General features: G+C 48.6%; 1 protein-coding gene across 1 annotated transcript; it reads right to left on the reverse strand.

The window, feature by feature from the left end:
• Positions 1 to 3,061: 3,061 nt before the first annotated feature.
• Positions 3,062 to 42,297, reverse strand: WDR11 (WD repeat domain 11). Its single transcript, XM_081158039.1, has 29 exons — positions 42,152 to 42,297; positions 40,686 to 40,797; positions 39,291 to 39,444; positions 38,184 to 38,357; positions 36,578 to 36,764; positions 34,319 to 34,484; positions 33,802 to 33,916; positions 32,820 to 33,033; positions 32,457 to 32,560; positions 29,808 to 29,984; positions 27,998 to 28,082; positions 22,501 to 22,607; positions 20,885 to 20,960; positions 20,018 to 20,126; positions 18,152 to 18,276; positions 17,358 to 17,505; positions 14,991 to 15,097; positions 14,582 to 14,696; positions 14,081 to 14,246; positions 11,363 to 11,471; positions 10,397 to 10,459; positions 9,193 to 9,258; positions 8,269 to 8,443; positions 7,568 to 7,663; positions 7,073 to 7,238; positions 6,512 to 6,609; positions 5,941 to 6,086; positions 5,347 to 5,427; positions 3,062 to 4,015 (listed from the first exon to the last, which is right to left on the reverse strand). Exons 1-29 carry the CDS (start codon positions 42,235 to 42,237, stop codon positions 3,859 to 3,861), a joined length of 3,684 nt encoding a protein of 1,227 aa, XP_081014165.1. The 5' UTR covers positions 42,238 to 42,297; the 3' UTR covers positions 3,062 to 3,858.
• Between the last annotated feature and the right edge of the window lie 29,299 nt (positions 42,298 to 71,596).

The raw sequence follows: 71,596 nt of genomic DNA on the forward strand, positions 1-71,596 counted from the left end.
GGAGGAGGCCCACTTGTGCCTGTGAGCTCTCGGTCTCTCTTCCTCTCTGCCTTTCACGGGCGAACGTCCCTTGAGAGAGGCTGGCAGCCCGCCACGCAGGGTCAGTAGGAAGCCCGCCACCTACACCTTCCCTCATGTCAAATGTCCTCCTTCTCCAACGGACACCTGCCCCGTTGTCCCATTAATGAGAAGGGAGCTCACTCATCATTCAACAAACACACACTGAGCCTATGATATGAGCGACAAGGGATAGAGGAGTGATCTCCACACAGCAAGCCCTTCCCTGGGTAGGGGGCTTGTCTCCTAGAGGGGAGATGCAGCAATGAGTAAAATAAATACACAGATGAGCTGGCGTGTGGTAGAGGCCAAGAAGGGGCTAAGTGAGGGGATGTGGGGGCGAGGGCTGGGAGGTGGCGGCCATTCTGGAAAAGGTGTCCTGAGGAGGTGAGACTTCAGTGAGACCAGAGAAGGGTGGGAACGTGCCTGGGGAGAGACAGGGGTTTTTTCTGCATCCACAGGAAACAGGAATCTGACAGTGTCCAGGGAGGGGTGCTCTGCAAACGTCTGATGACCGAACAGAAAATATTTCCAAGTTCTGCTTCTTATAATTTGGTGTGATTAGATTCTTTGGGAGGGGAGATTGTTAAAATGTAGATTTCCAGGTCCATTGATTCAGGAGGGGTGGTGGAGGCCCAGAAGCTACATTTGAGTAGCCCTCTCCCCTGCCCCTCTCCCCCCAGAAAAGGGTGCTGCCCTTCGTCCGCCTGGCCCTGGAAGCTCTGGGCCTCCCAGGCAGCAGCCACCTTCACACTGAGCTGCAGCCCCTCCCACAGCCCCGCCTCCAGGCAGCCTGCTCAGCCTGGGATTGCTACCCTTTCCACCTGTCAGGCCTCAGGTTCCAGAAAGCCTCGCAGTCAGGCTGTGGGTGCCCAAAGCCAGCACAGCCTCAGCAGGCCCTTCCCTCCCACACTGCCCACATCACCCAGGCATGTCCCAGGCTCCACATGGCGAAGTCACCTGAGCACACCGAGGCTCCCAGGCTCAGCTGCCTCCTTGGAGAGGCAGATCCAAGAGGCTTCTGAAAGCCGCCGCCACTCTGGGGAGTGTGGACCTTCATGGCAGCAGCTCACATGTGGAGAAAGGGCAGCAGGCACTCTGTTTGAAGATGGGCTAGAGAGGCACAGACTGGGAATTACCTGCTGTCTCTGAAGAGATGTTTTGGGACCCTGGGGCCAAATATTTGTAGGGCACTCCCTTTTCCAGCTAGAAGTGGAGGGGGCTCTAAACTCATGGGGACCAACACATGCCCCTCCCACACCCTTAGTCCCTAGGCCTCCTCTGGAGCCCCAGAGCCCCTGGGAGAGCGCCAGTCCTCAGGGCCGCCTGGCCTGACTCTGCCGGGAAGAAGGGAAGGCTTCCAGTGGGATGGAGACAGGCCTGTGCACTGGCCTGAGCCCGCCACCCTCATGGGGCCCCGGGTCGCAGTTTCCCCATGTGCAGAAGGGCTGTGAAGGCCACGGAGAAGTACGGGGCTCTAACACACAAACTTCTCTGTCGGGCACCCATTCTCTTCTCCTGGTCACAGAGACACAACGGATCTGGAGGTTTCTGGTCCCTGTGGCTAATGGCTTCTGGGGCACTGAGCTGCCCGACAGATGCTGTTCAAACTTCAGACAAAAGCCAGCCCAGTGATCTCCAGTTCCAGGGCTGCTGCGGCATCACACCCACCGGCGTCCCCTGCTCTCTGCTGCCCCCTGCTGCCCGGAGGTGACGCCCTGGCGGGGAGGTCAGGCTCTTGGCATCAGAGCTTGGCATCAGGACGAAACCTGTTCCAGGGGCAGGTCTCTCTCTCACCCGCAGGGAACCAGAGGCTCAGACCCCGCAGTGGCTTCCTCAGGGCCACAAAGCCCGTCTTTGTACAAAGGATCCTACAAGGACGACGCCTGGACCAGCCACAGCTGCACTGCCAGGGAACTGGCAAGAAAGGCAGCTTCTTGGCCCCGCCTGGACCTCTCCTTAGAAACTGTGGGCGGGGCTCTGAGCTTGGGGCTCAGTGCCCCTCCTGTGATTCTGATGATGCTATAGCTGAGACCCTCTGCCATCCCTTTGGAAACATAAACCCGGGAGAACAGGCTCTCTTATCATATTTTGCAGGTTTAAATTTTTAAAAAATGCAGGCGCTCTTTTGTTTCACATATTTGGGAAGGTCCGCACACTGAGAACGTCCACTCCCAGGGGACACAGGCGGGCTCGGCGGGAGCTTTTGCAGAGAAGACACCTCAGGGACTGGCGGAAAGTTGTCTCTGATCCGCGCGATGCATGTGCTACCCAGGGAGGGACAGGGCCTCCCAGATCTCTGCATTTGGGTGACACGCCTGCTGGCAGACATCAGGGCAGGGGTTGGGGTTTCCCGAGAGGGTGGCTTGAGTTCCCTCACTCCTGCATCATTCACTCCCTCTCTCAGCCACTGTTTGCGCACCAGCTATGTACCCTGCAGGCTCATCTGGCTGCTCCCGTTTGGTTCCCATCCTTGCTGGTGGGTCCGTGGGGCACAAAGACAGTAGACCTGAAACTGCACATAGAGGGAGTCGGCTGAAAGTGACCAGTCACAGCTGTGACCAGGCTTTGAAGGAGACATTCAGGTGCTCAATGCTCAGCCCCAGTGCAGGTCTAGGAACAAGCAATCCTGACAGGCCCTTTCTGTCTGTGGGTATCAGTTCCTCCTGGGAGCAGGTGGGCAGAGGCTATGATTCTACCTAAGAATCCCACCCCTGGGTGGGTGCACACCTGGGAGGAAAACCACAGGAATGCTGTTCCTTCTTGTCTCACCTCTAAAGCCGCATGCCGAGCCAGCTCTCGGGAACACGGCAGCGGACGGCTTGGGGGGAGCAGGTGCTCGGTCCTACCCTGGCTGCACCCTCGGGATCCCACAGCCTGGCTTTCCCGGGCTCAGCGAGCAGCCTGGACTTCAGTGGGTGGGCAGCCGACTGACCCCGAGGAGACTGCACAGAGCCCGCCTAACCCCCACACACAGCACCCGCCTCACGCACAGCACCGCAGAGAACAGAAGCCTGGCTGGAGTTTCCATTTTATTGGTTGCTTCCGAGTTACACACACCTGCGTTCTCAGCAACAATTTTCAATAGCCACGCCTCACATTAACAGGCAGTTAAAGCATAGATTCCAAACAGGCAGCTACGTGATGCTCCACAAAGGAGGTAAAGTTTAGACTATCCAAGACACATCCCCACCCCCGCAAATTCTGGAACAAAACACGCTTAAAATTCCGCCATGAGCCTATGAGCCCGAAAGTACAAAATCTAGCCACTGCTTAAACCAGGGAATGGACAGTCGTGTGTTTTCTAGGTCAGAAAACAAGGAAACAGGAATGCTTCGGAGTCATCTCTACTGTCTGAGTATTTCTGCTCTATTTGTATCTTAAGTGACTGTATAAACACAGGCACAGCACGTATCTGAGAATAGGTTTCACAAACAATACAGATTTTTCAAACATCTTTAAATTTAATCAATGAGAAAAGTAATTTAGTCGCTTGAATTTTAGGTTTAAAAAAATTAAAAGTATTTCCAGGGACTATTAAAGCTCTCTCCCCAAAAGTATAAACCGTTACACACTTTCAAACCTGAAGTGTTCACCTCTTTCTCTGAGATGAAAACAGGAGAGATGGGGCCCTAAAGGTATAAACGATGTAAATACTTGACGCAGCTGCACAGGAGCCTCAGAAGCTGGAGGGACAGCGTTCCCACCAGTCTGGGCTGTGACCGTGACGATGACCACGGCACGACTGACACCTGCCTCACCTGGCTTGCAGGGTCAGAGTTCCTGGCACCTGGTAACCTGTCACTCTTTGGCCGGTTCCTGTTTGGGGCTTTCCAGCTCATTTAGTAAATCTCTGCCGGCAGCTCCAGCTTTCGAAGCAAACAGAATGGCTCCCTGTTTAAAACCAAGGCTCCTCAAGCTCCGGGCATAGTCTGCGTATATGGCGGAAATGAGTCTCTGTGAACCACAGTTAAGGGGCAGAACAGAGGCAAGGGCCCGGTCACACTCCAGCCAGGCTCCCAGGCTGGAGAAGCTCCACCCAATACGCAGGAGGGACTGAGGGCCACTCCCGGCCTGGGGGAGGTGACGGCTCCACCTGCGATGACACCAAGTCAGCAGCAGCTGAGTTGTTGTCCTCCTAGAAAGCCCAGCAAACATCCTCCCGGATTCCCCCGACCTAAACAACTAAAGGCTGGAGGAGAGGACTCGCGCATGCCCCTGTCTGAGAGGCTGGCTTTTGGGGGCAGATACAGGTTCAGTGAGAGGTTCTCCTGACAGGGCCTGACCCAGGGCAGGAGCCCCAGGTACCTGGGCTTTGGGTTTTTAGATGGCCCTGCTCGCTGGGTTCGGCTCCTTTGAGCTAGTCAGCTCCACCAGTGCCTAGACTCAGGATCCTTAGTACGCTTACGTTCAGTTTAGTTTTCTGTACTAAAAATGCACAGAAAACCAAGTACCCGACACGCAGAAATGAGATCACAATGTAGTAGGTCAGGAGAAAGTGCAATGAGGACAAGCAGGTCTACAAACGGAAGGGAGTTGTCCTCTTGAGCACGAGCTTTTCAAAGGAAAACGGACTCAGCTGACACCCAGAGCAGACAGACCTGGTTACAGGTGGACCAGTGCCCGCCTGCATGACACGTCTCTTCACAAAGTCGCGTCCTGTCCCGCACTAGACTGTCACTATGGATAAGGAGGAGTCTTTCTTTTTACTGCTGTACATATCTTCCAGATTAACATGTAAACTTTTACTCCACGGAGGAGTTTTGACATCGTGCCATGTTAAAATAGCTGCCCCTACACCTTTCGTAAATTATTCCTTTACCTTTTAAAGCTCCAACAAGAGCCTGGCTGGGCGTGGCTCAGCGGTTGAGCATTGACCTAGGATCCAGGTGATTGGGGCACATGCCCGGGTTGTGGGCTTGATCCCCCGTTGGGGGCATGCAGGAGGCAGCCGATCAATGACTCTCTCATCATTGATGTTTCTGTCTCTCTCTCCCCCTCTCCTTTCCTCTCTCTGAAATCAATAAAGATGTATTTTATAAAAAATAATAATAATAAAGTTCCGACAAGATAGGACAACCTGAGGCCCTCCCCTTACAGCCCCTCCTGCTCCTAGAGCTGGGGCCAGAGGTGCACCGTCCTTGTCTCAATTCTCCCCTCCCTGCCCCTCCTCGGCTCTGGATCTTTCTCGAGATAACAGAGTTCCTGCCCAGGCAGCTCGACAGAGAGGAATTCTAAACCCACTTGTTCATCTGCTTCCTCCTCAGCATAACCACCCGGCAAAGGATATCTGTGTCCTCGCCGACCTCCATCGCCCCGTACATGAGACAAGCCTCCACAAACAGGGCCGCCCGGTCGAAGTATCTCATGCTGCCCAAGGGAAGAAAACAGGAGTCAGGCTTGTGACTTACGGCATTTGGGGTAGAACCATCCCAGGGTATGTTTCTGTATAAAGACCTGTATGCGTTTTCCCTGGAAACCCAAGTACTACGAAAGTTACTCCAGCACCTTTCCAAGTCCTGGCTTACAGAGGACAGGAGGGAGCTCACGCAGGTCCCTAACCCCATGGTCTCTTCTATTAACACTTAAAAGAATGAGGAACAGCTGAAATACACAGAAACCTTTAGAGACGGGACCGCAGGCATGTACCCACGGTCCAGCCATGTTTACCTCCACCGACCTCCCTGACTTTTACACAGATAAAATGCCCCATAACAAGCTATGGTCATTATTACTCTTCACGGTTGCAAAGGGCATTCCCCCCACTTGCCACACGGTCTCCCTCCTGCTGCTCGCTGCCCTCACAGCAGGTGCTCTGCGCAAAGCTGAACCGCCCCCAGCCCTCTACAGAAGCCTCTCATATTCCCGCAGCGTGTGGGGTACCTGTGGAGCGTCTCGGCCACGCTGGAAAAGCAGCCCAGGGAGAGGAGGACCAGGAGGGCTTTCGCCTTCTGGTTGACTTGGGGAGAGCACAGGTGGTCCACCCACCGCTTCAGCACATCAGCGCACTCCTCAGAATTCAGACGGACCTGGGAGAGGTGCCATGTGAGCAGACATTGCACTGTATATATGTATATAAATCAACCAAGATGGGGCCAATTCATGAGGCAAATGCTAGGTTTTGCTCCACTGTCCCACAGCCCAGACGCTGCTGTTGCCTGTGACTGGGGGCGACAAGGACCCGGGCTGCGGACATGGGGCCCACAACACCCGAGGGCTGCAGTCTGGCTCACACCCCAGCAGGGAGAGGAGGTGGCCACTCTCACTTCACTGCCACCAACATGAACTGCCTCTTCTAATAGGAAGCAGTGCAAATTATACTCAGAGAGACCAGGAGGGTGGGAGTTACAAGGAAACATTGCAAAGCAGCTCTGAAGCCAAAAATGCTTCTGATCATGAGTAAGAAGTTCAAGATGAGATCCCATCCCAAATGCTCAGCACCGACAGGAATCACCTTTGCGAGCCATGCAGCCCGATTCCACTCGCCGTAGGTTTGCAGGTAGCGGCAGGCGTCCGCGGCCTTGTCGATCAGGCAGAGCAGCTGCACACCCTCTGGAAGACACAAGGGCAGCCCCTCGTGGCACCACAGCCCCCTCTCTGACCAGCCACCCACAGTCAGGTCAGACTGACTCCACCTAGTCATGTCATTTACACCTGCTGGAGACTCCTGACTAAAATTTTAAAATAAAATATTAGGACATAGTTCTATGATGCTGCCACTCAAGTAAACCAGGCAGGAAACACAGTCAGTCCTGAAAATAAACAGGTAAGCACCTCACTCACTGGCTTTCATCTTTTATTTGCCCTGGTTTGTCCATCTATGCCTGTCATCTTGGCATTAACAGTGCCCCCTTTCACTCTTAAAAGTGCAATTATATAGTTATCTTCTAAAGAGCTGGCAATTATCTTTCTTTCTCCAACACATATAAAAAAGACAAAAATATCCGCAATAATCTAATCCCTTGCTAGGAACAGGTCTGACTTTCCAGAGCACTGACCCACAGACACGCCTCACCTGCCAACTTGCCATTAGCGATCATATTAGTGGCCACGAGCTTGATGGTGCTCTGGGAGGGGCCCGAGGAGGTGACGGTGGTGACCAAGCAGGCTTTTAGGGAGTCACAGTAGTAATGCTGGTTCTCCGCACTCGTTTCCAGGAGCAGCTGCACAGCTCTGTCTGTCTGATAAAGACACAGCTCCTCTAATTCCTCTCCTCCAACACCACCTTTTAAGTTCATAACCTGGAACACTGACACAACTGGAAGAGGCCTTTCGCTTCCAGCAACTGCCTATGAATGCTTTGTTTACAAACATTTACTGGTCTTATTTTGAGAGAAAGCCTATATTTATACTTATACTTTCAGAGAAACATGGTGTGTGTGTGTGAGAGAGAGAGAGAGAGAGAGAGAGAGAGAGAGAGAGAGAGAGAGAGAGAGAGAGATGTGATTCTCTGAAACACCTGTCAACCAGCAGCTCCATGAAACGTGAGGAGTTATAAAAACTGACGCACTTGGCCCAGGAGAAGTAGCTGGTCCGTGCATTTCCGAGCATGATCGTAAGTCGACCGTTTAACTTCCTGCAGATTAACCCTTTCCAGCTGAAATTTCTAGAGTAAAGAAAAAAAGAAAAATTGAGCCTGGGTTATAAGACTTCTGAATTATTTAAACTTTACTGTCCTTAATAACTTCATTTTAACAAACATTACTTGGACTTCTGAGGTTATTAACCAACTTTACAGAAATCCACAGTCTAACAGGAATGTGACAGGAACACCTGAGACGCAGCACCTGCCAAGGACACGGGCACCTGCACAGAGCTGGAGGGAGAATCCCTGAACACTAAATATACTGCAGATTAAAAAGCTACGAAGCTACCTTCTTATATATAAAACAGCAAATTCAAACCAAGTGAAATACTTTTTATAGAAAATAATAAAGGAGAACTAAAATAAACCTCCTAAGTTAAACATTTTTAGGCAAAGAAAAAATAAAGGACTGTTAATAAAATTTCAATGTGTATTAAAAAACTCAGAAACATTGGTAAACTTTTCCAAGTCCTGGTCAGGCCTTTTCTGTGCGAACGTGCGAAGGGGCTCGTTTCTTTTGTGTGGACTTTAACTTAGTTCCACAGCTTCCCAAGTTGACCAGACTTACAGACACACAAGTAACCGAGACGACAGCTCTCGAGGATGTAACACATGCACTCTGATACCTGAAAGTAGGCGTTTTCACAGAGTATATCATAGCATATGTCCAGTGGGTTGCTCGCTCTGTCCTGAGGGGCCGCTCCCTGTGTGGTCCCTGTGCTCTCCTTCCCTCGGGACAAGCTGTGCAGGTAGTGGGCGGCCACTGTCCAGAAGTGCAGCTCTGACTCGTCCCCATAGAGCCTGCGGAGGTGGAACCGAGGTGTCCCCTGAGCCACCCGGGAAATGGGGTCTGGACAGGGCTCCTCAGAGCACCTGAAACACTGGGGCTCAGTGGTGCCACGTGGCAACATGTGGTACCGGGCGTGGTTCCTGGCTCCGTGAAAGTGCTGAAGCAGCAAGTCGTCCAGCCTGTCCCTGGGGCTCAGACAACACAGGGCCAGGCCTGAGCGCAGAGGGTCCTGTCAGCCAAGACCTGTCTCCGTTGTGTTAAGAGTGACACCCCAGTTCAGAAGCTTGGGCCACAGTGCCTTTCACTCTGAACCACAGACCTCAGTGAGGATGAGGCTCCTCTGGGGTAACTGGCCACACGAGGTGCGGAGACAACTTTAATTTATTCCCCAGGGCGTGGAGGGAAATGTCTTTTTTGTCAGTTACTACTCTGTTGTACAGTGAACGTACAGCTCATTGATTCTATAACTTACTGATAATACAACTTATTGGCATGTTTAAGGGCAGGTCCTTTATAGCTGATATTGTAAAAAGCTGTCTGTAGGAGGAAGTCTTTTCAACACAGGCAGCCTACATCTCACATTTAAATGTAATTTTTTTTTTTTCTATTCGTGTTACTACTTTTAAAATTGTCATATTAAAGAATGAACTAAGGTATTTTTCTAAAATCTAAGAGTTTGGTCTTAACTAAAAATCCACAATAAGAGAAGTGAGTTAACCTGAAATTCTCAGTCTCTTACACAGATTCTTCAAAGTGTTACCTGGAAACGAGCAGACATCTCTGCAGGAGAGAGAACTCGGGATCAAGCAAGAGCCTCTTTATGTCGCTGCAGACAGGAGCCCAGAAAGAGGCAAGAAAACAATTAATTAAACAATGAAGCAAGGAGATAAATCAACATGCCCTAGAAATGGAAAATTCCACCCAAAGGGTGTGCCTGGAACTTACATAAGACATTCCTTCGCCATGCCCCTGACATTACAGAAGCTTCTAGAATGTGGAGTGTGCACCCGGGCAGAGAAGTGGTGCCTGTCCCCACACAGGGGCCAGGAGGCGCTGACTGGCTGACGCTCCTGCCACACTCCAGCCCACATGTTTGGAACTATAAGCAGCTGCCTGACTGCAGGCAGGAGGACTCGCTGCTGATGAAAGGACCTTGCTAATCACCAGGACAGTGTCTGCCTTAGAGAAGCCGCATTCAGACTTACTTCTGAAACTGCCCCAGGCATAAAGTAGTCAAGGAAGAAGGGCTAGTGTTTTAGGAACGGTTATCTGTAGAGAGCCACACACAGAATATTCATAAATTGGCAGTGAGGGGAAGGAGAGAAACCCTTTAAATCTATTCTTTTCCTTTTAAACGCAAATGTTCACCTCTGAATAGAGAAATCAGTAGGTATTTTGAATCTGACATCGATAAAGCACTGTATTATGGCGAGTTTATTAAATGCTATAATCATGAGTAACAGATTCTAGATGGCATACATGTGTGCTGTTTTACTGAGAACTCCTCGTGGACCCGTTCCTACTTCCTCTGCAACATTACTCCTAACACACACTTCTCAATGCTCTTGGCTTAGGGAGCACTGGGTTCTTCCCCAGAACTGTGCGTCATCCTGCAGGGAGAACCCACTGCAGGAGCAGGAGGCGGGCACAGAACCGCCTGAGTACGTCCTCGTGTGAGGCGCACAGGGTTTGTGGTGGAGGCTGGAGGACGCACACGCCTGCTCTGTTCCTCCCCAGACAGGAGACAGGGCACCTGACACAGAGGAGCTTGCTGAAGACAGATGCTCAGTGTAACTATGAAATAACCACTCACAGAACCAGGCTCTACAGGACACAAACTCTGCCGGAGGAAATAGCCTCTCCTCGGGTCACCCATGCTTCCTAGAACACACAGTCTTAATTTCAAATAGCCTAAGTTACTATGTTTCTTCTATCTTCTAACCAAACATAACTAGGGTGCTTACTTAGACAACGAGCTCAGCTGCTCCTGGAGGAGGCTCTTTATCTCTTCATTCTCTGGATAATCGCTGCAGGGAAAGATTGTGAGTAAGTTCTTTCTCTCTCCACTGACAGCCATTTATTTCTTTACCAGAAAAAAAAAGCTGTGTTAATGACAGAAGTAACCTTTCTGTAACCTTGGTCAAAAACCTGGCTGCAGACCAAACAGCAACACTGTACTCAGGAACCCGCCAATCATCTTCAGTGTCTGCTTCTACCTCATTCAGTCAAAACGAGGGATTGGGCGAAGAGGGTCTCTTTGACTTTCAAGAAACCAGAGAATGTATCAGTGGGCTCCAAAAACAATCAGGTTTAGATTCACATAAATAAGGAGTTTAGCAATGATGAAGGGGTTTGCTCATTCCATTCCACCAAACGAACCCTCGTTTCTCCTCCGAGACACTTCTTGGAGCATAGACACATCAACGTCTACTTTTACCCACCTGACTCATGCCAACCTGCGCACTCCACATGGCCTGAATTCAGTGACACCTGTGGGTTTACTTACAACTACTAACAACAGTTTCTGTGAATATTTTTTTGCAATGAGGTAGGTATTGAGATTTATAAAACATGAAATACCTCTGAAGTAGGCCCATTCTGGGTGCTTTTAAAAAGATTTCAGCCTGGCCCCAAATTGCTCGTGGTTTCAACCGACCCTCTCCACACTTATGATGCCATGTTCAAACTGTGGGTGAAGCGACTACAGGGCCAGCTGAGAGCAGCATGGGCTCTCAGCCCCCCAGGCTCACACCACAGGGCCCCAAGGGCAGGAACAAGACAGCCTGGCAACTCTCTCTGAGTCTCTGCCTCAGCCTGGCTTAAGGTTCCAGTCCTTTTAAGTCCTGGAGTGCAGAGGCCACTGCTCATTTTCAGGGATGTCCTTCATCCCCCAAGGAAATTAAAAAGGAAAACAGAATGGGGAAACTTACACCTGAGAAATATCCAGAGAGTACTGTCCATTCCATGGCTGGTGCAGCAGGAAAGCCTTCAGGGCGAGGGAGGCTCTCGGAACAAGGAGGTGGGGGCACCACACGGGCTCTGGAAAAAAGTTTAAAAAAATAAAATTTTATGCTGCTATGAAGCTTCGGCTACAGACAGTTTACAGAGGAGTCTGGTGGCAGGTGACAGTAAGGTCAACGTAATCACTGCTTGAGACACAGAGGAGAGATTCTCTTCTTCAAACTGAGGTATCTTTCTTCCCCTTTCAAAGATCCAGGTGTCCTGGAGGGTGTATGATAACATCCTACCTGAATGAAAGATCCAATGCAACAATCCAACAGGTGTCAACAGAGCTCATTACTGTAAAACACTAACAAGCACACTTAGCAGCACCACCTTACCCCACCCATTCGATGTGTGCTTTTCTGAGAGTTAAACTAACACGGCACCTCAACCCTGAGCTGCTTGCTGCAGGGACCAGGCCAACTCTGACGAGTATGTCCACAGGTCTCACTCAGAAAGTGGCCCTTGAACAAAATCACTATCTTCCTGGACCTCGGGCCCCAGAACCCCCCACACGCAGCGGCGGGCTCACTTAGGACACAACAGACAAGATGTGCCTGTTTTCCAAGTTCCAGTGCAAAGAATCTGAAGACACAGAGGCTCCAACACACAGGCAGCGGGGCTCTGACTCCCTGAATGGCCACATTCGCCAGACTCCTGACCTCAGCCACAGCTCTCTGGGACCCACTGCCCCTCACACATCCCGCAGGACCCGTGGACAGATGCATTTACAGGAGATCACACGAATCTACCACAGTGCTGCCTTACATAACTGACCACACAGAACTGGCACTGTGCTGTCCAGCACGAGAGTCTCTGGTCCTGCGTGGCTCCTGAGCACGGGAAACATGGCTAGTCCAGTGGAGGAAATGAATTCTTACCTACTTAATTAATTTAAATTTAAAAACTAATGCCTGATTCAGTCATTGGATACTTTTAAGAATATTTGGAACAACCTGAATATATGACTACTTTCTCAGTTGTAAATTTTATAAAATCTAAACACAACTCAAGAATTTCTGCTGAAAATTTGTCCTTTGAATTGAGATACGCTCTAAATGAAAATACCTGGATTTTGAAGATCAAGCACTAAAAAATGTAAACTATCTCATCAGTAACTTTAATAATGATTTTGTGTTAAAATGATAAAGTTTTGGATATATGGACGTAAATAAAATTTTCATTAAAGTCAATTTCGCCTGTCCTTTTTACCTTTTTTTTAATGTGGCACCAGCACTGTACTTCTACTGGACAGCACTGCTCAGAACACTTTGCTCTGTGTAGTTAAGTATAAATTAAATCACAGATAAAATATTTTATGAGGACTATTCAATTTCAAGGTTGGAGAGGGGTCAAGCATGTTTCTAATATTACTTTTTCACAACCAGAGGTTTAAACACTGACTCAATGAAATTATCTAAAACACAGCCCACATTCAAGTCCTGCCACCCTCACACATCCCGGGAGCTGTGTTCTTTTTGGGAATCTAAGGCTCATCACGGCCATGCCTGCACTGGATGTCCTGCCTCCTCAGTCTCCGCAGCCGTGGGACAGACTTCCCTTTGCTTCTGATCTCACAAGATGTTTTTGCATTTAAAGTGCCAGCTGTCTTAGGAAATAACCCACATTCTGACTTGTGTGTTTTGAGCATCAGACGCAGGTGAAGCATCTCTGGCAAGAACAGCGCTCAGATGATGGTGGGCACCTCCCACTGATCCCACCGGGAGGAGCAGGTTAGTGGGTCTTCTTCTGGTGACACCAAGTCAGATCATCTAGTTAGGAGAGGGAATTCACCAGAGCTTGAATTTTTGCTAATCAGACAGGTGAGAAATGGTGCTTTGTGTAGTTTTAATTTACAGTTTCCTTAGTATGAGTAAAGTTGGGCATCCTCTCACCTGCTAAGTGCAAGTGTTTGTCTTTTATACAGCCCCCTTGCGAGGACAACCTGTTAATGACATGCACATACTTTCACCTGGTTATCATTTGTATTTTGCTCATAGTTTCTTTTGCTGTGAAACTTTTAAAAAGTTTTCCATTTAGTCGAATGTATGTTCTCTTTTACACCCCATCATAAAGGAAGGAGTGTGCTTGGTAAGAATGATGCCCACCTCCTCCACAAAACCACAACCCCACGCTGGGCAGGGTGCGGGAGGCGTTAGTTTGCTCAGCCCTCTCTCTGTCCATCCCTAATGAGGCAAGCTCATGATTCTCAAGTTTTCCAGGCAGCCCCTTTGCTTCAGACAGTAGCTGCCAGCATCCAGTCACAAAATGTTTGGAAATAGTAAACGTCAGCGAACAAAAATGAACAGAAGGCTAGCAGCACCTCATCCCCAGGCTCATGCCCTCTGATGAGCTCTCCCGAATTCTGAGTCAGCCATTTTCATGACTGTGAACTTCTCTGACCATTTGAAGAAGCCCTCAGGTAAGAGTCAGAGAAGGCATCTGGCACACTGGAGTTGGGGAATGATTGACATCTGCAATTACAAGGGTCCAGCAACTCAGCAGTAAACACACCCGCATTACTTTCTCAAGTTCAGGCCTCAGGGAACAGGGACTGAAAGAATGGAAGCTGCTCCCTCCCCGGAAGAGAGCCCCCTGCACACAACGAAGCCCGGGGTCAGAGCACCGTTCAGTAGGGTCCCTACCAGACAGCTCCTGCTCATCCATCCTGAAGCACGCAGACTTCATGGACACCTCAAGAACACGGATGCACCCGTCATCACACGCCAGGATCACTTTATCTGACATGCACCAGTCCACGTCCAGTATCCGGAAGGTCACGTTCCTCCCGCTTCGTAAGCTGCTCACCATCTGCACATTCAGGAGTGAATTTGGTCGTCACTCTCAGAGAGAAAAGAAGACATTCACCACTCTGATCAGTCAGAGAAAGACGGTGCATGGCAAAGGCTAGTGCAAGGTCGAAACGCAACAGTCTCTGGCCATCCGTCTGTCCTCCGCACGCAGACAGTGCTTTAAAGGTCCCAAAGGTAGTAATAACATTAAAAAAACCTGCTGAGCTGTCACCTTTGGAACAGAAATACTTGGAAAGGAAAAGTTTGAGGAGGAAACTGTTCTACGTTTGACAAGCCGCGCACAGTGTCATCCTAAAGCAGAGGGCCTAAAGCCACTCGAGAAGCTGGGCCTACCTCCTTAGTGTCCCACACTTCAGCTCCATCATTGTACATCGCTATTAACTTCTGGTTTCCTTTGCCAGGGGCAAAGCGAATCTTCCTCACCCAGCTTCGGTGTGTGGGTATCCCTCTGTGGACAGACAAAAACCAAATCCCCAGTGTGAAGGAGAGTCAGACCTAGTCACCAGAAACTATGTCCTGGATCTCTTTCTGTACCCTCTGACAAGGTCTGGGAGAGAGGCCCCGCTGGACAGGAGGCGCCTGCCCTTTCCCAGCAGTGGGACAACGTCCTGGCACTTCTGTGGGAACGAAGGAGCCAGAGCTCCGTCAGCCCAGCGCTTCCTCCCGAGTTCAGTGACAAGAAACTCAGATCAGGTTACTTTTTTAAAAAACCAAACAACAACGCTGCATTTTTAACTCATACCTGGATATTCTGCCTTTCAAATCCCAAAAATTTAAATTTCCATCCACATCTCCGAGGACGAGCATATCGCCTTTCCAGGCAATGCAGGTGATACTGCCCATGCTTCCCTAGAAGAGCAACAAGCACAGGTGAACTCGCCGCCTGCAAGCCATCGCACAGAGCGGTGCTCTTACTCAGCAACTGTGACCAAATAAAGATACTGTGATAAAACCTGACTACAAATGGTTTGCTTTACTATGAGTACAATCAAACACTAACTGGCCTTGGACACTAGAAGAGCTACATAGCCACCTGGCTGGCATGGCTCAATGGTTGAGCGTCAACTTATGAACCAGGAGGTCAGGGTTCGATTCCTGGTCAGGGCACATGCCCGGGTTGTGGCTCGATCCCCAGTCAGGGGCGTGCAGGAGGCAGCTGATCAATGACTCTCTCTCATCAATGATGGTTCTCTCTCTCTCTCCCCCTCTCCCTTCCTCTCTCTGAAATCAACAAAAACATAAAAAATAATAAAAGAAGATACACTGCTTCCAAACAGCCAAATCTTTAAAAAAAAAGAGCTACCTGGCCTATCAATTTCAACTATGAAAAAAACCAAACTTCAACTTGATGGGCATTAAGTAATCTGAACTAGATTTATAGAGAAGGGATATCTTTTGAGAAAGAAATAGCTGAAAGAAAAGAAAATTAAAAGATAAAAAAAGAGAAGGAAAGGAAACACTGACCAGAGAGCTATGGTCTCCAACTTCTCTCTCCCTGCAGGACAAATAAATCTAATCCAGGGGGAAACGAAAAGCTGTTTCGTAACAATCGTGCAGCAATTTTTCCACCAAAAAAGAGGATCCAGAGCTTGTGATTCCTCTGGAATAACGAAGGTGAAAAGAGACGCATGTCTGCACCAGGTGCCTGCACCACCAGAATCCACAGGAAGCTTCGCAGAGAAGTTACTTAGGGAAGCTCGCGGTTAGAATGTAACACTGTCGGTTAGAATGTAACACTGTCGGATTGACTCCTGGCGGGAGCAGCCGTAACAAACATGCCAAGGTCATGGGACAAGGACTCTGCAGCCCGCTGCCTGCTTCCCAACTTTACCACTAATTTGTTGCATGATTTGGGGCATGTTTACTTAACCTTTCCGTGTCTCGGATTTTATCAACCATAAAGTAGGGCAAGCTCATGAAACCTGAGGAGCTCCCATTACTATTAATAAAAATATACAGGTAATGGCCTGAAAACAGCACCTACCACACAGTGAAGAGTCAACACGTTAGCTATTAAATAATAGCATCAGTCAATTCCTTCTCTGCTTATTTTTGCTTTTATAGAACAATATAAAAATTCACATTTTCATGGCATCTACAGTAAGGAGCAGGAAGGGCCCAGGGCTGCCAAGCGGACCATGAACACACTGGCACCCCACCAAGTGCTGCCTGAGTCCCAGCCATGGTCAGAGCAAAAGGGAAACCAGAAAAGTTAGAAAGTTATGTTCAATAAACATAATTCTGTGTAACACGAAGCAACACTCCGAGATCTCCTCTCTGTCCTCCTGACCATATTAACACAACGTTTATCAAGAATTTGCCTTAAATTTACTTATTATTCCTGAAAATTTTTCCATTTTATAATCTTATTTTCAGACTTCTAAAAATCAGATCATTAAAGCTTGAATTAACCCAGAAGTCAGTGCTATCAGCTCAGAATGGCAGGTGATGTGCTAACACAACTGTATAACTAGGACGTAGAGTTTCTACACCCTCATCTCGAATGTGAGTGATGAGAGGGACTGAGCTGTTTCAGGGGCACGGGGAGGCCAGGGGGCTGTCTGGGCTCCGAGGGGGAGGTTTCACGCATCACTGAGACAGCCGGCCCCTCACCCACAGGGCAGCACAGCACAGGGCAGCTCTCGGTCTGCACACGAACAGCACGCTGATCCCTCGCGGGTTATGGGGATAAACACAAGCCGCACGTGTAAGTGTTTAATGAAGCAGTTACAATGCCCGCAGTATGGAACAAGTTCATTCAATGACGACATCCCCTTAAATGCTGAAGTTTATTTACACTGAATTTTTCTGAAATAGCCTTCCCACTGAAGTATGGCTTCACTGGATATGGAACCAACAAATCTTTGATGAGAACTTCATTTTTTTAAGAAAAGCTTATTGATTTTTAGAGAGAGGAAGGGAGGGGGAGAGAGAACATCCGCCGCCTCCTGCACACCCCACCAGGGAATCCAGCCTGCAAGACAGGCACGTGCCCGACTGGGAATCGAACCGACAGCCTCCTGGTACATGAAACAACGCCAACCAACAAGCCACACCGGCCGGGGCACAACAAGAACTCTTAATAAAGACAGTCAAAGGCTGGACTCACGTCGGGCGGGATCCGCGCACTATCTTTCACAGAGTTGCCCTCGACAATGAAGTGGTAAACCTGACCATCGTTATCGGTGAACACGAAATGCTCCCTCGCGGAGATGTTCTGGCTGAGCTCAGACTTACTCTCTGCCTCCTGCAGCAGGCTTGGGGTAGCAATAAGATAAAAATATTTCATTTTCTAGGAGTGACATCCATAATTAATTAACACAAAATATAGACGCATTAACAGAAGGTCCAAAACCCACTAAAAAAAAGGTTGAAGCTAATAACAAGGAAACCCAAGCCACACCCCACTGTCCCACCACAAGAGAACATCCACCCGTGGAGGAGGCAGTGCTCCCCTCCTGACAAGAAGACACTTCCTCACTGCTCCACGTGGAACTCTTTCCACAGGGGAGGGCCTGCCCTGACCCAGCGTCCTGCCGGACATTCCTTATTGGTAAAATAAAGATGTATACTTAGAATTTTCAATGTTTCCTTTGGTGAACGTAAATGACAGTCTGACATCTCTGCATGTTCACTGCCACGTGTGTTTGAACTCCAGAAGCTCAAGTTTGTGGAACAGAAGGATCATTTCACTGGTGGACGTTACTGTTGAGGTTAGTGACTGCACCAAGCGATGTGACAGTTGAATGAACTCTCCAGGAATCCGGGTATTGAGTGAAACACCAGGTGTGTTCAAAGGCAGAGGGCCGTATGCCTCCAGAGATGCCTCTGGATGGCACCTGTCAAAAGTTCCCACCACGACACAGACATTATGGGTGACAGGGCAGGAAAGGGCACACTAACCCAATCACAGACGACTCGGCGATGCTCAGCTCAGTGTCCGAGACCACGGTCTGCCGGGCCATGGCCTCCCGGGTGGCCAGCTGCTTCTTCCTCAGGCTCTTCAGGTTGTGAGATGGCGACCACTCCTGTGGTTAGAGACAGACACACTGAGCAGTGCTCAGTTTCCCTGACAAACAGCTTCCTTCCAGAACCGCCAGGCACACTCACCAGTGCCCAGCGTCACTTATTATCACTACACACGAATTTACAATTTGTCCTTAAGGTTTACCTATTTATAGAAAGGCTGAATGAATGCATTTTAATTAGACCTTAAGGTAGAAGAGTTTAATGGCAAACTTCCAAAAAGTCTAACGACTTGATACTATCGGTTCTACAAAATGAAAACAATACAATTGTAGCATCTCCTATTCCTTCCCTTCCCCCCACCCTTAGGTGTGCAGGGTGAGGTGATCGTGTTCCCTACCATGCCCCTTATCACCCACGGGTCCAGCTCAAACCTCTCATCTTATTTGGTTCTCTTATGTGCCTGCCTACATTAATGTGTTTAATCTACTACCCTCTCACACGTACACGCATGCACTTGTAACTTCTGTGAATAGCACCGAGTTTCCTCCCCATCCCCAGACTTCACTCAGCAGTGCCCCGAAGTTCCTGCTCTGCCGAGTCTACAGGCCATGGGACACTCCACCTGTGCACCACCAACGTCAGTCTGTTCTCTTAGCACAGGACACCCGTAATACCTCAAACTCTCATCACGACAAGTAACACTGCAGTCAACATCCAGGAGCTGAACACCGGGGGCCTGGAGGATGTGTGCTTGCCTCAGTGCTGCCAGGTGGCTTCACTGGACCGCATTCCTACCAGCAGTGCCCACAGGTCCCTACAGCCCACATTGCACCCTTATCTAGGCCCCTGGCTGGCTCTCCAGTTCGTTAGCCTAGAAGGTACAGCATGGTTATTTACTTTACGAATCTCTAAACACTGGTGTGTCTGGATATGTCTTCATCTGCTCGCTGGCCTCCTAGGCTTCTCTGGCATTCACTAACTGGTCACAGACTTGGTCCACCTCTCCACTGAGCTCCCATCTTCTCAGGAGTCCCCACAATACTGATCCCCTAGGGGGATGAGTCAGTCCCATCAGCCTTAGGCACTGGAAAATTTACTTTTCCAGCTTACCTTCCACACTCAATGATGGTGGTGCCCTCTGTTATAATGAAACACATTTTTTTTGCCTTTTGGGTTGACTTTCTGATGCCCTCTCCTGCCCCTAGAGCACGAATATTCTTCTACATTCGAGTATATAATTTTATAGCTTTACTATTTCACAGTTAGGTCACTAGTCCTCTGGGGCCCACCGCTGAATGTACTGGAGACCCAGTATTTTCCCCACCAAGTGAGACTGTTTTTGCAGGACTGTCCTACAGTCTGTCCCCCCCGGGTCTGTTTGTTCCTTTACTGTACAGTAAGTTCCCAAACATCCACAGGGTCTGTTCCTGAGCTCTTCCGACACTGGCCCATTTCCCATTCTTGGGCCAGTACAGCACTGCTTCCATTTCTCTGTTTCATAACTTGTACTGTATCAGGTAGAATGGGCCCAACCTTTAGTCTTAAATAAACACTTTGGAATATGTTCTTCACGCTCCTCACAACATCTGAGTAAAACCTGAATTGGAATTGCACTGATGCAGCATTAGCTTAGCACACCCAAGAATAAGGGTTATCTCCATTTATTTAGATCACCTTCTCTGAACACACATTTTTACCAAGAAAATACATGGCAGTAATGATTTGAATCCAGGCTAAAGAAAAACATTCACCACACACACATATCTAAGTAAACTACTTAGCTCTTAAATTATAACTTACCAAAGCGGTTATTACAGGGAAGTTTTTGGACATTTCTCTAAGAATAGTGCAAGTCCTAATGTCCCATAACTCCAGGGGTTTGTCTTTGAATACAACTGCCAAATACTGCCTAAAATAAACAAAATTACTAAATAAGCCCCTTTTTGAAAAATTTTCACCATACATAGTACAAGTAAAAAGTTCAGTAAATCAAAACACTCAGATGACATAGTCTCGACTCTGTGTTTCGGTTACTCACAACTGTAAACCTGTACACATAAATTATATTCTGTTATTTTGTTATTTTGATAGACTGAATTTCTATATTTCATATGGAAATGCAAAGATCCCAAAAAAGCTAAGGCAATTTTGAAAACTATTTTAGAGAGCTTACTACTTTCTTAGATCTTCTGACTGGTTTTCACTTAGTCTTTGCTTTAATAATCCTGCCTTACATGTATATTCCCTCGAAACAAAAACCTCAGAAACTTCCAGGAATTAGAGTGCGTATACAACTAAGTAAAGTGATTCTTTCACTTAATAAACCCATGCTGAGGTGGAAGCCCACCAGAATGTCATCATTTTAACAAATGACATTTTCTCAGTGGGAGACAGGATTTGTGTCCATACAGCTACAGCAGAAGAGACAGGGTTGTTGGCTTTATCAATCTAATGAAATAAGATCCACATGAAAGTCACCTCATCTGCGTAGAATTAAGAGAGACAGCAACTTAATTTTGTGATCAAATTGTTTCCATGAATATGGCTGCATATCACCATCTGCTCACATTAAGAAATCCCAGGTGGATGTCCTCACTCTCCTAAAGATGGAAAGAGAATCCCTGACACTCCACTTGACGACCACAGAATTCTTAGGTGGACACTTACTTCAAGTGAGATACTTTGATCACTTCGATGGGAGATTCATCACTGCCTCGTTCTCCTCGAAAAGCAATGCTCCTGCCTTTAATTGCAAATGTTAGAGAAGACGTGAAAAAACAGCACCAGACATGGAGGAAACAAAAAGCTACCCTGTGTGCTCTGACCCTGCAACTCTCCTCTCCCTTCACTCTCCCACTTCAGGGCGTGTTCTCAAAAAGTATTACAAGTTAAAGACAAATAGTATGTTACTTATACTCAAAGTCTACTTTATAAAAAGATATTTTCACTTGTTATAGAGTTTCTTAAATTTCTTCTGTGGTTTCTTTCAAATAATTTAATTTTAGAAACTTAGAAATATCACTTTCTAGCATTTGAATGCATTTACAGGAGTTATAGGAGAATTGTCACTGTGACAAATGGTACATTTACAGTCACGTGAACATCCCCATGCTTACAAATACCAATTAGTGGGGAAACGCTCTGACAGATGTGTAAGATTTTCCTGTCTGTGTGCAAAATACTCAACTGAAATATTGTGACATATTCCTATCAAAAGTTCTCCACAAACTAAAATTGGGGAATGATAAGAATTAGTTAACTGCCAAAGAAGCTAAATGATTTTCTCTAATTAAAGAAATGAAATTCTACCTTATGTCTGAACAAATCTTAATATATTTTCCTAGGTTTTTATTTATATTAAATGAAAGAAAGAACATACTCAATTTAAAGACAACAGAATGCCCACAGTCCTCCTTGCTCTTCAAACATAATTTCTCTGTTATTATTCACCAAATATTTCACATCCTTTCCTGACTTTATTAGTCAGCTGCCCTCCTTAGAAGACAAGGCTGTAAAAGCCTATAATCTATGAACTCATCTCCCACTTTAAGAGTCAGTAACTATTGCCCGGCCAGGCGTGGCTCAGCGGTTGAGCGTCGACCTAGGATCCAGGCAATCGGGGTTTGATTCCCAGTCAGGGCACATGCCCGGGTTGTGGGCTCGATCAATGACTCTCTCATCATTGATGTTTCTATCTCTCTCTCTCCCTTTCCTTTCCTCTCTCTGAAATCAATAAAGATATATTTTTTAAAAGGCAGTAACTATTACTTAGAAATTGGTTCCTCAATAGATTGTGCCCCGAATAGGAATTGAACACAGGACAAGGGCCAGCCAACTGAGCCACACTGGCCAGCGCGAGACTACCAAAAGATTTAAATTTGAGCATTTAAAAACAATCCTTGCCTACAAGTTTTTTAAGGGTTTCCTAAAAAGTCTAAAATTCTGAAATAGAACCTTGTAAAGTTGAACTACAAAGATTTATTTTAAAACTGTACCTTTGATTTCCTATAGCAATGTCTATGAATGAGGAACTGGTGTCCTATTTATTTATGAAACTGCCTGTCAGGCTAGTGGTCTCCATTTCACCACACAATCTGCGTACAAACAAGGATGAGTCTTTTCTAGGAAAACCACTGCAGACCGACAGGGAATAGATGCATAAACACAGAACACAGGGAACTCCACGGCAAAAGAAAGTGCTTTAGAACATGCTTACAAGTGACACTACCTCTGACCAACAGGACAAACCATTTCGAACCTTTCAATAGTCTAAACACACAAACCTGTTGGAAGATCAACCAGCTGAAGCTCATTTCTCACTAATCCCATGTTGTTTGGTGTTGAGGTAGCAAAAGACAGAAAGCCAGTCAAACTCGTCCACTCGATACCCCTATAATGAGAAATTAAACAGATTAATCTGATACCTTTAAAAAAAAGTTTTTCTTAAGACCTAAATTATACAAGTTAATTAAGAAGTACTATTACTATGACCATTTATTTGAGGCTACATTACCATATATTTCCAACATTTATAAAATTATTTCTAGTTAAAACTATCTCCAAATAATGACAAGATAGTCTGGTTATTGGCATTCGTAGCAGCATTAAAATAACTTAAAACCTGGCAAAGGAGAGCGTCACATCGCAGCAGTTTCTGAGAATCCCACTGCTTAAAAACAAGTGGTATAGAAATATCTTAATTGAGCAGGCTGCTTAAAGTTAAGTACACTCAGGAACTTTATTAAATTTCATCAAAATTCTCGGTCAGGAAACAGAAATCCCTGAAACAAACAATACAAACTGAGCCGTGAGATTTGGAAGTGGGTGAAAGCTCCAGATGGCATCTCAGAGAAGAGCAGAAGAGAAAAACCTCAAAGACGACTCAGTGACGGGGCAGCAACCTATCCACCTAGTGCTGGGGAGTCTCCTCTATGGGGATGGCAGGACGTGGGCCCATGTCTCTCCCACTAGCATAGCTGGAGTGCTCACTCACCGTCATGGTGGGTGGAGAATGGGGAAGAGAGGGCCAGGCCCAGGGGACATGCAACCACCAGGGTCATGAGGAGGAGTGAGACACTGCACTACCACCTCGCACTGCGTGCAAGGTCACGGAGGCTGGCTAGGAGGGACTCCAAACCTCTGCTCTACACCGAGTTGCTCATCAGCATTTATGGGACATTTTTACTGTACTGTCTACGGCTGCTTTCATGACACAGGGCAGAGCTGGATCGCTGTGACAGAAATGTTACAGCCTACGGAGCCTGAAGTATTTGCTATCCAGTCCTTACAGAAAACGTTTGCCAACCTCTGATCCAGCTGATCCACTTCTCCTCCAATGTGAATGCAATGGATAGGTTTAGCATTAAAGGCCGCTCTGCATGTCTCCCATTTGCCCAAGAAGGTAGTGGCTTCCACCGTCCAGGCCGCAGGGCCATCTGCCTCACCCTACCTGACCAAACTTACCTCTCAATCACCTGACTCTTATCTACTTTAACTACAGTAACTTTCCTCACTGACCCTGGTGTATCCACCTCGTCTTTTCTCAAAGCGGCAAACCCCAAACAAACTAAAAATAGTATCTGCAACAGCAGGGAACTGCTGTAGTCATCAAGGATTATAATTCTTTTTTAAAAAAATCTATCTCTATTGATTTCAGGGAGAGGAAGGGAGAGGAAGGGAGAGGAAGGGAGAGAGAAGCATCAATGATGAGAAAGTAATTGATCAGCTGCCCACTGCATACCCCTGACTGGGGATCTACCCACAACCCGGGCATGTGCCCTGACGGGAATTGAACCTCGATCTCCTGGATCCCAGGTTGATGCTCAACCATTGAGCTGCATGCAGCCAGGCAAGGACTATAATTCTTTAAAGGTAAACCTGCTGAAACCCTCAGACTGGGCTATTTAAAACTGAGTACTCTTGAGAACTTCCAAGCCCAAGACGACCTCTCTTGTTCCCTCTTCAAATACTATGTGAGTGCAAGGCCTGGCTCCAGCTGGTCTCCCTTCCTCTGTTTCCCCATCGGCTGTGCAAGAATGAAAACGCTGTGTGAATAAGACAGGCCTGGCACTGCGTGTATCAGCCATTATCACCGTCGTTGTCGTCACTCTTACACCAAAATCCAGCTCAGGCCCTATGCTCTTCAGGAGGGCTCCCTGTTAAACTCAGACCACTCCCATTGTGACCACCCTATAATTTGGTTAATTACTCACTGGAACAGTCCCTTGTCTCGTTTCTCTCTTTCCCCTACCACGTAACAGCTCGAGTTTTCAACGTGACCAAGAGGAAAGAACCATTTTGGACATACCCTGCTCTGTTACACACAGACCTCAGGACACACGCTCCAAGGCCTGTTGCTGGCATCTGGACTGCTTAGGCTCCAGTACTAAAGCCACTGTCTCTGCACACGACAATTCCAGTCCTCCCATTCTCCATGCCGTCTTTATACACATACACCTGCTGAGTACCCAGCACAGGCTAGTGGCCATGCCAGGCACTGGGAATACGGCTATGGAAGAGACGGATACAATCGCTGCCCTTCTGGAACTTCTGGTCCAGCAGGAAAGATCATACATGTTCGCTCTGTACTGCTTAATACCAAGGAGAGCAGTGCAGAGGTCAACAGGAGCTTGTCAGAATCACACAAAACCTGATCTCTGGGGCCAGGCGAGGTTTCCAGGACCATAAAGCTGAGGGCCAAAGGCCATGCAGGGCTTTGCCTGGAAGCCTGAACAACAGAGGAAACAGGCGACTGTGTGAGAAGCCCTTCCCTGGACTGTACTCTCTCTGCAAGCAGGTGCCCTGTCCCTTCTCACCAGGCATGTGACAGGCATTCAGTAAATTCTGTCAGATTAAGTGACGTTCGAGAGAAGCCTAGCATTCTTTCTATTCACTATGCCACACACATTCAAGAAGTGCCCTCCCTGTGTTTATAAGCTGCCCCGTGTTCAGAACACACAGAATGGGGTGGCTGTTGTTTGTAATCCTGCGCTGTGAGCGGGCGCCTCTGAGCAGCCTCTGCAGCAGCCAGGATACCCACCTGTTATCTACTGATCAACAGAAGAAAATAAAAGTTGGCTGGACTTCCAGGCAGATTAGACGAGGAGGGGTTAACTTCTCAAAAGAGAAGAATGGGAACTGGTCACACACAGCTAAGCATAACAGTGCTCTAAGAGTCGAAGACTATTGTTGAGGTTTCAACTATGCACTGAGCTCTACAAAAGACGCGTTAAGAACAGCAACTCATTTTCTGCCTCAATCCAGGCTTGTTTTGTAGGGTTCCTTGCTACCGAACAAAGAACCTCATCAGTGGTATTTGGGATTCTGCCTCCTACAAGTTTCCAAGCTGGGCCTGCTGACCTCCACTGGGGGTGCTAGAGTCTACTTCTCAGCCCCAGGTGGCCAGGGGAGCACACACTCCTGCAAGGCCTTGCAGTTCTAGGATTATGTAAAACTAACTTCTGCAAATTTATCGACAAACTAGAGATCATTTAATTCCCACAAATCACTCAAGTTCTTCAAAGCAATACTGAGCCAATCAATGTTCTGATACCCATATAAAATACTGTTCTAATACTCTCTGACACTGAAAATAGTACTGGGTTCTATTATGATAAATCTAGTCTGCTGGAAAAAGGCACAAACGAATAATCTAAGAAAACCTACATGTTCCTATTCACCTACTTCCAGGTATCGTCCAGCAGATGACATGCCTCACAGATGCTGCTGCTCAATGCGCACTTGTAGAGCACAGCTGGCTAAAGCATCGTGGCTTTAGAAAAACCACACAGAGGCAACTACCAGCAGCTGGGCAGACGGTCCCTGGCCATGTGCCAGCATGAGATTCAAGCACTTAACACTAAGTGTTTTTAACACATTCAGTATTAGGTACAAAACTGCTTTCTGAGAGCTGACCTTTAATTTGCATGTGGATATCTAAAATGTATTGGGTTGACTGCTAATGAGTCCAGCAGTTTTTATAACACATCTGTGAAATTTTCATAATGGCTTTTAATTACAGTACTATAATTGCATTAATTGAAATACAAAGACAGCGGGATTTTAGCATCTTCTTGGGCACCATCTCTGAATATAAAAGGTGAATTATCCTCAAAATGGCAATTAAGAGGGAAAATTCGTATCAAAAATGGAGCATACTTGTGTGGTCATTCACAACAGCCCGTGTGAGGAGTCATTTGGAATCCCAAGTAACAACGTACACACATTTTGTCACTTAGTAACAAATATTGTCACAGAAATTGTAAGTCATGTAGTTAGTGACAGCTCTGACCTGGATGAGCCACTTTAAGAAATGAATAGCTCACTGATAAACTAGCGACTGTGTCTTTATTAAAAATTTCACTATTCAGAAAAAAATAAAATGTACTTGATTTTCCAGAAGCATGTATCAGATTCCTAACATGAATCCTGGCTCAGTCACACTTTTATCTTATTGCCAGATGTTTCCCGCTATCGATGTGCATACACCACAAGTACAGGAGCTCAATTCTGAAGCCTGAAAGCCTCCGCTGCACTCCAACTTTCGGATTCTGCAATATGTAGCTTCCTCTCCTGTGAACTGGGAATAAACTAGTGCTCACTGCACAGAACTGTGGTGGAGACTCAATAAAACGGTGCAGGCCAAGGGGTAGCACTTAACATAATCCTCAGAACAAGCACTGATTAAATGGAGAGTTCTGACTGGCTGGTGCTGGCCATGAGGAAACACTACACACAAAGGGCAAGGGTGAGAGGGAATGTCAAGAGAAGAAACATGGACGGGAAGGGAAGGGAAGAGAAGCCACTGGCAGTGGCAGCAGGGACTGCGGGAAGAAGAGAGAGAAATGACAGCCTTGTCGATGTACCTCGGAAGCCCAGCTTTTGAAGACAACACTGCTCCACGTAAATGTAGTGAGGGAGACACTGAAGGGGCAGCACAAGGTGGGATCAGCAGTAACCCAGCTGCACCACCAACCATGCGCCTGGGAGAAGGCAACGTAAACCCTTCGGGAGCTTCCATCCCCATCAGCAGCTGTGACACCAAAGGGTTGACCCTGCTCATTCAGAAAATGCATTTACTCAGAATAATATGTTCTTTACGGGTTCACTAAGAACTAACATGTGCATAGGACCTACACTTAGGTAATGGACAGAAGACAGAAAATGGTCTTTCTTATATTTTTGTTAAAAGGTCATAAAATACTGGCAATTTAATAACTTTATACATGTGTAACTGCTCGAGTATAAAAAGGAAAGCAGCCACACAACCAGCACAACAAGGCCAGAGAAGATGTGCCTGCACTTTAAACTGGAAAGCAAGAGGCATTCCTGTCCCTCAGCCTCCCTCACATACACTCACAAAACAAATCTCGTCTCAAAATGAACAAGTGCTACAGGCTCGGTCCTTTTCTGACGGTGCTAAAACAAAGAAATAAATGAGACAAATTATTAAAATGACACTTCTCAGGTTTTCATAAGCCGTCCTACTGAGGGACCTTTATAGAAATGGAAAGTGAACTAAATAAGCCTGAACAAGGAAACACAGTGACTTCCAGTAAGAAAACAGCCTGAGCCTGAGAAGAAACAATTCAGGTGCAGCAGTGAGGACACTCTCCACTGCGCAGTGCCCTTCACAAAAGGCACACAGTCAGTGCTGCTCCCTGATCACAGCCATTAGTGGGACATGAAATTTATTATGCGAAGTTCTCAAATAATCAAACTGCAGAGTGCTCCATGTGTAAGAGCCTGAGTGTGTGACTCAGCGACACAGGACATACTCACTTGACTTCACAGGAATGGACGCTTAACTCCTTGTGCAGCAGCCCGCTGGTGAGGTGGTAGACCAGGACAGAGCCGTTCCCCGTGCCTGCAGAAACGACATACAGGACGGTATTTACCGGCCGGGTCCAGATCATTCCAACACAGTCTTTTCTCACGATTTCAATCATTTTACAACATTTATCTTTTATAAAAGCATATGATCTCAGGTAGTGTATCTAATTCTTAATTAGAAAGGACAGGGTCATACCTGAGAAAGTAATGTTTCAATTCTTAAACTGCTTTTGTAAGTTAAGCAAAAAAGTCAACAGTGTAAGTGGTCAAACAATTATGATCTCACTGCCCATGACTCGAAGGGATTAATGAATTCATTTAAGGCAACAAATGTGGAAATAACAACAGAATGTAATAATACTAATAATACTTAATACTAATAAAAGTGGTAGGCAAATTTCAGCTGTAGCTTACTTACTGAATAAAGCTTCAGATATAATTTATAGAACTGCTCTAGAAAACTACAGGGTTACACCTGCTTCCACTGATCAGCGAAGCCACCATAAGACTGTCCAGTGCTGAGAAAAGGGCTAAAGAATTACTAACACTTTTCAGCTCACAGACCTTCATAATAACCAAATAATTTCTGTGCTCTGCAAGTTTTGCTGATGTTGAGCCTATGACCTGTAACACTCGAGGGGCCCCCTAAGGAGACGCAATCCCACGGCTGAGCTCTGCTTCTCCCCCCGGGTGACTCCGCAAACACCTAGGCACTTATTTCACGCTTTGTTTTTACTTTGTTATTATACTGAATTCAATGAGTGACTTGATATTCACTATACACCAGTACAATACAGCTTATTCTACAACAGAAATCTCAGACCCTAACCTGGCTCTTATTATCTAGCTGTCCTAAGGGATACTTTTCTCCAAGAAATTGACAAAATCCTAACTGAAAAATTAAGTATATTGACCTTGAACATACATTGTACACTGACGAGTCTTAATTAAAAAATCTATAAGAGGTTTAATACAAATCAGTAGGTCCTAAAGCAAAAATTAAACATTTGCATTTATATAAATCTGGACATATGTACACATGGACCACTGAACCTTAAAATTCAAATCACTTTCAGAAGATAGTAATGAAAAAATGGGAAAAATACTACCACCAGTCATATGCAAATGAGCAGCTAGGACTCACGAGCCAGCCAGTAAGCTGACATCTAGCGTAACTCAGACACAGCTCAACAACATACAGGTGGTCGGGTTTTCATTTTAGAAAAAATCACAAATCCCATGTTTACAGACCTGGGGAAGAAGCCAGAAGCCAACAAATACAGTGGTGCCTTGGTTTTCGAACGTTTCAGAACTCGAACGGTCTTCCAGAACGGGTTACATTAGAAAACTGAGGTACCACTGTAGCATCTTTCAAGAAATGATTTCACTTGACCTCTTCCTCTTCATTCTCAAAGATAAAAAGGATTTTCTAGTAACTAGCAAAGTTAAAAGTCTCATAAAATATAAAACATGACGAATTAAAAACAAAACAAAACAAAAAAAGGTCCAAGCCCTGGCCCGTGTGGCTCAGTGGCTGAGCACTGTCCCGTGCACCAGAAGGTTGCCAGTTCGACTCCTGGTCAGGACACAGGCCTGGGGTGCGGGCTCGATCCCCAGTAGGGGGCATGCAGGAGGCAGCTAATCTGTTTCACTCTCACATCGATGTTTCTCTCTAACCTCCCTTCCATTCTCTCCAGAAAGTAATTAAAAAATGTTTAAAAAACAAACAAAAAAAAACCACCCCAGGTCCAATACTCACCAACCGCAAGCAGTGGCTGATACACCTTGATGTTTTTTGTGGTCAGCGGTGGACACATGCGGACTGTGAACTGTGGGGAGGGCAGCCCAGAGACCAGCCCTGTGAGCAGGAACCTGAGGTGCACTTCCTGCAGAGCGGAGCCTGTGGGACGTTCTCCCCCAGCAATGGCGCTCTGCCCTGGTTGGTGATGGAAAGGACCCAAATATTAACTGTGTGCTGACGTTCAAAATCTAAGAAACTCTTCAGGGAAATACTCTTGCGGCCTAGAAAAGTACATCCAGGTCTAGAAGGTGTGACATAGCACCTCAGGGGTGTAGCTAGATGAGAGCTCTGTGCTTCACCATGGGACTTATAGTGCATTCATTGTCCAACATCTCGAAAGATAGATACTCCAGAGTACTGCTATCCAGGATTGCTAACCGCTGTCTTCTAAGAAACACCATTTCTGCCAAAGTTCCTGGGATTAGGACACCAAAGGCAGGTCAAGGGGACTTGGATGAGAGGGCAGTTTCCGTGGAGGGGATGGGGCAGCACTTTCTAAAGGTTACTTTCAATTGATGACTTCGTAAAGGGTACACAGAGTCAGTGATCACAAACAACAGGTCCAAGAACTCACTGAGATTTCTAATGAGAAATCTCACAAAATTTAAGCTTTACAGTTAAATATGTTATATGTAAATGTATTACATATAACCTGTAACTGTTGAGAGTTAGGTATTAAATGGAGTAAGTTTCAGATATAACATTCATTCTTAGTTTGAGAGATATCAAGTCTCAAACTAAAAAGATGACTCCAATGAAAACGAGTGTAACAAAATGCGAACATAGAGACTAAACAAAATCAACACCGTTTACTAACAAGGTATACAAACTGTTTCCTATAAACCACTACTGACTGCTGACTAAATTGTCAAAACTACTACATAATAAAGGCTGTGAGTGTATATATGCACACACACACTGTGAAAAGAAAAAATGCAAATAATTACTAGAAGTGGGTGACAGGACTCAATATAATCTTTTGAAGCTATAAAGTTGTTTTAATAATAAAGTTGTTTTAAAATCCATAAGATATACAGAAAAAAATGGCCACCAATTTAATGCAAATAAAATGATCCCTTAGGATCAGTCCTACAATTGATATCAATCTTTGGTGACAAAAGATGGGGCCTAAATGAGTGGGAAGCTCACCAGGCAGGTGCATGTTTACCAGCCTTCAGTATCCTGGAGCTGACTCCTGAGAACTGCCACACTTTTGTTCCAGCATCTTCCGTAGAGGCAATTCACAGGTAGGGCAGATCAGGCCTTAAGAAGCAGCGGCCTTTACCCAATGAATATAAATCAGGCCTCTGGATTTAAATGAATTGCTTTCAATTATCACTAAGTACACAGTGAATTTCAAATTAAAAGTTTAATTAGAAGTTTTTATTAGAATGTTTTCAAGTAACAAAGCTTTATTTGTTTAACACTTTTAAATCAACTACATTGTCAAGAACTAGTATATAATCTATATCCTTTTGTCTCTTGAAAATGTAATTTATATCACTTAGATACCCAAACAGCATAAAATTTCAGTCTTTCACATTACTGATTAGTTCTGTGCATGTGTGTGTTTACAGTTCTTTTCAATTTAATATTTTTATCAAGTGCAGACAAGGTCAATTAACTCAGAAAATTGTGTTACTGATAAAAGTGCATTTTGCAAAACAAGTTTGTGTCTAAACTTCCTTCTATGGATTTGTCTGGAAGGAAAAGAGAAAGAATGTGAAATATAAAAGTTAGTATCACTGAGCAAAAAGATTTACACCTTAGAGGGATCATTAGAAAACCAAGGCCTGGAGAGGTCAGGTCTTGCCTGAAATCCCAGAGGAGCAGCCAGGACTGGAGGCCACAGCTGAGGGGCAGGCTCCAGAATGGGGTGAACAAGTTCACGTTTTGGCTCTTCCACCTCCTGGCTGTGTGGTTTTAAGCAAATTTTTTAAATCTCTCTGGTCTCAGTTCCCACAAACATAACTGGAGATAGTATCACTTCCCTACAGAGCGCCTACCACAGCACTTAATACAGCAACGAGCACCCAGCAAATGTCACTTCTGATTAAAAAGACTAATAAGGTGAAGCTCTATCTTGTATATCAAGCATTTAAACAAAACAACCTACTAAATAACACTTATTTTCAATTACATCATGGAAGAATAAATATGATATAGAAAATCCTTTCTAAACCACAGCCACAATTTAAAAGAATTAGACATCACAACTGCTTGGCATATTTATAATTTCTAGTTGAACAATATTTGAAATCACAAATCATTATTCTTTGCCTAATACATACTGGCCCTATAATAACTAAATAAGTTGGAAGCAATATTTTATCTGCAAATAAGTATATGTTGAAAGAAACACCAGTGTGTATCAAGACAATGTATGTCAAAAAGGTAAAACAAAATAATTTTTTCGAATCCTTCTCAGTTCTTTATTCCTTCATAAATATTTACTGTGCATCTAGAATGTACAAGGCTCTGGCTCTCTACATTTCTGTTTCCTCAAGTATTAACTCTGACTTTATAATAACTGCAAATCAGTGACTATTAATTTTGCCCTTTAAAAAGCACACCTGAAGTGAAAGTCAGAGAGAAACGGAAGCTCACCGATCATGTTGTCCAGGGAGAGGTCGGGGAGCTTACTCTGCAGCACTCCTACTGGGACCCCACAGAAAGACACCGGGGAGTACAAAGGGGACACGCCAGAGCTGCTGCAGAGACATGATAATTGCACGGCTTTTAACAGTGACTAACAAAGTACTGATTTCAGGTCACGGTAATCTATTTTTCTCACCCACAAGTCAAATATCTCTAGCAGGTTTACATAATTCCCTAATAAACTAAAATCTCAATTAACATTTTAAAATATTTTTAACATTTTAAAAAATCCCTTCTATTTTTGTATGATTCTGACATTTTTTTAAAAAGAGGAAACAGAACACAAAGCAACGATCCCACTGATTTACTTGCCTGCTCCGTGAACTTCGGTTACAAAGGGTTGACTTCAGCTCCCATATCATGACCCTGCCATCGCTCACGACGAGGGCCGCCGCGTTCTCGTTAACCGGGCAGCACACCATGCTGAAGGGGCGGACGGTTTTCGTCACCCGGATTGCGTCACACTGGCTGCGTAAGTCATAGGTGAGCTCCTGGACAGGATCGGGATCTGACACAGTGTTGCTTTCTTTTAAATGTCAGGAGGCAGCCACACCAATATTGCTCATATTTCTCTTAATTTAAATAAAACCTCAAGTGAAAAGACTATCAGTCCTTCACTAATGGAAAATCTGTCACGAATGGCTTCCCGTTCTATAATTATTACTAATTTCTCCAGAATATAATTACCTTACTGATTGTCTATGCCAAGTTTAATTCCCAAAATAACAACTATAATCAAGACAGCTTGTTTTTAAATATTTCTAAAATAAAGGCTCTGAACAGTGACACATGATCACATAATGAACAGTGCACGACAGACCACAGTAATTTACAGTGGTCTGTAATAAGCCTGGAAATAACTGCACTTTACAGAAGATGTTAGTCACTCTCAACTCGATGTAGTCCATCATTTCACAAAACATTATTTTTATTTCCCAGGAAAAAGAGGGAAACTGACAATGGAATGGCCTGGAGACATATTTACTGCCACTTTACGGGGGATCCTAAAGCAGGGGGAAGGTCAGAAAGTGTGATAAGTAATAAAGGCACATACAAAACTGGGCTTGTGCTAAAGAGATATTCACAAAAGATAACATCTGCTTGGTCCCTGGAAATCAGCACTGTTCTAACACTGAGATCAGTCGTGGGCTTGTGTTTTTTATGCGCCATATCGTAACCATATCTACTTTCTCAAGGCAGGGATTATCACCAACTCTAAGATTTGGCTGGTATTTGCTTTATAAAACAATTCTAAAAAAACGATAATGGATATTACCGTGAGACAGAAACTCACCTGGCTCCTCATTTGAAGTGGTGAAAATATTATTATAAGATCTTCGAACACGTAGAGTTATACAGCCATTCTCATGTAGGCAAAATAAGCCATCACGCTGAAAGCAGGGTATCACCTTTAAATAGAGGATTCATTTGTTTTTAACACAGCAGATTAAAGAGTACATACTGTGAGACTCATAAGCTCATATTTAGAGAAAGAGATAAAACAAAACAAAAATACACCACGTAATCCCCAAGTTTTAAAACTAAATGAACATTTAAAAATCCTTTTATAATCATAAAAGTTTGTCTTTATCCACATAACTTAAATAGCTCAGTAAGTATCTCCAGACCAGTCAGAAGAATTTCTAGGGTAAATCAAACCAATCAAAAGTGTAAAAAAATAAGAAATGGAAAATAACATTCTTTATTTTTAATAAACAGAAAGTGGAACTAAGGACTTTTGCATGGTTACAGTTTTTCCCTATGCAACATTCACAGTCGACTTCTGGGATGTGATTATGAATCATCGGTACCTGCAGAAATGGGACTCCTGTTCGCTCTATGGCAACCACACCCACGGTTTGATTCACCTCAAGGTCAAGGATTAAAATCTCTCGAGGATACAGTAGCAACATGTGGTTCCGTTTGGAAGGCAGATAGGCCAGCTGAAGACAATCGTTGAGAGTTATGAACTCAGCACTGAAAAAAGCAAACATTGACTTTAAGCATTGAGAAATGAGTCAAAGATTTTATTCATATCAGAAAAAGCTAGTAAGAGAACCGGATTTTGTAATTTCCACATAAAAACTATCAATGAGAATGTATAATTGTTTATGAAATGACCAACAGGGCGAGTATCTAAACATAAACCTCTACGAGGTGCCAAAATCCAAATTATGGCAATAACGTTGTATAGGCTGAGTGAGATGTTTCCAGATTTCTGAAAAACTTAAAGTAGCAAAAGTCTATGATATAAGATGATAAGTCTATGATACACTAGGCATTAATAAGATAGTTTTATTTTTATTGTGCAATCAGAAGTACTGAACAGACTGCTGAAATCAATATTCAGGATTAAAACTAAATGTTTAGTGTGACGAGGGAACTGGATCGGAGCCAGTGGACTGGGTATATGGCCCTGGGTGAGGCACTTCCTCCACTCTGTCTTCATTTTCTTTTAAGCTGCCTGAAATCTTTGAAACAAAGTAGTGTGTTTTACGCACTCATCACAACGGTTTCTTCTGTGTAAATAAAATATACAAAACTACATGAGGATTGTAAAAGATTGTTAGAGTCTCAAAAAACATGTTAGTAATTTGTGATTAGTGCATACATTTAATCACAACCTTTCTAAAATAAATATATTCCAATGGGAACAGACATACAGTTATGTTCTATTTTTTCATAATAATAATATGAAACAGTTCTGACACTTAAAATGAAGTTAGACTAGAGGACTAGTGAGAGGAAAGAGGACTGCATTACCATCCTGGCTCTCCCATTTCCTGTAAGGGTGAGCTGAGTAACATTTAAAACATGAGACACAATTTCCTCTTTTATAAAAAGGGAACAGCACTGCGGGGCAGGACTGTAGCAAGATTGTAACAATGTCTGTGAAAACACCCAGAGCAGTTCCACTTGAAAGTGTTAATAATTCACTTCCCCAGACTCAAGGTGAACATGATTCGCAGGAGAGAAAATGTAACAAATATAAGTCATAACATAAAACTACTCAGACTGCAAAACATTTACTTATGATACAGAATCAATGAAAAATAAAGAGGAAGTTTTCAAGATATTTAAGGAGCGATCTTAAATTATTTGGCACAGGGTCGGGAATAAATTAGTGAACTTAACCAACCTATGGTTTAATATATAAAAATGATATTTACCTATAAATTAAAAATGTAGTTGTAGAGCAATTAGTATTTTACCATGTGTTTTTCAGGTAATTACCCACAAAGTCTAGATAGAATAATCTTAGTATATTAAAAGCAAAGACTCGTTTAAAATAAATGCCAAAAAACTGCCAAAGCAATAAAAATAAAATAATCATGGCTCTAGGAAAAAGACAGACATCTACCTCTAATGCATAAAATTAGTTACTTAAAATAAAATTTTATTCAGCTGCAATTTCTGGTATGAGCAATAACAGCTGGCATTTACCAAATGAATGCTCACTAAGTATCAGCCACTATGCTACACACTGAAGTTACGGTATCTATTAACGCTTACAGAGCCTGGTGAAGCTCCTTAAGCCACTACGGTAGAGATGGGGAAGGTGGAATCTGAGCAAGATTAAAGAATTTTATGAGTCACACAGCTGCAGTTTCTCCTAAAATCCTGGCCCTTAACCAGCGCTGAGAAACATCTTTACAGAGTAAGAAAAAGACCCATATTTTACAGCTCAAGGGAAAGCACAGCATTTAAGTCAGAAAAATGTATTTAAATGAAAAGCCAGATTCTGTCCTCAAATTTCTAATATATTCAATAGCCACAATGTTAGAAATGCTCATCTCATATTTCCTAAAGTACAAATCAGCAGTTAAAAACTTTAATAGGTAAAAAATCAGTGGGGGGAGTTTGGCACAACAAAGGAGCCGTGTCAAATGCTGAGTCTCCTCCTAGGGGAGGATCCAAGAAGAGCATCTTTCCTCATAAATTCAAAAGAAGAAATGAGAAAGGGTGTGACGAAGAAGAAAACCAACCATAGTACATGTTCAAAACTGATGTTTTCAAGAGCAGATGGCAAGTGGATGAATGTTGTCATTAGTTTCACATCTGTAACTTACCTGGGTTTCTCTTGCGTGATTAAGATTCTGACTTTATTGAGAGCCTTCTTGGCTCCCGTGGCTGCGGCCAGCTTGTTATGAGCTGGGCTGGAGTGTGGGCTGGATATGTAGACCTTTTTCCCGGGGCCCGAGGGAGGCTTGGATGGGGAGAAGTCGGAGATGAACACAATACCCTCGCTAGTGAGCACTATACGGAGGGAAGCAAACTGCTGATTAACGTTCAATCAAGTTGAGCACAGATTTTCTCCAATACTGCTTTGAGAACAAGGCAGTGATCATTTTAACCAAGCGGAACTGGCAGTGTTATACAATCGTAACGTAATGGGAATGTTCTCCAAGCTGAAGGGAAACAGGTGTCCCATTACAATTCATCAGGGCCTCCAAGCTCTGCATTCTCAATCAATGTTTTATGTTTAAAAGATACCAGGAGATTACTGGCGGATAGAACAAATGTTTGTTCTTCCAAATAATTCAGTGCACAAACTTTCATTAAAAACCTTCCCTCATTATATCCCACTAAATCTGAAGACTTTTCTGAATATAAAATTCACAGAAGAAAAAAATCCCACATATATACGAGGCTCTGCATATCATACTTAGCTAAGTTCAAATATTTGATCTGATCATACAAATTTTTTATGATCATGAGCTACGCGGCCTACATATATTTCCTTTTCTTCTTGGCATCAGACTGGACCTGAGGATGTAGAGTGTCCTTTTTCTCTGTAGATGGAGAGACCAACCTACCACCCAACACAGCCACCTGCCCACTCTCCACCCTTCTCCTCTGCTCCCTTTATCCTGGCCTACTTTTTACACCACCTGTAACCTCTTAACATCTTAGACTTATTAATTCATCATGCTCCGAGTGTAGGACCTGACTCCCTCTCACTAGAATGCAAGCTTGATAGGGCAGGAATCCTTGTCTTGTTTCAATGATATATTTTAGGTCCCAGAACATGACTCACACATAGTAATAGCTCAAGAAACATCTGCTGGATAATTGAATAAAAATATTTTCTAAATAATGTAGTCAAAGAGTTGGCAAAAGCAACCTCTGCAGGGAACAATCCCACAGGGCTTACTGTTCCCTGCATGCATATGGCTACGGCACTAAAAACACACGGCACCAATTAGAACAATGTTTTAAAAAAGGAATAACTGAATTTGGCCACATCAAATGAAACTCTAACTTAGGTTCTTTAAATGTTCCAGAAAAGCAAGTTTAATTAAGCTGGAGTTAGAGTACACAGCAACTCTCTCCCTGGCATATCTAATTCTACTCACAAATTCAACACAGCGGAGGTCTAGCTTGCTGATTCAAATTTCTAATTATGAAAATACCTGCCAAAGCTACAGGCTATGACTTAGAACCTGTATTGGAAGCTGCAGGTTATGATTTAGGACCTGTACTAGGAACTGCAGGTTATGATTTAGGACCTGTACTGGGAGCTGCAAGAAATGAATGAGGGGAGCTCAGAGATGTGCCTCTCCACTCTGCTCAGTTTTAACATCATAGACAAATGGCGTGTGCGTAACTTATCTACATAGGGTTAACTATATCATAAATACCTCAACTCATTTTCCACAAGAAACTATTACTCACAAGTTAAGTGCGAGGAGTCAAAAGGGTCGAAAGAAAAGGAAAGTATGTTGTCTGCGTAGCTCTTCTTCCAGAGCTTGGTACCCGTGTCTGCATTCCAGAGCACGATGTAGTTTGGCGGGTGGATAGCAAGCAGTAAATCTCGGGAGGCATCCTGGCTCCATAACCACTGAACGTCTATAAAGACCATACAACAGAATCCAGAGATCATCCACTTCAGAAATACTTGGATAGCATGCCCTTGATATTTAGTTGTGTTTTATTAGCATAATCCTTAAAATCTTAACTATCCCTCCTCGCCCCAATGTTGCATAAGTGTGTTACGTGTCAAGACTGCAGAGGAAAAGTTAATTTTATATAAAAATGAGCTGTGTGGACATCAGCGCCTCAAGGTCAAAACTGGTAAGTAATCTGAAATGTTACCTCCAAGAAGATACAAGCCTATTTGCAGTAATCGATACTTAAAGCTTTATGTCAAAGACTGTCCCAGGCGGGATGGCTAGTGTGAGCCTCTCCCAATGTCTTTGTGGAATTCCTCAATGGGATTTCAGTTTCATGTTTTTTCATAACAATACATGGGCTAAAGATCTAGTTCAGTACCTAGTATACACAGTAAGTACTCAAAAAATATTTTTTAAATAGTCATTTTAAAAATTCATTCATTCAAAACAGCCAATCAGTCAAAGCCTTGAGTTAACTACTATATTGGTTTTAGGTCCATAGAAAACAAACAAAAGACCTACATAAAAACGAAAATGTGATCCTCTCTTAATAGAGAGTGGGCACCGAGGGCTAACACCAGGTAGCAGTTGGCCCAGTTCGCTTCTACTAGAGCATAGGGTACCAGACTGTTTGCAGCAGCTTAATTTTCTCACCAAGCTTGACGGAGGCTGATGTTGAAATTAATGCATTTTACTAAAACTCAAACCAGCTGAGATTTGAGGAACTATGCCCAAAAATACATTGATAAGGGTAAAAGACTAGATTCGGGTCAGAACAGGCTAAACACAATCAAGAGTTAAGTGGGGAATGGTGAGGCTAAGTGAATGGGGGAAAACCACTCTAAGAGTAAGTGTGTAATACAAACAGCAGAGCGCGGACTCTCCTCACCCTGAATAGGCTTGGCATGCTCCTGGATCTCACACTGAGCTACGCCTGCTGCCACATCCCAAACGATGATTTTCCCACTGACATCGGCAGAAGCTAGGCGCAAGGAATACGGTGAGCCAATGTGATGGTGGTAATTTTCTCTGGCCCACTTAACCTAGTATCAAGAAATCAAATCAAGTAAATTCTTGCACTGGATGAAATTAAACATAACCTTTATGAAACATCAACCCAAACCCATACTATTACAAAAATATTTAGGAAGAACAAAACAGTAAAATGGTTTCCATCTTGAAAGTTAGACATTTTATTATTTATGATTTTTTTAAAGTTGCAATTAAAATATTTTTGAAAACATCACCATGTTCCTGCCTTTAAAATATGAAAGATGATGCATAGCCTTAATATTCTGGGAAATTAGGGAAAAACCCCAGAACACCATGTCATAAAACAGTAATGACCAACGGTGTTGATCATTCCAATGATCAAATGTTACAATCATAAAATCTAATTATGACAGAATATCTAAAATCCCAAATTGCTAAGTAGGAGGTTTTCCTACATTCTATTCTCCTAATTACAAGGAGATACCTTAGAGCTATAAAAACCTTGCAGAGAGAAAAATAGGAAAAAACAAAATCAAACAAAAACCTCTGGCTGTCCCTCTTTCATAAAATTGGAAAAAGCAAAATGATGTTACGTACCTCCAGCAACATCATTTAAGAACAGAATTTTCAAAATAAAAACCATAAAAGTTCCAGTGCAAATCAGGTCAATCTTACAAACCTTTCAGGGCAGGTGAGCATCTCTGGCTGCCTCCTCCATCAGCCCTACAGGGGGATCCCGTCGCTAAGCCCTATGCACACTACTTACCTTTGTGCATGTTCTTCCTCTTTCCTGCGCTGCTCCTCCCCCAATTTTCCATTTGTCTACCTACAATTTATGGGCGCCTAAAATGAAGACTTCTGTGATCCTCCCCAGATCCCTACAACTAGGTAGTATGTAGACTCTTGGTCTTCATATTATGCAACTCTCATCACACTGTTCGTGTTCTGTTTCCACTCTTCCTCACGAGACAATGAATTGCCTGAGAGCTTTCATCTCTCTCTCTCTCTTTAGCACTGGCTATGTGCTCAAAACTAATAATGAATGAGCAGTCCAGCAAATGGCAGAATTGGTGTTTTCCATCAGCTTTAAAATGACCTAAGAACCAGCATTTAATAGATCATCCTGGATGGACATTAAGTCATATGCATGGAAATACTAGGTTAACCCCAAATAAGTTATCATATTTAAAAGTTACCCAACATTTATACATATGACTCAATGAGAGTTTAGTGCTATTTAAAACTTTAGAACTGACAACAGGTTATAGGGCCTGAGTGGAATCTGACTTACCTTCACAACATCAGCTTTATGCTTTTCTAAAACTTGAAGAGTCTGGGCAGTACTGGAATCGATCACCACCACGAGCGAGTGACATCCATAAGCAATTAAACCTTGCCAGCCCCTAAAACAACAGCAATGTTAAACTTTAAGTAAAACAAAGCAAGAGGCCTCTTGCCAAGAGGCATCCTAAATATACAACAGATCTAATATGTACGACCATTCGTAAAATTATTATTTAAGCCCCGAGGTCAGCATTTTACATTATCTCATTTAAACTGAAGGTTTAGCTAAGCTAAAAAATGCTTGTTGAAATTCGTTTTTCATTTGAGTAGAAAAGGTCCTGAGAGAGATGCACACAGAGGTGTGAGAAAGTATAAAGCAAGCAGGTCCTCTGTCTGTCCTGGAGGGCATCTCCGAGTCTCACTCGGCCTGGAGTCCTGGGCACCCAGCAGGTGCCTGGGGCCTCCTGCACGATGTCTGTGATTCCTCCTGCTCCTTCCAACCAGGTAACAGGACAAACCCCGTGCAGGCTGCAGTCCTCTTGCCAGGGTTCCCAGCAGCCTCCCTAGAGAATGTTGCCTTATACTAGTGTAACTATTAATTTTCAGAGCTGCAGTGTTACCTGACAGTCAAGAGATAAAAGTGAAATGAAGGACAAGTGAGCGAACAGGTGTCCGGCGCAGGGTGGCACATTCTGGAAAGTAGGAAGGTAAGGGGACAGGAGGGAAAAGAGGGCAGAATGGGGACGAGGGGGCGGCCGGGTGCCACAGCGGAGAGAGAAGGGCCGGGAGACGACAGGCCGGGAGGGGAGAGGGGCCGGGAGGGGAGAGGGGCCGGGAGGGGAGAGGGGCCGGGGCCAGGCCGGGAGAGGGGCGGGAGGGGAGAGGGGCCGGGAGGGGAGAGGGGCCGGGGCCAGGCCGGGAGAGGGGCGGGAGGGGAGAGGGGCCGGGAGGGGAGAGGGGCCGGGAGGGGAGAGGGGCCGGGAGGGGAGAGGGGCCGGGACCGGGCCGGGAGAGGGGCCGGGAGGCGAGAGGGCCTGGGGCCGGGAGGGGAGGGCCTGGGAGGGGAGAGGGGCCGGGCCGGGAGAGGGGCCGGGACCGGGCCGGGAGAGGGGCCGGGAGGCGAGAGGGCCTGGGGCCGGGAGGGGAGGGCCTGGGAGGGGAGAGGGGCCGGGCCGGGAGAGGGGCCGGGAGGGGAGGGCCTGGGGGGGGGGCGCAACGGGACGCTTAAGGCAGGTGCGGGGAGGACACACAGAGGCGAGGAAAGGGGCTGACACATTTGCCCAGGGACCGTTCCCACGCGGGGTATTTACTGCTTTTATAGCAACAACAAATCCAGCTCCGAGGACAAAGTCCCTTTAACGTGAGGGCGGCGCCCGCTCTGGACGAGGCCGAACTCGTCGGGGTGAAACCTCCGGCTGTTCCCCTTCCCCTCCAACTCCGGCCGGCCCGCGGCCTCGAGCGCGGCGCCCTCACCAGTCCACCGCCGCCTTGTTGTGGGCGTTGAGGGCCCCGGTGAGGGTGCGGGACGACACCTTGAAGTTCACCGTCAGCGGCAACATCGCCGCGGCCCAGCTGGCGCTCCGGGCGACCGGCAGTCCGGAAGCGGCGCCATGCACTTCCGTTCCAAACTCAGTCCGGGCGGCTCCGCGGGCTCCGCCCATTGGTTCCGCCGGATCCAAGGTTTCACGGCTCCTGGAGATCCCAGACCTCGTTCCACCGCCTTCCGGGTTCCACCGCCTTCCGGGTTCCGGCGCCTTCAGGGTTCCGCCGCCTTCCGGGTTCCGGCGCCTTCAGGGTTCCGCCGCCCTGGGGTTCCGCCGCCGGGCACAGGCCTGGGCTGTGCCTTGGAAGGAGCGATGCCCCCCTCCAAGCACGTCTGTTTTCTTCACACTGAGACCGCGTAGGCCTCCACCTTGCTGCAAACCATGAAGAGAGAGCTGAAAACTCCCAACCAGCCTTTCTGCCTTAGCTCAGTTGCCTCGGGGCGGCCGCCAACGCCAGGCGCTGTTGCAGGCACGGGCTGCAGACGGGGTGCAGACGGGGTGCAGCGACGGGGTGCAGACGGGGACGCCCGGCCCTGTCCTCACGCAGCTCCGAGGGCCAGTGAATGAGGGGGGTTAACTGGGTGAAATGGAGAAAGCGAGTTAGATCGACGGCTCCAATGCAAAGATTTCCAAGCATGGGGAACACTCCATATCTGGTTTGGGAAACACCTGAAAAAAAACAGCCTGAGGCCGAGCGCCAGTGCGTCTGCGGGAATAGCTGTCACCCCGCAGTTCCTGCCCCAGCTCTGGGTCACACTGGGCCCCCTGCCCCGCGCTGCCTCGCTGCCCCGCACCTTCCAGCAGCGACCCTCGCAGACGTGTCTCTCCCTGCACTTAGTTCCTTGGCCCACAAAAGGGACAGCATATCGGTGATTTTGTCGTCACGGGTCTTGGTGTCCACCGATCGCTCATAAAGCTGCGCTCTCGAGGATCCCCCCGGTGCCCACCCGTGGTCTAGCCCCTGAGCGTGTTTTGGCTCCTAGGTCTCCAGCGACTCCTCGCTGTGGCTGCCCCCCCCCACCTTCCCCGTGCCACGCCCTTTCCTGGCCATGCTTCTGGGCCCACCAGAAGTGCCCATGACCACAGCCATAAATTTATCAACCCCTTATTACAAATCTTTGATGCCTCTTGTGACAAAGGTTGCTAATTGGCTCCCAAAATTCATGCCCGGTCTCTCATGGGAACAGCCGCAGTTTGTATCTGGTCCTCGCTGTCTCCGGGGGCCCACCTAATGGACCTGCCAGCACTTCTTCCTGGGGCCCCTGGGCTTCTGTTGGGGTGAGCTTGTCCACTTATTGCCTGTTGTTAAAGGAAGAATAAACTAGAGGACTTTCTTATTTGATTCCTCCTTCAGAATTTTATTAGTCGAAATAAGCAGTGTCTTAACATCGTAGTCATGGATAGCACTTCGTAAATTAGATTAGCCTAACCAGGTTGCATCTGGTGCGTAATCATGATTTCTTAGAGGGGAAAAAAAAAAGACTCTATTGATTTCTCGTCTTAACAAGCTTGGTCTTTGGTGGAAATAGATTGTGAGACATTGTAACAGGTTTAAGAATTCCATTGTCTGGACTTTCACAGAACCCTCCAATTGTTTTCACCACTGTTACTTTGAATCTCTCAGTGTCATACTTGGGTTTCTACCCCAGGTAGATGAGTGACTTGTAATTTGAGACATAATTCAAGACAACTAATTCAAACCTGCCCTATAATGAGGCTTGAATGTGGACTGAATCGGGAGGCCCAGACTCCAGCATAAGACAGAGCAGGGAGCTCCCAGTGCCCTGAACTATGCTGAAAGTGCTTGCTTCAGGACCATCTATCTCATTTTACCCTTTTGAAATACAAAGAACAATCTAAGAACTTAAAAAATATATATTCATACTCTTCATTTGCTAGTGTAATTATTTTTGTATTTACACACTTCTCCAAGTGCTTGCCAAATGAAGATATATTTTACATAGTTGCATAATACACATACATCTTGTTCCTTTTTTCTTTGAACATTCTATCATAATCATATTTATAATATTAATATAATTATCATTTGATTGATTTCACAATATTTGGTAGAGTTATTTGGCTATTCCACTAGTATCTGATATTTAAGTTAATTCCAGTTTTTTTAAAAAAAATAAAGATAAAGTTACAGTAAATATAGGGCTTATAGTTGGTTTTAATTCTATTAAGTCATGTCTTAAAAATAATTCACAGGCGTGAATATAATTATCTTTTTTTACTATTGAAATTTTTAAATTACAAAATAAATAAATGCTTATTGCAGAAAATATGGAAGTTTCAGAAAAGGGTAAATGCAAAAATTAATTATATGATCACTGGTAAGATTGGCTTCTTTTAAACAACTGTCTTCCTTTTAAAAATGCATCTGTTTTATTTTTTTATAGACTGAGGTCAAACTATAAGAACTATTTTTACTCTACTCTTTCCCACTCAATAATCAGATGTAAGCATTTGCAAATATTTTCCTAATTTAATCTCCCTTTTATTTTGTGAATTTTTTTTTTAAATACAGAAATTTAACATTTTTAATGGCACGAAAGGCACTGCCCACTGTATGCCCTTTTCGTACAATGAGAGCATATCTTTCATCACTTGATGCCAGCCGACCACTCGATGTTCTGTATCAGTCATAGTACATCTGACTCTAGGCCAGGCATCCATCACAGAAGCTGAAGGAAAGGAGCCCTTTCTGAAGACCCCAGGCAACTCCAAATTTGAAGTTGAGCCAGGTGCCAGGCCTGGGAAGTGCTGTTCCTCCTTCCCTCTGATCCTGCTCCTCTCACTGGCATACTCCCATTTGTTCCCATGGGGGCCTCTCCCATGGGGACCTCGGGTGCAGCAGAAGCTGTCTCCCAAAATCTATACTCACTACCTACATGGACCTGCAGGCAGCCTGGGCCTCCCTTTGCCTTTCCTGGTCCATTGCAAACCATTTAGTCCCACATCTGAGAGGCTGCTCCAGGTGGCCAGAGACCGCCACCCAACCCACACATCCACCTCAAGGCAGATTGGTAGTTGGTAGTCACCAGAGAAGCTCATCGCTAGGAATTTGGCTCCTACCTCTGAAGGATGCTCTTTTGAGGGTGAAGTTAATGCCCAGGGGTATCCAGCCAAATCAATTAAGAAAGTCATACCAACTTTGCCATGTGCCAAGCTCCTCATATCAGCCTCATTTGCATGAAGGGTTGCAATAGAAAACAGAAAAGGAAAACAGTCATTAATCTTCCTTATGTCGGAAGGTAGTGGTTATAAAAGTTTATTCTCTGTAGGAATCAGGCTTAAATTTCACTTTTAAGTGAAATATTCACTTTTAAATATTTTAAAAGGGAAAACCACTAGGATTCTTGCATAATTGTAGAAAATGGCATTCTATAAAACTTGGTGAGCTGAATAACAGAGCTATTTATTGAGAAACAGTAAATAGAAATTCATATTTCTGACTTTATACATAATGTACATAATTTATATATGTACATATATAAAGTCACAAATACAAAAATTCACGTAAAAAGTATTTTAGTTCCCACCATAACTTGCCATCCAGTAAAATGGCGATGGTGTTAAAATGCTCATATTTTGTGTCTTGCATTTTCTGGCTGAGTGCTCACTGGGGCTCGGGAAGTGGGTGTATTACTGCTGAAAGCCAGGAGTAAGAGGCCGATAGAACAGCCTTTACCAAATGCCTGTGATTGAGGGATCCATTGTTTCTCTGCTTTATGTAGCCCATAAGGATAGTCTTCCCATGGTAATATGTTCGTGCCAGGGTTTTATTGGTATTGACGAATCTGCATCAGGGCTCATTAATCTACAGCCAGGAGGTAGTAGGCACCTTAATGTGAGCATCAGTGATTTAAGGACGATACTAACACAACATCAATTTTTAAACTGCAGGGAATCGTCTGTCCCTGAACAGCACCAATTTTTCTAAAACAGAGCATGTCAGGTACAGTAAAAATTTCTTTAATGTTTTTAAAACCATAGGGGCTCCCATGGCCTCATGGATTCAATCTGTCTTCCTAGGCAACGGTGCTCTCTGCCCCCTGACTCCCGCCCTTCTCCTCCCACCCCCGCCTCATCCATCCTCAACGTCACACCTGTTCACAGAACACCTGTTAGGCGAGTGCCGGGGGCTCTGCTGAGTCCACCTGCCTGCCCCCGGTTTCTGGGGCTGCAGCAATGAAGCAGGCAGGCTTCCTGGAGACCAGTCGGCCAGGACAGTGCCTCTCCTCCCACTGCTGGGCCTTTGTTTACGCCGCTTCTACCTGGGTGTGTGTGTGTGTGTGTGTGTGTCCTTCCTTGGCTGGCTCTTCCTCTTCATTAACCCAGATCTGGTGTGTCCTCTGGGAGGCCTTTCTAGAAACTCCTGATTCAAGGCTAAATAGCACTACTTCTATGCTGTTAATTCTTTTTTAAAAAGAATTTTCTGTATTCTGATTATGTAAATAGTGTGTGAAATATGAGTAAATTTAAATATATGTCATTGAAATATTGTAAATACAAGAATGTAAAAGAGGAAAAATTCAGCGTTAGTTTCATCTAAAGATAACTGTTACATTCTTATTGTTTTAAAAGCATCTTTAAACAGGCCCATTTCCTTCTCCACACCTCTGGGGACACATAGTCACGTCTCGGTCCTCTTGTGCCCTCTCCCACCCGGCGCAATGCCCGTCACGTGGCAGGCCCGCAATACGTGGGTGTTGAACTAAACCCAGACGGGCAGGGACGGCAAATCCAAACCCAGAAAGGGGCCTGTTCTAGGGAGAGGAAATCTCGTCCCGTCCACGACAGAAAGACTCTAGTGTGGTCAACATGCTGCCAGACTGTTAGGGTTTTAGGGTTGGCTGCTGCCATCAAGCTGCGCAGTCCCGGTGGCGGTGCCGGAGCGAAGAGCCTGCCTGGCGGCCGACTCCCTGCGCGTTTCCCTGGCTGAGCAGAGAGGGGGCAACTCCCAGCGCCTCTTCCAACAGGGGCACTACTCCTGTTTGTGAGGCCTCCACCCTCGCGACCGATTGCCGCCCCACCTCCCAATGCTGTTGCCTCTGGGGTTAGGATCTCACATACGATCCGGGCGACGGGGCGACACAGACATTCCATCGACAGCAGATCTGGAGGCGGGAGCTGAGGAACTGAACTAGAAAGAGTAGGAGCGTTCAAAGCGCAGCCTCGAAAGGAAAGGGGCCTTTCAAACCTTGAGCTGGTTAACGTTAGCTAACTACCAGTCTGCCTGGCCATGTAGTTCACCGTGACCCGTCTCCTAGAGCTCGGACTTCACTCAGCTACCCACCTCTTCTCAAATAACCCTACACCTCAGGAGACGCTGACTTTACCACCCTTGGCTCCAGGCATGGGCTTCACGGGTCCAGGTGAGGTCGTTTTCCTCTCTGCCAGGGGCTGGCTCATGAATTAACACGACATATGCTTCTGGCTGATGGAGTCTGAGAAGTATTTTGCTGAAAATTCCTGAGAACCTTTCCTGCTTCGCAAGCCTTCCAGAAGCAACTCTCCCGTTGCCCTGTTGTGTGGAAACAAGCGGGGACACAGCTCTGACTGCTGCTGGAAGCCACCCCACGGCTGGGAGGAAACCAGCTTTGGAATCAACCCTGGACAGTGGAGCCGAGCCATGGAAAAAGCCTGGGTCTCAGTTATATCGGGAGCCTGAAGACATCAGCCCGCCCAAAGCCCACCCTGTCGTTAGACTTCCTCTTACGCAAGCCGTGGATTTCCAGCTCAACCCGCTTTGGGCTGGTTTCCTGCTCCTGCAGCCTAAAGCATGCACACCGACTTGTTTTGACGCTGAGCATAACACGCAGGTCAAAAGCATAAAATACCGTTGCCCGCGGTGCCCGAGGGCGGTCGTCAGGGCCGGTGAGCAGGGCACACTCCCGTCAGGACAGCACCCAGGGCACCGGCTCACAGGCTGCCTCCACCAGCAAGCATCGGGCTCCTGCGAGGTGCTGTGTGTTTCCGGAGAGTTCGTTTGGCAGACTCTGTTTTGACCAGAATTACCTCCGCTGGCTGTGGTCTAGACACTGTGTCGCGCCTGCCATCGATTTTCTTAAGGCCTCGATCTGTCTGTTCGCGACTTCTCTGCCTCTGTCCCAAAGGCAGAGCGGGACAGCCCTCGCTCACCTTGAGGGCACTTTCATTTATATTCATCGTTAATTTGTGGGGAGCCAGCTGGAAGGCAGCAATAGAAAAGCTGTTGCCTGGGAAACAAGTCTGCTCTCAGTATTTTTTTTTTTTTTTTTATAAATGTTGACTCTTTGATGCTTTCACAAAACGCTCTTCATCTGAGGGCTGAGCCACCAGGGTTCCCCGGGCAGCGCTGCCGAATGCGGAGCTCCAGAGCCTGAGTCCTCTCCGCGCAGAAGGCCACACCTGCTCCGTAGTGAACTCGCACATGCAGGCAGCGACCGAGAGCAGCGGACTCTGAGGGACTGCACACGGCTCTCTACACCCGGCCGGGCTGGCGGAGGCCCGCTCTCGGCATGGTCTTCATTTCAGATCCTCACGGAAAGAACTCTGCGGGGCCTGAAATTTTCAGATTCTATACCACCAGGGAACTCCTCGCTTCCCCCGGGGTAACAGCGTGTTGCAACAGAAGCTGAATTTCAAGGCTAGCAAACAGTAGGTGTGTGTCTTGTCCTTTTTAAGAGTGTAAGCCGCGGCTCAGGCTGGTGCCCCTGGGGAGCCAAGCCGGTCTGGAATCTGCGTCTCTAGGTCGTCAGAGCCCAGTGACTCTTTCTGTCCCAAGACAGGAGACAGAAGGTGTCGCGTTCTCAGTACAGCCCCGTGGGCGTAGCCAGATTTCAAGGGAAACCTGAACAAGACCTTTACTGCGACCATGTCTAACCACGTCGTGGTCATTGCCAGGGCATCGGCTCAGGTGTGTCCCGAGCAGAGGCGGAGCCGAGGTGGCGGGGGTTCTGGGTCTGCCGTCTGCGTGTCACCCTCTTGTCTTCGAGTCAAGAGCGCCCGTGGGAATGTGAGTGACAGTAACTCCACCACAAGTGTGCCTTGGATCCTTTCCATTTTAAGAGAAAAGAGATTTACTCCCGGACTTTAATTAGTAGTAGCAATTCCCTGTGACCCATCTCACTACCTACGGTGGCTCACCAGTGAACCGGGCAGTGTGCTCAGAGGGCCCACCCCGCACAGCGTCCCCTCTCGGGACAGCGAGCGATAAAATAAGACCGTCATTAGCTTTGCTCTTATCTTAGGACAGTTTTTCTTGATTTCTCCTCTGACCTCAAAATCAAAGCCCCTGCCTAAAGCTTGTGGGCCTTAGGCGTAGAACAGCCGTGATCTGGCAGCAGAGAGGTCTGAGGCACGTGGCCGTGTCTGGACTAATGACGGGAAGACCGCCCAGAGGACAGGACATGCTCACGGAGGTAAAGAGGCTGCCGCGGGGGGCCAGGTCTCGGGAGCTGCAGGGCACGATACTGATAAGTGAGAAATTAGGCTGTGAGCCTGGGGTCGGGCTTTATCACCCACCCCTTTAGTTTTGCCATTAAAAGAGGGAAATCAGTGCTCCGGGCTTGATTCAGGGAGAGGGTAGAGCTGTAGGCCTGAGTTGCTCATGGGCGGCCAGAAGGGGAAGACGGATGAGCCCGGCTCCTCAGAGAGTTGGTAATGGAGTTTCCCCTCCACTGCACCCCATTTCTCTTGCCACAGATCCTGAGCTCCCCCTCTTCCCGCTGGAACACACTCCCTTCTGTCTGCAGATGTAAATGTGCCCGCGCAGTGAGCGGTGGGCTGTCATCCGGGCCAGAGCCAGCTGGCGCAGAAAGGCAACCACGGGGTTGCGGCCCCCTGGAGAGCCAGAGAGGCCCCGGCCTGGGGGCTGGTGTGCCCGTCGGCCTTCTTCCTCCTGTCTCCTGTCTCTGGGGCGGGTCTGTCTCCTGGTCTTTCTCCCCTGGTGACCTGTCCCTCCGACTCAGAGCGTAGCTGCAGCGCTGCAGGAACCCTCCCAGATGAGTTCTGCTGGGAGTTAGGGGCCCCTCCGTGGGACCTGCTGGTCAGCTGAGACAAGGGGGCCGAAGGGAGGGATGGGCCGGGCACAGCCTGTGGGAGCTCAGCTTGCAGGAGCTGAGGACACATCCTATTTGAATCAATAAACATGTTGTGGCCGTGAGCGTTCTCGGGATTCCAGCCGCACCATTCTGTTGAGACTGAAGGGGTATCCCGTTGGGCATTTTCTGTGGGTTCTTCTGTGGCGTGAGTCCTGAGAGGTCTTCACCCTGTACCCGCTGTTCCCACGTGATAAGGGATTATTAGCAAATCCTGGGCTCTGCCTTCCTTGGCTTTGAAACCACTACATGGTACTTTTCTTTCTCATTAGCAGCCTCCACCTGCCGTTGGAAATCAACCCACAGGCTCTGGCTCATGTTCAGTGGATATCAGTCACCGTGTCGAGCAGAAGCACCTCCACCATGCTCAGAGTCCTCCGGGTGACATCTCGCCCTGCCATCACTGTCACCTTCTCCCCTCCGTGTAGGAGGGAATCACAGAGGGAGCTCTGAGGGGAACCAGGAGCAGAGACGGCTGAGAGCCACCACGTGAGAGGGAGCACGTTCGCCATGGAGACATCACCTCGCTCTTCGGTTCAGTTCTGTGGCGTCAAAAAGAGCCACGTGCACATCGGGCTTTCCATCCATCCATCCATCCACCCATCCATCCATCCATCCATCCATCCACCCACCCACCCACCCATCCATCATCTGTGTATTTTTGTATCTATTTATTTACCCATCTGCCTACCTACCTTTCATCTATCATTTATCTATCTTCTATTTTTATTTTTTACTGAAAAATAATTTTGACCCCTTTTAAGTGTACAAGTCAGTGGGTGTTAGTATATTCACGGAGCTGTGCAACCATCACCACTAATTCCAGGGCGTTTCCGCATCCCCCCCAAGCCTCTGCACTACCACCACCCCCAGTCCCTGGCGGCCCCTAATCTACCTCCATCTCTGCAGACGTGGGAGCTTTGCTATCAGGGCTCTGCTGACGGGGCCCATGGCCACTGTCCATCAAGAGCCAAGAAAGACGGAGAAATCAAAACGCAAGTGAGGGAAAACCAGTTTCTTGGTATTTCTTCTTGACTTCTGAAGAAAAACAACACCCAGCAGCTCCTCCAGCTGCACTGTGTCTTTCTTTTGCAGCGACTGTTGTTTTGGGGGCCGTTGCCCAGCCTGGGGTTTATCCAGTGGCCTCGGGTGTTGGCCCAGGGGTGCTTGAAGCAACCGGCCCTCCTGGCCATGCAGACAAATGAAGCTTCAAGAGCATCTCAGGAGAGGAGAGCACAGGACCACAGCGAGCGCGGCCGCCGCTCAGTGAGGGGTTTCGCTTAAGAGCAACGAGGGACCAGCAGAGACGGGGGAGTGGGGGCCGAGGGCCGGGAGGGTAGCCTGCGCTCCGGGGGAGCCGGTGCTGGCTTCGGGATTTGTGCGGTGCAGGAAGTAAGTCAGGTGTGTGCTTTAGGGAGACTGATTTGGTATAAGTTCCCCCTGAATTTCATTTTACTCAACATGGAAGATCACTCTCGGACCAGCACGGTGTCCGATTCTTGAAGCGCATCTCCTGACGCTGTAAATTCAGAGAGGTCCTTTGCTCCCGAAACCGGCATCTATAAATTTTTTTACTTAGTGTTACAGAGGGATGCAGTTCCACTTGCTTCCATGTAACTCAGAAAAATAAATCTAATTATTGATCAACAACATTCTTGGGGACATTGCGCTTGCCTTTTTTTTTAATTACTTGCCCGTCTACCTCTAAGTATTCAGTACAGGCTTATTCTTAGTAAAATCGCCCTGCTGTCCTTTTGAGACATGAAAAAACTGTCTAATGTCAAAACCATCAGGGAGGAGTAGCCTCGACCCCTCGACCCGAGGCCTTGACCTGTGCGTCTCTTCCCTTCCTCCTCCGTGAGCGACGGTGGCTTCGTGCGTCTTCCTTCCCCCGCGTCTGCTTTCGTCTCTCTCCAGCCTCGTTTCAGAACCTGCTCGGCGGCCTGCTCCTCGGAGCGGCTGTCTGCGGGGAACGGAGAAAGCTCCAGGTGCGCCGCCGTAATCTAATTTCGGGATATTATTGAGAGCATTTAAGTCACATAATTGTGTTTGATTAGGGAAGAGATGGCTAAACCTGGGATTGAGTCGACTGGGGCACGACTATTTTAGGGCTTGTTATTAAGGACTTAAACAGGATGGACAATTTCTCAGTCTGTTAGAGGCATCTATTTTCACTTGTAATAACGATTCTCCTTGTAAAACCCTCTAATAAGGTCGCATTTTGTACTTGACAGGGGCTGGCATGTTTTATGTGGTATAGTCAGCGGGACGGTTCCGATGCTCTTCCATCGTTTTCGTGTTAAGTTTGGGGGAAGCTGGAGCCTGGGGCTCAGCGACCTGCCCGGAGCTGGCTGGAGGTCGGCCGCTCCCCCGTCCTCAGGCTCGCAGGTCGGGCCTCCGCCCGTTGCCATGGGGATGCTCGACCGCAGGTGCCTGTTACCCCGAATTTGCTTTTCCATTTGTCCTCAGGAAACCTGCGGATTGAGCTGCCGGCCTCCCAGAAACGCGGCGTGACTGGCGTTTCACTGGCTGGACGCCGACAGCTCTGAAGTTACGGTCTTTAAGTTATGACCCACTCCTTTCCACGGATTCTTGATACGATGGTGGCACCGATGTTAAGTTACTATAAATTATTTTCTGTGCTGTGAAATCAGTGGCTGATTTTTTGTTTTGATAATTCTCGCCTGAGAATATTTTTCCCCATTGATTCTTAGAGACGGTGGACGGGAGGGGGGAAGAGAGAGAGACACCGACATGAGAGGGACGCGTCCATTGCTGTCCCTGCGCGAGCCCCGGCCGGGGCCGGGCTTCGAACCTGCGGCCCAGGTACCTGCCCTTGACCAGAATCGAACCCGTGATCCTTCCGGCCAGCACCCCAACCACTGAGCCACACTGGCCAGGGCTATTTCTCTCTTAACGGTTATATTTTTCTTCAGGGACTGAAATCCTCTACTATCTTGTCTTGGCGTTGAAGACTGTGTTCATGTTGTGTTGTTACGCATCCCGATGAATCGACACTTTATCACTAGAAATGCTCCTTTTTACCTCTGCCCTCGGCCTTCCTCGGGGGCACATTGTGACTGGCGTTCATTCAGCCACGCCTGCTTTCCTCCGCTCGCGCTTCGCCCGGCGTATCTTTCCCCGCCCTTTTTCTTTACGCCTGTCTGGGTTTTTATATTTAAAGTGCATCATTTTAAGATATATATTTTTTGTCATCCATAGGAGAAAAAAACATAAAAATCTCTCGATGCCTGTGATGAAAGCTGAGCTTCTAAATGGTATTATGTCAGGGAAATGAGAAACCAAATATCAGCTTTCACGACTCGAGGCGAGTGATTGATTAAAAATATAATTTCCCATAATTTGTCAGTTGCCCAGCTCACCCAGATCCTGTCGACAGCTGTTTCTTCAACGAGAGAAATATGCGTGTCAGAGGCGGTCGGGGCTGCCGGCGTGGCATCTCGCAGCAAGAGCATCATCTGAATGAAATGAGGTCGTAACTGTTTGCTGCCAACTCTGCACAGACACCTCCGCCTCTCCCACAGCCGGTGACGCCGCCCATGAGACACGGGTCCTTGGGACGGAGAAGGAAGGACAGAGAAGGAAGGACAGAGAAGGAAGGACAGAGAAGGAAGGACGGAGCGGTTCTTTCACTCTGAACGACAGGAGCCTTGAGATTAAACGACCTTCAGCACGTAGGTGACCTCTGCTCCTCTGCCCTTTTCCCGTCCGTCACCAGTATTTATATCTGTGTTTCCCCTTTGCTCCTAAGGTTTACACTCATTTTTCGCAGTGAGTGTTGGGGTCAATTTGAAGTCTAGAAGTGTTTTTGAAAGGTGTATTTCTTGCACACTCAGAATATTTTGCCAAATTCCTATAGACGGAATTTCCGAGCCGCGAGCAGGGAAGTGCTGAGACCAAGAGCGCGTCTGGTGTTCCCGTAGAACATCACCACCTGACTCTAACCACCACGGGAAACCAAACCATGAGGAACGTTCTACAGAGTAGTTGGTGATCTTCAGAAACACCAGTGCCAGCTGCCCACAGAGCTGGAGGACAGTCGAACATTAAAGGCAATTAAAGGAGACGTGGCGACTGGACTTAACGTGTGACCTCGGCCTGGATACTGAACCAAAGGTCTGACTGCCACAGGGAGACGTTCAAGGGCTGCCAATTAAAAAATATATTTTTATTGATTTTTTTCTTTTAGAGAGAGGAAAGGAGGGGGGAGAGAGAGAGAGAAACACCAAGCAGCTGCGTCCTGCACGCCCTGTATGGGGGATCGAGCCTGCAACCCAGGCATGCGCCCCGACTGGGAATCGAACCAGCGGCCTTTCAGTGCACAAGACGGCACCCAACCAGCCGAGCACACTGGCCGGGGCAAGGGCTGCCCATTCGGAATCTCCGAGCTCGAGGCAGGAGGTGCGGTGCTGCTGAAACCTCACCTGCTCCCCCCACAGGGAGGCCGACCATCCTGGTTCCCCTGGGCCTGAGGAAACACAGAACTTTCCACTTTAAAACCAGGGTAAGTTGGTCCCTCTCTCGTCTGCGGGCCACCGTCGGTCCTTCTTGGTGAAGCTCTAATTTGGGCTGACGTGCCCGTCACCCAGCAGAGCTCACCGAGCCCTCTGCTGCTGGTCGTGGGGACCGGGGGCTACGCCCAGCAGGGTGGGCACGGGCATGACTGACAGCCCACCGCGTGGCCAGTGCTCCGGGACGGGATGGTTCCCTCCTGTTCTCCAGCCAGTCTCCTGTCTGAACGTCACAGTTACTTGGGCAGCTTTTAAACATAACAATTCCAACAGCTCATCCTCCAGGAGCTTCTGATTCGTAGGCCTGGCGTGAGGGTCCAAGCTGTCCTGTTTGTGAAAACTGCTCCCAGGTGGCCCTGGATACTGTTTTGCATGACCTCAAACTAGACCTGTAAATTTCCCAGTGCAGCGCTCGAGGCCGCCAGTCCCGGTGGCACGTGAGAGAAAACCGATTTGCTCAGCTGACACGCAACGTGGGCGCCTGTCGGTACAGAGCGAGTGTGACAGCCTGTGACAGCCCACTGGCGGGGCCCCAGGCCGTCCGCGTGCAGATGCCAGCCCTTTGCAAGCTGCCCGCCTCCCTCTCTCCACTGCGGAAAAGGGCCCCTGGTCCCGCTGGCCCCTTGTCGGGCAGCCCCAGGGCAGCTCCCGTGGGTGCTTTCAGACAAACTAGCTTGCCGCCCGCCCCACACCGTCCTGCGTGAGGAAGTGAAAAATCCACGGAGGACGTCGGCCACATCACGTCTTGGATAGAAGTTGGTAAAATGTGACGAATGCCCATGAGGACAGAGTCAGTAAGGTCAGACAGTTTGTGCCAGGGGCCGAGGGAGGACTCATTAATAACAAGGTAGGGGCAGGCAAGCAGCACCAGCCTCAAGGTGGCAGGCCTAGAAGGCTTCCTGGGGGAGGCGAGGGGGAGCGGGCAGGTCCCGCTCAGCAGAGAATGAGCTTCCCGTCATCACGGCCACTCACCTTGGAGTGAAACACAAGGTGTCGCTTCATTTTCAGACTCTCGCACGTTAAGTCACTGACGTTACCAGCGCATAAAGCTAGAGGTCAAGAGCACAAGCTTCCGAGACCAGCTACCCGGGTGCAAATCTGGCCTCCTGGTTACTAACCCGTCAAAGACACTAGATCTGCCTCAGGTGACCGCAGCGGTTGATGGTGGTTGCAGACACACACCACACACGGGGTGGACAGCACAGAGCCCGAAACACCCAGGGCTCCCGACAGTGCCGGTGGCGGCCACTCTGTCATTCCCGAGCAGAGGCTGGTCAGTCACTGCAACGCCCTGGCTCACACATCACCTCTCAGACGTTCAGGAAAGTTCCAGTGGAATCACTGCTCACAGAGATGGCTCCCCGTGGCCGAGACGGGCCTGGCTGACGCTGACCATTAGCCCACCATGTTCTGGGAATCGCCAGCTTAACTCTAGATCCGACCTAGATCCAGGCAATTCTGCACCCAGTGGGCGGCAGCTGAGGTCTTAGAGCGCTAGGGCCGCCGTAGAAATACTACGCCTTAAACAACAGAAAGTAATTTTTGAACGGTTCTGGAGCTAGAAGTTCAAGACCCAGGTGTCTGCAGGTTTGGTTTCTCCGGGGGCCTCTCTCCGTGGCTTATGGATGCCCCTTCCTCATCGTGGTCTTTCCTCTGAGTGTGTACAGGGCTGTGTCCTAATCTCTTCCTATAAATACACCAATCAGGTTGGATCAGGGCCCACCCTAGGGGCCTCATTTTCACGCAGTCACCTCTTTAAGGGTCCTATCTCCAAATGCAGTCACATGCTGAGGGACTGGGGGTCAGGGATCAACATACGCACGTGGGGGGACAATCGGCCCACAGCAGCTGAGTTGTTTTCCTCCCTACGTCTGTTATTACAGAGCAGAGGAGGGTCCCGGGGCTGCACCGTCCGCGTGGGCAGGAAGGCTGGGCCCCCTCAGGGGCGCGGCTCTGGGTCCCACGTGCCAGCTCCGCCCCGTGAGTCTGTCCGCAGCCTTCACAGGAGCACAAGCCATCAACGGCTTTCAGCATAAACAAAACCACCACTTCCAAAGTGCTTTCGAGAAATGAAAATGAGTTTTTAAATATGAACCATTTGTTGAACACAGGCACTAATGTGCACAGCCAATACTTCTCACTAATGGATGGGCTGAAAAACGAGTCTACAGCCAGTCTCTCATAATGAAGTGTGTGCTCTCCTTACAGTTACTAACGATTTAGCGCAGATCACTCCCTCGCTTAGGAAATGGAATTTTTACATCTTTTATCTCAGGTTAAATAAAATGAAATCATGTTGATGATATTCAGCCAAAAGAAAATGCAAAATAAGGGGGGGGGTGTGTTTTAATGCATTTCCTCAACTTTTACATTGCTAACGGCCGAGGGACTTTTATAATAGATGGTTGGCTCCTGGTGCTCCCATGAGGAAGGGGCAGAAATTCCCACTCAAACTGTTGATTTGCCAAGGTTCAGCCGTGCAGGCTCTTTTAGAGTTTGTTTTAAGTAAGTCCTTGGATCTACAAAATGTTTAATTTACTTGTCTCTTTTCTTTGAGGCAGCACATGAAACAAAATTAAATTCTTTTAAAACTGTGTCTGCCCGAACAGGCTGGGTGTCCACGCCAGCTTCACTCACACCCTCCGCGTGAAAGTGCTCAAGAGCCGAGAAAGTCAGGTTTGCTCCCATTTTCCTTCCCTGGCTTGAAACGGCCCCGGGCGTCCTGCGTGGCTATGGGAGGGGATGGTGAACGTCCTGGTGGTTGGGTATTTTTACGCATCACAAAATGATCGCCACAACGCGCCCGGTTACCGCCTGCCGCACGCAGTTGTTACGGGACCGTGGGCCTGTCCCCTCGGCTGGAAGGGGCTTTGACTGGGGAATAGGGGACCCGGAAAGCAGACTAAAGGCCGTTTAAGCAGCGAGGGCTCTCTTCCCCACGTAAACTTTCTGAAGCGAGTTGATTCCTGGGGTCGCTCAGCAGCTCAGTGGTGTCTGGATTCAGAGTTGGTGCCTCTGCTGTTTTCTGAGCCAAAAAGTCCACAGGGGGCGAGGCTGCCCCTCTCGCGGGGAGGAAGGTCTTCCCCAGAGGCCCTCAGTCTGGTTCCCCTCAGCTCTGCCCCAGGCCAGGCCCATGGCTGCAGGGGCCCGAGGGGCTGGACAGGGAGTGTCCGGCGCTTTCAGTCTCTGTTTTCACGGATCCAGGCTCCTCCAGCAGGGAGACAGGGGGGGCGGCCACTGCTGGTGCAGACGCCACCGTCCATGAGAATCCGAGTGCTAGGGCCACGTTTTCTCCCCCCCCCCCATATACTCTAAAGGCTTCTTTTTGCAAATGCATATATTTTCTCCTCCGGGTCCCCCCACCAGGGACGACACGTAGTAAATCGTGTAGCACAGTCTGCACGTGCGTATCTGAAACTTGTCCAAATGTGGGTTCCAGGGGCATCGGAGACAAGAACTAGCCTCGTCTTCCAAGAAGCAACAAGGTAGCAACGTAACTAGCTACAATGTAAATGCCTCGGTCCCTCTACTGAACCGGAAGATTAGGCCCTGGGGTCTGCTGTTAACTTACAGCTTCAGCAGATGAGTCCTCACAGTTGTGAGAAACCCTCCTGTCTCTTCCCGATTCCTTTTATCGTCAGGCGAGGACGTGTCCGGAGACGGAAATCTATAGCTATCACGCGCACCAGAAAATGTTCGGGGGGGAAGAGAGAAATAAGTAAAGTGTGGAAAATATTTCCATGATTTTATAAACCACGCCACTGAAGTAAAGGTACCTAAGGTTACCCCTGAAGGAGGAAGGAACTGACCGCACGCCTGTTCTACCGATGAAAGAAAGAACTGGAATTTGAGGGATAAATAGCGTCAGAGCTGGTCTGCCTGGCTCCAAATGCTGTATTTTTATCACATCACCAAACAAAACCCAGCACTCTAAGGATGAATACAGATTCTTTCCATTCTTCGAGTGAGTAGGGAATATTGTTTTATGTGAATTCTATGTTAACATGAGTTTCTTTTTACTTTCTTAGGTTTTGTGTGTGAGATGCAGTTTGACGCTCACGAAGTATGCAGCTTACAAGGGCACGTTAGGGCTTGGGAACTGCGTCCCGGTCTGTGGTCTACGCAATGGCCACGTACCGGGTTGGTGGGTCAGGCTCGAGGGCCTGCAGCTACCTCGGGGCAAATAAACGCTCAGGCTGCGTGTCCCCTGGACGGCGGTGAGGGGAGAGGCTCAGAGGACGCGAACTCCTGCGGAAGGAGCCAATCTCCTCTCGGCAAACCAGGTGTCAACTTGCTCATGAAACCACCCTCCGTGGCCAAGGCACAGCCGGGCGCCCGTCTGTTGCTCCGAGACCTCCAAGGCCCCAAACACCTTTGTCCCTAAGGCAGGGTGCGCCCGGCCGTCGCCGAGACGTGCGACTTTCTTCTGTGGAAAACCGTCTGGCTCTGAGGTGACCGCAGTTTTGAGGGGGTGGCGATCCTTCGCTCGTAAGAGAAATTCTCGCCCAGAGGCAGTGCCCTAGGAAAGGCCCCGGCTGGCCCCGGGCTGCAGGCCTTGCTCTGCGGACAGCGGCTGAGGCAGTGGGCGTCGAAATCACTGTCCTCAGAGCTCAGGCCACGCCAGACGTTACCCTGCCCCGGCGTCGTAACACAGCTGCCGACATCGAGAGATTGTGACTTTACTGTGGAAGATTCGACATGCAGAAAGAAGACAATCTCACATGGGTTGCTCCACTCTTAAGTAGTTATTTCGGATTGTTTCCTACTGTTACTGTCGATCGTTCTAAGACTCCCAGCTCCCACGACATAGTCTTACTCGGATACCAGGCTCCTCCGATATGAGGGATCTAAAGTGGCTGCTGAGCAGCACTGTACATGGACGGCTCTGCTGGGCGCAGGCTGGGCTTCCACGGTTCTCTCCCCGCCCGGCGTAGACAGTCTTTGGAAAATGCTTTCCCCGAATCAATTAAACGTAGTTGGGTATCCGCATGTCGCCAGAACTCGTTTTAAAAGCCAAGCTCCATCGGGTCCCTTATGTTACTTATGTTTCCGCACTGGGCCTGTTTCCCCACTGAGCTTAGGGGCGTTTGGTCAGCATGTAAACTCGGTCGGGGGCCCGGATGGGAGGCCGGGCTCATCCTTAGAATCTGTTCTTTCTGGGACTTACCCACCCTCAGCCCAGTGCCATTTAGTCCCCTCACCGACACTCAGGGGATGTCGTGACCGTTTCCCAGACGAGGGACCTTCCACTTGCGGGGCGAGAATTCAGCGATCGCAAACCTGAGCTTGACAATAATTAGACCAGCTCCACACGGCCGAGGCTCTGTTACTGCCCAGCGGAGGCGAGGCAGGGCGGCGGGAGGTCTCCCGAATTCAGTGGGAGGTCAGACTCCATTATCTCTAATGTGCCTTCTTCCTCTGAAAGCTGTAATTCTGTGGTCTCACCGCCTCTAACTAGTCCTGGCGCCAGATGACAGATGGGCACAGAGCAGCCAAGAAAGAAGGTAATTCGCTGAGAAATCTGGGAGCCACGTGGCCTCGTTTCGAAGCATCACATTTGTATGACCCAAATCGGAGCAGCCCACGTAGGATTTAGTTTCACTTAGGCCTCTCTCCGTGGTCTCAGGGACCCCGAGGGCAAAGTCCGTAACAACCCCTGACGTCTCCTGCTTTCCTCTCTTCCCTGCCACCCCGTGCCCGCTCTCCTAGGCGGCGCCCTCCCCTCGTCCATGCCGTCCTGTCCCGGCCACTCCGCTCGCCTGTCCCGTCGTGACCCGTTGGACCGGTTACCTCTTTTCCCTCCCCATGTCCTGTCTGATCCCTTCCCAGCAGGATCTGCACAGACGACGCCCCTTCTGCTCTCCGAGGTCAGGGAGAGGGGCCGAGAGGGCACAGAGCCGGCGGGCAGCCCCGGGAGTGTTCCGTGCGGGGCGAGGAGGGAGCCTGAGAACCTGCACTCAGTAAAAAGCTGGGCCCCTCACGGTGCGGGAAGCACTGCCGTTGTCCTGCGTCACCCGCGACTGCCAGCGGCCCCAGGGTGCCCGGTGCCCGAGAGCCGCCATCTGCCGGCGTCAGCAGGGTGGGTGCCTCCCGCACGGCCGCCCCCCTGGTGAAAAGACACAGGGAGGGAACGAGGGAGAGGCGGGCCCCACGCGGGCGAAGGGGAGGCCGCTCAGCCCCTCAGGCTGGCGCCCGCAGCCCAGGCTCGGCCAGCCGAGGACACTGGTGTGAGGACAAGGAGCCTGCAGCCGGGCTGTGTCGGTGCCCGCGGGGTGGACGGGCTAACCTGGCTGCCCGGGCGGGCTCTGAGAACCCTCAGTAACTGCGGCATTAGGATAATGTAGAAATGACACGCGCAGGACAGTGACTTTCATTATAACGCAGGGATTCAATCAGAACGCCCCCCCCCCCCGTGCCGTTCAGAGGAGACGCGCAGGGGCTCAAGCGCTCTCGGAGGAAGGACGTTTCAATAGACGCAGCAACTTTAGTTCATTACCTACCAACGCTTGGGACCTTCCGTGGGACGAGGCGGGCTTGCCTCCCCCTGCCCCTTTCCCGCCCACGTCCCTCACGCCTGGCAGAGCTCCTGGAGTCCTTGGCGAGATAATAACAACTTCTCGTGGTGGGTGGAGGCTGCGTAAAGGCGCATTGGAGTCCCGCAGGTAAAGCTATTTGCCCTCTAACGGCTCCAGGCTGAGCACCGGAGGAGCCAAGGCTTCCTGCAGCCGAGCACCTGCCACTGCCCCCGGGGAGGGAGCCTGGGGTGACGCCCGGGCAGGAGGACCCAGCATACGCTTCTGGGAGGCAGCGGGCCCGGCTGAGCGGAGACCTCAGGTGGTCGTGGTGGCGACACAGGAGGAGGGGGCCGCAAAGGAGAGGGACACCCAGGGGTGCGGCAGGGTGGAACCTACAGGATGGGAGACGAGGGGCTGCAGGGTCCTCCGGAGTCTGAGTGGGCAGGTGAATCAAGAGGCTTTATAACCAACGTAAATATCCGACACGTGCTCAGGGGCTTAGAGTTTTACTCCATCAAAATGTTAAACTAACACCGATTCAGAAGAACGTATGCTCCCCATGTTCTCTGCAGCGTTATTTACAATGGCCAAGACCTGGGGGCAGCCCAAGTGCCCATCAGTAGGTGACGGGTAAAAAAGCTGTGGGACGTTCACACCCTGGAATACTACACAGCTGTGAAAAAGCAGGATCCCTTACCCTTTGGGACGGCGTGGAGGGGCCTGGAGAGTGTTATGCTGAGTGAAATAAGCCCGTCAGAGAGAGACAAGTACCCCATGATCTCGCTCATGTGTGGAGTCTAATGAACAAAATTAAACTAGAAACAGACTCATAGACACAGAGATATAGATACAGCTGTCAGAGGGGAGGGGTCGGGGCTGGTGAAAAGGCGGGGAGATTAAACAACAGAAGTTACACTAAGAGGAGCGACAGTCGGCCTTGGAAGGAGCAGGGGGACTGGACGAATGTTTTACGAGTCACGGCGGTGGCCCTGTTTCGCTGTTGACGGAATCACGAATCTGATGACAACCTGCTCTGCATTTGTTGACTGTGTGACCTGCTGTGGGTTGAACCCTTAAATCACCTCCAAAGATGTGTTTATGTCTTAACCCCGGCACCCGGGAATATGACCCTGTTTGGAAATAAGGGCTTTACAGATGTGATCACGTTACGGTGAGGTCGCACCGCATCAGGGTGGCCTCCAAGCCCAGGGACTGGCGTCCCTCTAAGGAGAGGGAGTCTTGGGACACGGGTCTGGACGAACTCCAGCCTCCCCCGCCTTCCGCTCCTCAGCCCCTCCTGGGTCCCAGGGACACTGCTGCTCGGAGGACTCTGGCTCCAGAGTAAACCTCCCCCAGCTCTGCCAGGTGTCAGTCTCACTGAGCAGAGGCCGGTGCAAAGCTATGCTCAAAAGGAAAGAAATCTGGGGGGTGAGTAGAGGGGTCTGGTCAAGACTCCTGGGGAAAGGAAACCTGAGGCACTGGAAAGAGGCTCACCCTGAATAGGTTACGCACCTGGTCGCTGTCTGCAGGAGGGTGAGAGGCTGATTGATTGGTGACCGATTGACTGACGGGGCTACTCTGTTCTACCCTCTGCAGGGAATGGAAGTGTGGGCACGGTACTCACCCAGGAGCGGCGCCGGGGGAGGAGGGGTGACCCTTCTCTGCGGTTCTCAGGAAGGAATGGGGGGGCACCCGCAGCCGGCCATCCCCTGTGCAAATCTGGGAAGAGCTGACGTCTCTCCCCCGCCACCAGAGGCTCAGACGGAGGCATCTCCGGGGCTGGACCCCCCGCGACAGCACTTGGAATAAACTCGGCTGATCTTCTCTCCTTGATGGAAATGTGAGCAGATCCCAGCTGAGCTGCCTCCTCTCCTCTTCCTGGTAACAGCCTTGGTCAGCGGGGGGAAGGGGGGACGCCGGAGTGTGGACCTAACTGAAAGTACCCACTGACACCAATGAGCGTTGGCGCGGAGGGACCGAGGCGGTCAGAGTTCTGGGGGCTGCCGGGCGACGCGAGCGGCTTCTGCTTTCCCACTGCCCACTCACCCCTTTGGCTCCGGCCTTGGTTTCGCTCCCTCTCTGGAAGCCACGGGGCCCTCGGCTGGCTCAGAGGCGCCCACGGCCACCGAGCGATGCCAGGGGTGCCGCCCGTGTCTCTGCAGGAGGAGCTCCACCCCCAGCTACCAGCCCCTTCAGGCTCCTTCCTCTACACGAGGCAGATACAGGAGAAAGTGAGGCGAGGAGAGGGCAGCCCGGGCACCTCGACGCCACCAGCTCAGCTGAGCTGACAAGAGACGCTCGTCGGCTTCCGTCGCCTGACAAACCGGGTCCATTCACCCACCTGCTCAGACTTCAGGGAACACTGACTACGTGGCAGGCGCGCTGGGCCCACAACAGGTCTTTCTGTCTCCTTCCTGCAGAGCAGAGGCTTTCCCACCCTTGCCCCTGTGCCCTCGTCCAGAACGAAAGCAAAGGGGCATTTATGTCCAGGAGCATCTTACGGCTTCAAGGGATCTCCTGTCGAACTCTCAGCCTGTGCCTTCTTCCCAGACCTCACTCCAAGGCCCCCCACGGTGCGCCTGCTCCACGGGTCCCCCACGGTGCGCCTGCTCCACGGGTCCCCCACGGTGCGCCTGCTCCACGGGCCCCCCAGGGTGCGCCTGCTCCACGGCCCCCCCACGGTGCGCCTGCTCCACGGCCCCCCCACGGTGCGCCTGCTCCACGGGCCCCCCACGGTGCGCCTGCTCCACGGGCCCCCCACGGTGCGCCTGCTCCACGGCCCCCCCACGGTGCGCCTGCTCCAAGGGTCCCCCACGGTGCGCCTGCTCCACGGCCCCCCCACGGTGCGCCTGCTCCACGGCCCCCCCACGGTGCGCCTGCTCCACGGCCCCCCCACGGTGCGCCTGCTCCACGGGCCCCCCACGGTGCGCCTGCTCCACGGGTCCCCCAGGGTGCGCCTGCTCCACGGGTCCCCCAGGGTGCGCCTGCTCCACGGGTCCCCCAGGGTGCGCCTGCTCCACGGGTCCCCCAGGGTGCGCCTGCTCCACGGGCCCCCCACGGTGCGCCTGCTCCACGGGCCCCCCCCGGTGTGCCTGCTCCAAGGGTCCCCCACGGTGCGCCTGCTCCACGGGTCCCCCACGGTGCGCCTGCTCCACGGGTCCCCCACGGTGCGCCTGCTCCACGGGCCCCCCACGGTGCGCCTGCTCCACGGCCCCCCCACGGTGCGCCTGCTCCAAGGGTCCCCCACGGTGCGCCTGCTCCACGGCCCCCCCACGGTGCGCCTGCTCCACGGCCCCCCCCCAGTGTGCCTGCTCCACGGGCCCCCCACGGTGCGCCTGCTCCACGGGTCCCCCAGGGTGCGCCTGCTCCACGGGTCCCCCAGGGTGCGCCTGCTCCACGGGCCCCCCACGGTGCGCCTGCTCCACGGGCCCCCCCCAGTGTGCCTGCTCCACGGGCCCCCTCCAGTGTGCCTGCTCCAAGGGTCCCCCACGGTGCGCCTGCTCCATGGTCCTCGGGAACAGCCCCCACTACTTGGCGATAAGAGAGATTCTGGGTCACCGAGTCTTCAGGGCCGTAGCGTCTCAGCACCCGACAGCCTGCAGAACCCACCTCGGCTTCCACTCCCCACCTGCGCCTCAGGAGCCCCGCCCTCTGCACGGCTCAGGCTTCCGCCTGAAGCTGCCAGGAGCCGCTTACAGGCAGGACCTTCCTTTTGGACGCTGGTCAAATACGTGAAGGCTGAAGGTAAATGCTATGTTTTGGAAGATGGCTTCTGTTCTCCGAGAGATAAAAATACACTATGAAACTCCTACCTAGACTTGCCTTTTAGGGTTAGAAAAATATTAACACTATTTTTCCTCCATTCTGTACGTGTTCTTCAAAATCAAATATATATTTCTATCTTTGTCCAGTGTAATACACTTATAAGACCCATAATTCTTACCATTAGTATCAGACCTTTAGTTACTTATTTCTACTAATTTTTATACAATAAATAGAATACAATAAATCGTATAAGTACACACTGAGGTAGCAAGAGAGCACCCAAACCAACTGGTGGCTGGCAGCTTATTCCTACCTGGTAATTATCAAACACTCGTACGATGGAATATTATGTAGCCATTAAAAATAATGAAGTAATGTGCATGTATTTATACAGAAAAAATCTTTACAATATGCTATTAAATACAAAGCTGGTTATAAAACAGTGTTTGTAATAAAATCCCATTTTAATTGTATGCGGTCTTTGTAAGATCTATAAAATAGCTACATTGTATTGAATGCTTACTAGGTACCAGGCACTGACTTAAGACTTGATACATATTATCTCATTTGTTCCTCCTAAAACACTGTACAGATGAGAAAACTGGATCAAACAAAGTATAAATGAATTCTCCACGTGACAAGTAAGTGATGGGGGAGCTATGGGTCCTGTCATATGGCCCTGGAGCCCCGTTGTACATACACCTGTGGAGAGTTTAAGGCAAGATCAACATGGGTCGTTTCTGTAAATAAGTCATTTTCTTCTTTTAGCTTATTGGTAGTATATATTGTAAAAATTGTATATGTATGTAGTATATTTATACAATGAATGTCTACATTGGAGAAATAACCAGAGAATAGTGATTGGAAAAGGACGTGGTCTGAGGAAGGACGGCTACGCATCTTTGTTTCCGCCTGTTGAGCTCGCCGATGCATTTCGGGGCCACCCCGCAGCACGACTCATCTGCCTATAATCCTCCTAAGTGCTCCGGAGTCTAACTGGTTAGTTGCTTAATGAAAGCAATTCCCTTTGAGATTCTCTAACAAGCTCAATAATGCCTTTCAAAACAGCTGAGTAACCAGGTAAGCTGCGTGGTCCGGCTGGGTTGGGTCCCATCGCCGGGGCAGCAGGGGATCATCAACCATTACAGAACCGCATCTGCGGGGTCCACGGCCCAGCCTGTGCCCGTGTGTGTGAAAGGGGTGCTGAGGTGGGAGGGGTCTGTTCTCAGGGACCTGTGGCTGCACTGACACCCCCAAATCTCCTCTCCACATACACACTTTTGTTCCAGAGGGATAGAAACTCCCTTTTTTTTTTTAATCCTCACGTGAGGATATTTTTTCCACTGCTTTTCAGAGAGAGTGGAGGGGAGAGAGAGAGAAACATCAATGTGAGAGGCCAGGGATCGAGCCTGCAACCGAGGTACGTGCCCCTGGTGGGAATCAAACCCGGGACCCTTCAGTCCACGGCAGACACTCTAACCACTGAGCGACCGGCCAGGGCTCTTCCATTTTCATGAGACTGTTCCCAGGTCAAGTCCCCTTTCTGGGTTTTGGCACCTTCAGCAGAAGTTGCATAGACGATACCTGAGCATCGTGGAGCCTTAACAGTGCACCCCGATAATACTTCACCCAGATGTGGGGAGTGTGTCTCGGCGGAGAATTCAGCTGGCCCGGGGGACGGCAGGTTCCACTTGGAAGCACCTGCTGCCCTTTGCAATGGGACTGACAAGAACGAATCACGAACCAGACGTGTCCTTTCCAAAGACTAATGCTGCCCTCAGACACCAGCTTAATGGGCTTTTACCTCGGTGGGAAGTACGTTTCTTCTGTCCTGCAATTTCATCAGTGTCTGTGGGCCTAATGCCTTTGACTCCTGCGTTCTTGCACCACGCCCGCCTTTGCCACAGTCCACTCCCCACAATCAATGAATCACCTGGTGCAACGGCTGAAGAAAGCTGAGGTTCAGCCTCTGGCCGGGGTCAGGGACCGGTGCTGACCCCGTCCGCCTTTCCTGCGAATGGAGCCCTGATCAAACAGCTTCAACTGTCAGGACTTGTTTCCTGGCCTGCAAACTGGGGTCTGAATTCCCATCTTACCCAGGAGCCGGGAGCGTGCGGCTGGGACAACGCGCCGGAGCCCACTTTGGGTGTTGCCAAGGTCTATGTAAACGTTAACTCTGCTCCACCGTATCATCCGCCCACCCGCCCCCTGGGTGTGCTAAACCCCAGGCACCCACGCTCCCCACCAGCCAGGCCCTCCCTCCTCTGGGCCATGTGGCAGAGGAACAAAGTCTGTAATTATTTTATTTGAACGACTCTCTCATTTTAGAAACTGCAAAATCTTCAGAGAAAATAAATATCCTATGATACAGCTATACCCCTAGGAGAGCCATTAGGAGACTCTCCTAGGCAAAGTTATATGGAAAATATCCCCAGGAGGTTCATTTTTCCACTGAACCGTTAAATAAAATAAAAATGAGAACCTCTCCTGTCACTCCTACCACCCCCCACTCCCGCCACATTCCCTATGGACACAGAATTCTTGTGGTACTATGAAGGTTACTTATATTTTGTTGCAAATATAAATATTAGTTGTCTACGCACTTAAAATTTAGTATTTACATATATAGGGTCATCACAAACATTCAGAAAAGGTGAATAATTTTTCTGCAAAAATAGCTTTAAACCTATAAAAGGTCCTTCCCGTTCTGAAGTAATTCATACCTCTTGACCCTCAACTGAAATGAAAGTTTCTGGCCATAGGCTTGGGGTGCATCCATTAGTTGCGAGACCATCTGTGCAGAACCACCTCTCCCATAGCACGTCTTAGTCACGCAGAGAGATGCACGTCCTAGTGACGCAGAGAGAGGCACGTCCTAGTGACGCAGAGAGAGGCACGTCCTAGTGACGCAGAGAGAGGCACGTCCTAGTCACGCAGAGAGAGGCACGTCCTAGTCACGCAGAGAGAGGCACGTCCTAGTCACGCAGAGAGAGGCACGTCCTAGTGACGCAGAGAGATTCACGTCCTAGTGACGCAGAGAGAGGCACGTCCTAGTGACGCAGAGAGAGGCACGTCCTAGTCACGCAGAGAGAGGCACGTCCTAGTCACGCAGAGAGACGCACGTCCTAGTCACGCAGAGAGAGGCACGTCCTAGTCACGCAGAGAGACGCACGTCCTAGTCACGCAGAGAGGGGCACGTCCTAGTCACGCAGAGAGACGCACGTCCTAGTCACGCAGAGAGACGCACGTCCTAGTCACGCAGAGAGACGCACGTCCTAGTCACGCAGAGAGGGGCACGTCCTAGTCACGCAGAGAGACGCACGTCCTAGTCACGCAGAGAGACGCACGTCCTAGTCACGCAGAGAGACGCACGGCCCAGTCAGCACACTAGCAGCTCCCAGCCCCAGGTGCCAAAGTCCCGCCCAGGTCTAAGCGAGCAAACTGGAGCCGGAACTGCTCTGCTTGACCCAGATGTGAGCAAACGGTGTGGCTCTGAGGCTCCTCAGGGCTCCTCTCTGATCCTTCCATCCTCATGGACAGCCCAAAGCCTCTGCCTTCGGGGAGGTCAATAGAGCGTCCAGCTGGCCTGAGCACAGTAATTCCTACTGCCCGTTAAATGGCATTTAGTTACCCTCCCCTCCTCCTGCGGTGTCCCAACCCGAAATCTCTCAAAGGAATAATGGGACTATTTCTGAGTCACCCCCTCTTTGTTTTAGTGGCCACATGAGTTTCATCTGAACCCCCTCTTATCTTCAGCCCGCGTTGCATAAACCCGAGAACTTTTTCTGAGCAGTCGAGGAGAGACAAGCATCTGGTTCACTCTCTAAAGGGAAGCGCGGTCCACCGTGAAAACCTCACACGTTAAATAAGCCAAGTTTGCCAACATCTGCCCTAAGCCGCCAGCGGCACAGCAGCCCGGGCAGTCGGCAGGTCCCTGAAGGACACTCTCAGCCAGTTCACTGACTTTGTTTAGCGATTTCAGGTTGGAGTTCACAGTGAGGTCAGTCCTTCAACCCGGCTCTGCCACCTGCCCCTGGAGCTCCCAAAGCCCACACACATATTTAGCTACTGACAACTCGGTTTAGATGTCGCTTCTTCAGTGGAGAAGGATTAGCTCAGGTTGCATGGAAAGCACCCAGCATGTTAGACACAACAATGCTCAACCAACAAAGCTACTACTACTATTATCGTTATTACCACTGCTAAGTGCAAATCTTACCACCTCACTGGGGGAGGCCTACACCAGCCTCAGATCCAATGCAAAGGGGGCCCAGAGCTCATTTATCTGGAAAGATGAAAACGTTGGAGCTCGTATGGGGCTGAGCTCCCCATCCAAGGGCGTCCAAGCCCGAGTGCACAACCACGGTGATAATTCCTGCCACTGCGCACAGAGCCTCGAGAGCAATCAGCTCCTATCAGCTGTTATTAAGTTATTTTTGTAACAAAACACCTTTCATTTCTATGCAAATGCAAGGAAGCCAACAGGAGGCTAGTTTATCTAAAGGTGTTCTTGCAGGAATTCGGTTTGTCCCTCTGAAGACGTGACAGGAAAGGTACAGAGAGGAGAACAGCTTGAAGGGTTCTGAGCTGCTGATAAAGAAAAGGCAGCTTCCTCCTCTTTGAATTTCACACCGAACCTTCTCACCTTGGCCAAGGAGAGCGCGCCCAGGCCTGTGGTGGTAACGCCTGCAGAGAACATCGAGCACCTGTCTGCAAGATGCAGTTGCCATGAAGTAAATCCCAGCCCACGTCTTGCCACCTGGAAATGTCAGCACAGAGACTGACGACAACGCCCAGTGCCTGCTATGTCTACAGGGCCCCGGGGAGGGTCTGGGACAACTTTTGGGAAAGAAATACCCAAGCATAACATTTTGAGAAGCAATTCAATATAGAAGGAAGAACATCGTACTTGGGGGTGGGGGGCAGGAATCTGGAGCCTGAGCCCAGCTCCACACTTCAGATTGTGTCTCCTGGACAAGTCGGTAGCTTTCCTGAGCCTTAGTTTCTTACAGAAACAGAAATCGCCATAACCGTGCTTTTTTCAGAGTTACCATTCATTTTGAAAAACATGAAACAGAGGCCGTGAAAGCACTTGGGAAATGAAAGAAAACTATCTGAATTACCAGCACTTTTCATTCAGTCTCCGTAAGAAAGGAGAGGCCGATGTGGGACATGGACACACCCGGAGGGATCCGCACGGTGACTATACGAGCTCTGCTGCCTCACGCGGGGATCACCGGCTCTCCTCGTGCTCACTGTGACACATGCTTGGAATTACATCCAGGTTATTTCACGCCAATTGGAGTCAGGGGCGCGCGAGTTGAGCAGAAAATGGTGTGATTGAGTATTTACTGTGAACAGAGCTAAATTGGCAGCAACGGCTGGAGGGGCTGGTTTAGGGCATCAGGAGGCAGTAATAAAACATGATTGAATCCCACTGCGGTCCTGGAGGGAAAAGAGGAATTTCCAGCATCACGTTTTGTGACGGTGTTCGATTGAGGCCTGATCTCTGTTGACTGACTCAGGTGCAAACCACTGGCTGCCTGAAGGTCTCACCGTGCTGTGCACCGACTTTCACAATAACCTGTTATGTGGGATGATGCGCGGAACTGGGGTCTCCTTTGGACATGTGCAAGGAGACCGGGTCCTCAGGTGGGCCCTGGATAGGACGGGCCCTGGATAGGACGCGCCCTTCCCATGTGCGGCAGGTCTTTGTGGGGGATCAGCTGGACCGCGTCTGAGATACACGCGGGTTATGACAGTAAACGTGCATATGGAAAAACAGGACGCACTGTAGATGAGAGATTTACCAGCTTGCCTCTTGTGATCCATCTGGTAGCAAAATTATTGGCTGTTTCAAAGCTATAAATTTAGAAACACCCTCTGCAGGTGGAAACTCGTGTCTACACAGGCTGTGTGTTAAGTGGCCGATGAAACAGCAAAACCATTGAAAGGCATCCTTTCCTGACTCTAATTTGTATGCGGGGGCCCAACTTACTCGAAAAAGCCTCTTTATTTTCTAAGAAGTAAATCCACTGCAAATACGCTAATAAACAAACAACAAACAAAAAACATCACTGAGGCCCTGCAGGATGAGCCAAACCCGCGGTGCCAGTTCCTTGGGGAAATTTAGAGGAAAGAGATTTATTTCCTTGGTAAAGGAACAGACATGTGAGCTGTGTCCAACCTTTCTCCTCGAATGAACTCGATGCATTAGAATTTTGTAAAAGTCTTGAACGAATAGTAAGAATTGTGAGGAGCACCGTGGGAAGAACTCTGGAATAGAACGTGGGAGGCTGTCTTAGGTTTGCGCTCCTGAAATATGATGAGTGAGTGGCAACAGCTGATCTTGGAGGGTCCTTCCAGCTGACATCCATGATCCTCTGACTTTGGTCTCCCTGTGAGGTGTGCAGCCTCCTAAACCCATGGGATTTAGAACACGGTTCACAGACTTAAAAGCCTTAAAGGGCCA

Source organism: Miniopterus schreibersii, assembly GCF_964146895.1.
Source record: "Miniopterus schreibersii genome assembly, chromosome: 14".
Lineage (NCBI taxonomy): Eukaryota > Metazoa > Chordata > Mammalia > Chiroptera > Miniopteridae > Miniopterus > Miniopterus schreibersii.

What these genes read in the sequence shown, in the direction of transcription:
- WDR11 (XM_081158039.1), bottom strand. Translation starts at nt 42,237, where the DNA reads ATGTTGCCGCTGACGGTGAACTTCAAGGTGTCGTCCCGCACCCTCACC. An exon ending in AACCGAAGTTCACGGAGCAG is followed by an intron (nt 32,561 to 32,819) that starts GCAAGTAAATCA and finishes ATGTCTCTGCAG; the next exon opens with CAGCTCTGGCGTGTCCCCTT. An exon ending in TCAGCCACTGCTTGCGGTTG is followed by an intron (nt 28,083 to 29,807) that starts GTGAGTATTGGA and finishes TCGTTTCTGCAG; the next exon opens with GCACGGGGAACGGCTCTGTC.